At 42.7% G+C, this 72089-nt stretch overlaps 1 long non-coding RNA gene across 1 annotated transcript; it reads left to right on the top strand.

Annotated features, from left to right (window-relative positions):
* Positions 1 to 5893: 5893 nt before the first annotated feature.
* Positions 5894 to 43628, top strand: LOC122922409. Its single transcript, XR_006387135.1, has 3 exons — positions 5894 to 6023; positions 41601 to 41747; positions 42885 to 43628. It is a non-coding gene; the product is annotated as an uncharacterized LOC122922409 (long non-coding RNA).
* Positions 43629 to 72089: the final 28461 nt, after the last annotated feature.

The following is a 72089-nucleotide window of genomic DNA, read 5'->3' on the forward strand; positions in this document are numbered from 1 at the left end:
TACACTGTTAAAAAATATTACTATAGCAGTATATTAGCTTAAATACAATCTATGTGTATTTTACGAAATTTCGTAATATTGCTCTAACTTCGTCTTTTAGAAATTTCGTAATATTGCTCTAACTTCGTCTTTTAGAATATTCGTAATATTCTAAAAGACGAAGTTAGAGCAATATTAAGAACATTTGCAAAAGCCGAAATTGCGATGCGAGTAATATAACACGAAATAATCGCATGAAGATTTCAACTTAGCACTGCTATATTCCATATTCTAGCCTAGTATGGAATATAGCAGTGCTAACTTAGCACAGCTATATTCCATATTAGGCTAGAATATGGAATATAGCAGTGCTAAGTTGAAATCTTCATGCGATTATTTCGTGTTATATTACTCGCATCGCAATTTCGGCTTTTGCAAATGTTCTTAATATTGCTCTAACTTCGTCTTTTAGAATATTACGAATATTCTAAAAGACGAAGTTAGAGCAATATTACGAAATTTCGTAAAATACACATAGATTGTATTTAAGCTAATATACTGCTATAGTAATATTTTTTAATAGTGTACATATTTTACAAAACTTAAGTTCAGAAGAGGCAAAAAAAAAAATTAGAGGCAAAAAAGGGATTATAGCAGTATATTAGCTAAATTACAATCTATATGTGTATTTTACGAAATTTCGTAATATTGCTCTAACTTCGTCTTTTAGAATATTCGTAATATTCTAAGAGACGAAGTTAGAGCAAATCACGAAATTTCGTAAAATACACATATTAGCCTAGCCATAGTCAATTAGCATAGGAACGTTGCCTTATACTATCAAGATAAATAATCGCAATACGCGAAAAAAAAAAAATATTCGTATATTATTCGCGATAATTGGAATAATTACGAATATTCGATTTCGACGAATATAACACGAATATTCATTCGAATATTCGCGAAATATCGCGAAATCGAATATGGCACCTCCCGCTCATCACTATTGTACTGAAATAGGCCAGTAAACGCTTTCAGAAATAAATGCACCAGTGAAATGCGTATATATTTTTCTTTCTGTATGGAAATAGGCCACTAAACTAGCCACAAATAAGTGCACTAGTGAAGTGCGTACATTTTTTTTCGTTCTATAATGAAATAGGCCACTAAACTCTTTTTCCCTCAAATAAGTGCACCAGTAAAGTGTGTATATTTTTATCTTTCTGCACTGAAATAGGGCACTAAACCCTTTTGCCACTAATAAGTGCACCAGTGAAGTGCGTAAATTTTTTTCGTTTTCCCAGCCATGAGTTCAACACATATAACTGCCGACGTGAACTGAGAATACATTTTTCTTTTTGTACTGAAATAGGCCAGTAAACACTTTTAGCAGAAATAACCACCAAAATGAACTGAGAATATATTTTTATTTTTGTACTGAAATACGAATTAACACATAACCGCCGCACTGACTGACTGCTAACCCCTGCACCACTACTTCCCGGGTAGGTAGGCTGCTGAGAAGGTAGGTTGCTGAGAAGCAGGTGGTCTACCCCGGGCACGTTTGGCTCCGGACCTCCCACTGCTGCCACCCTGCTGACTCCCAGCCATGCTTTCAACACATATAACCGCCGACTTGAACTAAGAATATATTTTTCTTTTTGTACTGAAATAGGCCACTAAAAACTCTTTTACCACAAATAAGTGCACCAGTAAAGTGTGTATATTTGTTTCTTTCTGCACTAAAATAGGCCACTAAATGCTTTTGCCACAAATAAGTGCACCAGAGAAGTGTGTATATTTTTTTCTTTCTGTACTGAAATAGGCCACTAAACTTTTTTGCTACAAATAAGTGCACCAGTTAAGTGCGTATATATTTTTTCTATAATGAAATAGGCCACTAACTGATTTTGCCACAAATAAGTGCACCAGTGAAGTGCGTATATTTTTATCTTTTTGTACTGAAATAGGTCACTAAACGCTTTTGCCACAAATAAGTGCACTAGGGAAGTGCGTATATTTTTATCGTTCTGTACTGAAATAGGCCACTAAACGCTTTTCATATAGCATTCATAACAGTATCAATGGTAATAAAATAGATAGCAATAACAACACTATAGTAGCAATTGGTGACAATAGAAATATATAAATTAACACAGTGTAGTCCTAAAATAGCAGCAAAAAAAACCTCAATAGACGGCCAGTTCTTGGTTTAGCAATAATTCATCCTAAAAAACAATGTCAATGTCTCAATAGGCTGTATCATTATTCCACAACAGAAAAAGTAGAGGTGGGATGTACAGTGTTGCAGCAATATAACAGCGAGCTTACGCTCCGAAACATGTTTGGGTGAACAAACATACTAATATAAAAAACTACAGGGCTGGAGCGCTCCAAAAGAAATAAAGAGTCACGGTAAATAACCTATTCCTATACAAGTGGAACACCGGCAGTGGAATAAAAAAAAGGCGAACCGAATATCTGACGGGCGAACCTGAATTACACAGAGATGCCTCCATAACACGAGGGACGCCGAATCTGGAACACAGCTGCGATCGGAGCTTCCCAAAAGAACAGGATAAAGGTCAGTCTGTTCTCAGAATCTGTGCGGGACGCTGGACTAGGAGACAGCCGAACCGTGAGTAAAGATATCTATTGCATGTAACGGAGGAATTGCCTATACTAAAAAGTGTGACTATATTTAAAAGTGCGATCATCTGCACCATATGAGAAATGAAGTCTGATTGATACTATATCTGGAAATATCAACCCATCATTATCTACAGTTATTATCTACAGATATTATCTACAGATATTGCCATCAACAATATTGTTGCTGTTATATTGCTGCAACGCTGTTACTGGTACATCCCACCTCTACTTTTTCTGTTGTGGAATATTGATACAGCCTATTGAGACATTGACATTGTTTTTTAGGATGAATTATTGCTAAACCAAGAACTGGCCGACTATTGAGGTTTTTTTTGCTGCTATTTTAGGACTACACTGTGTTAATTTATATTTTTCTATTGCCACCAATTGCTACTATAGTGTTGTTATTGCTATATATTTTATTTTATTACCATTGATACTATTATGAATGCTATATGTACTTTTTATATAGTATTTTTAAATTGAATAAATATTCCCACTTTCTCATGAACCCATAATTGGAGTGCCTGCCCACTATTATACTATTTTTAACCATACGCAACTGACAAGGGTGAGTCATTTTTGGCCAGACACCTGTTTCCAGAAAACCAGTGGAGAGCCGCCTTTTTTGTTATATCCACTAAACTCTTTTGCCACAAATAAGTGCACCAGTGAAGTGCGTATATATTTTTTCTATAATGAAATAGGCCACTAACTGCTTTTGCCACAAATAAGTGCACCAGTGAAGTGCGTATATTTTCTTTCTGTACTGAAATAGGCCACTAAACGCTTTCAAGACATATAACCGCCGACATGAACTAAAAATATATTTTTCTTTTTGTACTGAAATAGGCCACAACCTTTGTTCTACAAATAAGTGCACCTGTGAAGTGCGTATATTTTTTTTTTCTATAGTGAAATAGGCCACTAAATGCTTTTGCCACAAATAAATGCACCAGTGAAGTGCGTATATTTTTTTCTTTCTGTACTGAAATAGGCCACTAAATACTTTTTCCACAAATAAGTGCACCAGTGATGTGTGTATATTTTTTTCTTTCTGTACTGAAAAGGGCCACAAAATTCTTTTTGCCACAAAAATTTGCACCAGTGAAGTGCGTATATTTTTTTCTTTCTAGAATGAAATAGGCCACTAAATGCTTTTGCCACAAATAAGTGCACCAGTGAAGTGAATATATTTTTTCTTTCTGTACTGAAATAGGCCAGTCAAGACATATAACGGCCACCGCCGACATGAACTTAGAATTTGTTTTTCTTTGAAATAGGCCACTAAATGCTTTCAACACAAATAACCGCCAAAGTGAACTGGGAATATATTTTTCTTTTTGTACTGAAATACAAATTAACACATATAACCGCCGCACTGACTGACTGCTAACCCCTGCACCACTACTTCCCGGGTAGGTAGGCTGCTGCGAACCAGGTGGTCTACCCCGGGCACGTTTGGCTCCCGACCTCCCACTGCTGCCACCCTGCTGACTCCCAGCCATGCTTTCAACACATATAACCGCCGACTTGAACTGAGAATATATTTTTCTGTTTGTACTGAAATAGGCCAGTAAACGCTTTCAGAAATAAATGCACCAGTGAAATGCGTATATATTTTTCTTTCTGTATGGAAATAGGCCACTAAACCCTTTTGCCACAAATAAGTGCACTAGTGAAGTGCGTACATTTTTTTCGTTCTATAATGAAATAGGCCACTAAACTCTTTTTCCCTCAAATAAGTGCACCAGTAAAGTGTGTATATTTTTATCTTTCTGCACTGAAATAGGGCACTAAACCCTTTTGCCACTAATAAGTGCACCAGTGAAGTGCGTACATTTTTTTAGTTCTATAATGGAATAGGCCACTAAACTCTTTTTCCCACAAATAAGTGCACCAGTGAAGTGCGTATATTTTTTCTTTCTGTACGCTTTCAACACATGTAACTGCATAAATGAACTACGTATATATATTTCTTGTTTAAAAAGATATAAGCCACTAAAGGCTTTTCAACATAGCACTTGCACCCCAAGAACAAATTGCCTGAATGACAGAGCTGTATAATGGCTATTTGAATCCCCAAATAATCTTTCCCTGCACTTGTAAATGGCTTTTCTACCACTGTCCCTAGCGCCTTCTGACGTCTCTCCCTGCACTAAGATGCTGAGAAATGATTCCTCCCTATCCTTTCCCTGCACTTATAAATCGCTTTCAGTTTTTTTTTCACAATGAGGTTTTTTACAATTGCTGTCCCTAGTGCCTTCTCACGTCTGTCCTTGCACTCAGAACGCTGTAAAATGTCTGAATCTAAGATGGCTGCCATATTTATAGGGCTGTGACATCACAGGGCTGGCTGGCTGCTGAATGGCTGAATGCATGGCATTATGGGTCAGCCCGCCTTCCCAGAGTTCCTTGCCCCATGTCCTCACACATGTAGCCACCATTGTAGTCGCAATTTTAGGAAAAACTGTGATTCGTTATCACGAAGCGCGAGGAAATTCACATTCGTTGCGAATCTAATTTTTCCTGAAATGCGGATCGAATTCCACTTCATCTGATTCGATTCGCTCATCTCTAATTTTAGCAGTACACTACAAAGTGGGAATGACAGATCGGCAATGATATATAGATGTAGACCAAAGAAATGTGCTTGAATACTGGAACAGGATCTGTAAAAGTTGTCCAACCATGTACATCTACATTTTTGTGTGCAGAAGATTAGGAGCAATTGATCTGCATGTGCAACAATCATTAATCACATCTGAATACTACTTGCTCCTACCATGCAGTGCGAAGCTGAAAATAGATCAGGCTGTATGACAGGATCTGGACGATCGAAAGCTTATTTTAGACTTGCCAACTAAAATTACTTCCCAATGTGACATTGCTTCCTGCTTAGAAAGAAAAAGGTAAAACCTTTATGTGAATGGTAGCATAACTAGCATTAACAGAAAATGCTAGAAAAACATCTCAACTTGAAAAGACATTCATGAAAGGGTGAGTCCAGTGAGGAGAGAGGGTTAAAAAAATAAATGTATATACAAGAAACAGAACTGGATCGCACATCCTCAATACTATGCTTTTATCTAACTGCTTCTCAGCATAAAAAACATTGCTTCTCAGTGTAATTTATCGTATACCTACCCCTATGCTGCATGCTAACATAAGGCATTAGTATACAATTTGATTAAAAAACATAGGCCCGCTATGTAGTGATACTCACCTTACTGATGCCCTGTCTGTCCTGTTACAGTTACCGACTTGTCGCGGTTCTCTACTAAACTAAATGTCAGGAATCAATGACTGAGGGGTCAGAGGAGCATCTCTTTATGATACAGAAAGATAACGATATGTACACGTGACTGAACCTTCGGGCCATCACTGAGCACGTGAGTAATATATCAGCCACTAATAGCCTCTACTTGCCCCCATGCCATGGTTTGTAGAAGTTTTACCAGTGGATTGGTTTGATTTTCCAACACATTGGCACAGCTGTTGTGTTCTAAGTTGAATTTGGTTACATTGACCCCAAGAAAGCATATAGCAAGAATCCTTAGCAAGTTCTCCTTTAGCACCTTAGTGACCAACCTGTTTTGTGCTTTACTGACCAAGCGTTTTTCTTCCGTTCTTCATCCTTGTCTTCCAAGAGCTATAACTTTTTTATGTTTCCATCTATGTAGCTGTATAGGCTTGATTTTTACTGGACAAGTTGTAGTTTTTAATGGTGTCATAACTTTCTGATTAACTTCTATGGGAGGGAAATGGGAAAAACAGCATAACTGCCACAGAGTTTTTACGTTATAAATTTGACGGCGTTAATTTTTCGGTATAAATAATATAATATCTTTATTCTCTGGATCAGTACGATTACAGCGATACCAAATACATATAGTTTTTTATAAAGTTTTACTACTTTTGTGCAATAAAACCCCTTTTTTAATAAGGAAGAAAATCTTTTTGCATCACTGCTTCAAGACCCATAACTTTTTTTAATTTTTCTTTCTATGGGGTTGTGCGAGCACTTGAATTTTGTGGGATGACTTGTATTTTTTATTGGTATCATTTTGGAGTAAATAACACTTTTAAATCGCTTGTTTTTACTGGAATTTTTTTTATTTAATAAATGTGTGTTTTTTTTACTTTTTTTCCACTTAATAGTCCCACAAGGGACTATAATGGACAATATTTTGATTGCTTTTAGAAATACAATGCACTATCTCTATAGTATTTTGTATTTTATTGTCAGTGCTATACTGACATTGACCAGCAGGCACAGCCTGCTGGAAAACACTCAAGGCTGGCTTGGGGCCTATACCAGGCCCCAGCCATCCTTTACACACATTAGCACCGCGCAATCACATTTGCGGGGCTCCGATGGGAGACGGAGGGAGTATGCCCCCTCTGTCACAGTTTACATGTGGTGAGCGCCATTGTCCGTGGAATGTAAAGGGTTAAACAGCCTGGATCAACACTCCTGCCGGTCTGGGCTGTTAGAGCAGGGGCGTGGCTTTCATGTGAGAACCGAGCCCCCACTGCACAGGAGATCCGTGAGGCACTTAGACTGGGCCGCCGTGAAAAAGACCCCTTAGTGCCCGCCGTAAAAAGGTGTATGGGTGGTGACTAAGGGTTGAAAAGGAACCCGTCACTTTAAAATAACAATGAATTCCGCAGCTAAGATCATGGGAAAGTATTCAGTAGAACTGGTCATGAGCTTCTTCTCATTCTGGGCTTTGAAGTCCACTGGCCGGTCCTACTCGGTGAATAATATACTGTATCTATACTGTATGTATACTCAGAGATAGTTGACAATTATAGTGAGACCCTGCACTGGACTCCTTAGTCCAAAAGGAGTAGAGGATTAGATTAATACATTACACATTTTGATGAATCTTTTCCCACCAAAGTATATATTAACTTGCTCAGCTCCTCCGTTCTACAATCTGCTGCCTGCAGACTGGATGGCATTTACCGCTTGACCTTCAGATATAAGTGTAGAACATAACCAAACTAGCAAAATTTCAATGTTTCTATTTTTATACTTTAGTGTTCCACTTTAAAATGTTTTCTCTTAAAAGGAGAACTTCATGCCTTAGATGTTTACTACATGACTTCTTAGGCTGTTAGAAGCTTTTGTCGCAGATTCTGCCAAAAAGGCCAGATGAAATAGCACTGCTAAGGGACACCATGGATTCCAAAGGATTCCATTATTTGTCTAAGAGTCTTGTGTTCACTACTCAAACAAACTTAACTTTGTCCATGCAGACTTTGGACACAATTCAGTGCTATGGCACAAACAGCGGCGCAGGTACAGCAGCTGCTCAGCAGGCCACATAATCCACAACCACAATAATTGGCTCGATCAGGCATCTCTTCATGCAGGAGCTCAACCCTGCTCTAGTGGGTCCAGCTCCACTCAGCTGATGGACCCCCAACCTCCAGTGGCTCAGGGACAGGCAGCTCACACAACTGCTACCCTGACACATTGGACAACAGGTGAAAACAAAGTCCTGATCTACTCTATATACCAGCCTCTGGTCAAAGGGTGAGGTCAAGTCACATCATCACCCTACACTGGTCACTCCAATCAATCATGGCAGCTGTGGCTGATACTCCCCAATTCCATATTGCTCACAATTGAGCACACAACTCCCCACAACTGCATGAACCATACCAGTAAAGGTCTCTCACTGCCAACTTTGCACAAGTCCTGACTTAACAACCCTCACAGCTCTCCTTTACAAGGTGGAAATACTTTCTGTCCACTTTACATGTCAGACATTGTTTCTTTCAGCCATCTGATGGAACCGATACTTCTATAACTTTTGTTGTTTTGCTCCTACTGCAGAGCAGACTGACGGAAATGATTCTCAAAGGCGTAGTGGCAATGTAAATGAGAACTCATACTAAAGAGCACAGCTTTGGGGAATGTTGCAGAGCAGTTCTGTGATAGCCTAGGAGAGGACAATGTAAAAATATTGTAATCTGAAGCCATCTTGTCTTGGAGTACTGTAGTGTCCCACTAGGTAAATATGGGCACTACACAAGGGTCAATAGGGCCACGTTGTTCTCCACCTCCTGTGGAACAGGGCCATTGTATTTTATATGATGTTTTTAATGTGTATTTTCCCTGTTATCTCTTGTATCAGGCCTGTTAGGGGTAGTTCCTCCTCCTAGACAGTAGAGGGAGCTAGGGGACCCCTAGTATATATTGTCAGGTTCAGGACAGGAAAAGAGAGTCTAGAAGGTGTGTAGTCAGAAGTCAGTGTGGACTTTAGCCAGAGGAGAGCTGAGGAGCAGCTTCTGACATGCAGCTAGATAGCCCAGGCTCCTAGCTAGCCACCAGGAGAAGAGTTTAACTCCTGAGAAACCAAGTTCCTATAAAGGTACAGAGCAGATCCAAGTTTAATTCCAGCCAAACAGAGAGCTGAAGGGCAGAAGGATATTCTATAGCAAGGAGACATATACCAGAGGAAGGTTTTCCCAACCCAAGGATAAAGCCAGCAATAGGGCATACGGGCCGTGGAGTAACCCAGACAGGACCTGAGGAAAAGTGCAGCCTGATCTGTAAGTGTTTATGCCCTCTGAGTATCTTGCAAAGACTTTGCCTGCCGTTTTGTATAAAGCCTGCCTGTATTCCACCTTTTGACATATGGAACCAACTACAGACTGTAAATAGCTGAACTGTCTCAGTAAAAGAAAGTTCTAGTTTACTGCAACTTGTGTTCCTCAATTATTACAACAATAAATCGGTGTGCCACCGTTACCGGCATCACAAACTTAAAGGGATCATGCCACCGGCACATTAAAAACCTGCAACATCTAGGGCACCTCACCTACCACCCGGCCTGGTCCCTATACACAGAGAGTGCCCCAGAGGATGCATGTGCCAGCCTCTCCATCACTGCTGTATGCCTGCCCAGGGTATATAAAAACTGTGAGTACCAAAAACACCCTCGGTTAGTAACTACCCCTGTGACCTCACCATTCGTCTCACCCTGCAGGGCTGCGTACTGCAGTACACTAACTTAACTTTTATTATTAGCATTATTATGAAAAAGATAAATTACATAAAGTTTAATGAGTAGCTTGAAGATCCTGAACCTCAAAATCTATTAATAACCTACCGTGTGTGTGTATGTATTTATATATATATATATATATATATATATATACACACACATTCTTTTTATACATTTTGTTCATTATATTGGATCGATTGGAGGCCCCTAAATGCAAAAGGCATTTATTATTATTGGCCATTACAGCTGTCATACTACACTGTGTCATTAATTGTCGATTACACCAAGCAAAGCATGATCATCTCAGAAACAATTACCGGTATTCCCTTGTATCCTCCTCCCTTTTATGTTAAAAATTTAAAACATGGCCAACTTCTATCCTCAAACTGTTTGTTATTGGTCGACTAAAGCGATCTTTCGCTGATCTTTCTTCATAAGAAGCATCTCCTTACCTAAAAATCATGCTACCTGTGGCTCATGAGCAGGAGCGCACATTGAAAAACTGCAGAACCATCTGTGTTGAGTAGAAAAACCTACCACAGATAGCAAGGAGCTCAGTGGTGGATCTACAATATCATCAGAAGTGACAAAAATAGATAAAAAGACAGAATATGAAAAAAAAAACAACTGGTGAGTATTAACAATTTACTGAATGGGACTGAGGGGTTTCAAGAGGTTAGGGCAAAAGAGAGAAAGCCTTTAATGAAAGCAGAAAAGGAGAAGGTTCATGCATAAATCTTTTCCGTAACTGAGCCAAGAAATAGAGAATCTTATTTCCTCCACAAATGCAGAATGAAATAACTCAATATACACTCCTCATCACTGAAACTGCAACACCAAGAAGAAAAAGTATTTATATAACATGTTAATGATATGCAAATGGTACAAAATGGAAACAAAATATTAAAAACGCCTCAATTTATTCAGTATTGAGTATGAGCACCACAAGCAGAAATTCATACACTTACACGTCTTGACATACTATCAATGAGGCTATAAGGGTTGTCTGAGGAAAGTACTGCTATACTGAATACACTTGGGAAGCAAATCATCAAGATTTGCTGCTGGCAGCATCCTTTGCAATTGCCTACCACAGGCAAGACAAGTCCAGAGATGCTGTAGGCCATGGCAGCACATTTAGGCCATGCAGACTGCTTACAATAGCATGAGCAACATGTGGCCTGGCATTGTCCTGTTTAAAAACAGCTTCTGGGACACTTTGGAGAAATACTGTGCCATCATTTCATGACCAAATCAATGTAATGCGAGCTGTTAATGTAACTAAAATGAAGACTAGAGGGGTCCAGCTACCATACATTATGCCACCCTAAACCATAATCCCGGGTGTAGGACCGTTGTGATCTTTCCTTGTGAAGGCCACTTCATGGCATTGCCCACATGATCTCTAGACCAATCTCTGGCTATTATTGCATCAGAGACAAAAGTGGGACCCATTGCTCCAGAGGACAGACCTCCATTCAAGCTTTCACTACCGTCTTGTGTGTACCATTATAGCCTTTGAGTGATAGCCTGAGGTTAATGGAACTCCTATAGCTGCACATCTGGCTTGTGGCCCAATGTCATGCAAACGCCTTCTAATGATTTGTGTTGACCCTGTTTTTCAACCTAGACTTGAGATATGACTTCAAATTTCACTTGCAGTAAAGATGGATCACTATGTGTCATTTTTCTAATAAGAAGATCTGTCCATCTGCCTCTGTGACCTCTTGCTGTCATTCTAGTACATTGTTGTTTCTCCCAACCACTGTTCCAGCATTAAACAGTCCTGGCATCTCGGCCTAGCGATCTGACAGAGTTCCAAACGAAGGTCTTCAAGGCACTTCAAGGATTCTGTCCCTCTCAGTTTGTAACAACAGGTAATCACTTGCACATCAACGAATAGGAGGCATCTCACAATCATCGCACACAGCTTGGTCCAATTTATGAGGTTCCCCTCTCACATGTCAGATTGGAGCTAGGTGCTTGAAAATGTATTCATCTGCAAATGACACCTCTTAGTGACACCTTCTGCTTTCTTGATTTGGATAACCATTTAGCTTATCCTTCTTGGTGTTGCAATTTTAATGTTGAGAAGTATAAAACCATGTATTTATATTACTAGACATAGAGGACATAATTGTAATTTTTAGATAGGCTTACTATTATGCTTTGTAAAAGGTGATGGTTGAAAATTGCACAAGTACAGGTTAAATTTATAACGCATTTGGCTACCGTTTCTGCTTGTCTTCCTCTGAGGTATGGTTTAAATTGTCAATAGCTTGTAAAATTTTCTGTTCCAAAACTCAATTGGACATCTACCTGTTTTAGACCAACCATACATTGTAAATGAGGAATGTATTATTTTTTTTCAGTATTTGTGCAACATCTGGTTTCAGATGAACCAAACTCTCATCCATTAATCGATGATTTTACACACTTGGCACAATGGTTTCTTGACATCAAAATAATTTCAATCATAGATCATAGCAAAAATTGCCTTCTTTCATTGTCCCAGATGTTCCTGGTTGATGCAACATTTTATCATTAATGATAGCAAGAAAACTAATCTAAATTTTTGTTTGATAAATTTGTGGACAAACTGAATAGCTTTGAGTAGTCCAGAAGAATAGTACATGAATAGAATAAGCATGCCAACATATCAAGTAAGTGGAAGTAAAACAAAAACAAAACAAAAAAAGGAGGTTAGGGAAACCTTTGGACAAGGAATATCCCACTCACAAGGCGCCAACGGTAATAGGACTATTAGAGAATTATTGATATATAGAAAAAAAGGAATACAAAAAAACAGCAATAGGGGAGGCTGCTAAAAAATAGCGTTAGCAAAGTTTGCAATGCAATGAACTGCAATACCTCATATGTAATCTACTTATTAGAATGCCCTTGTAAGTTATTATATATAGGACGCACTATACAAACTTTGAGGGAGCGTATGAACGAGCATCGTTCTAACATAAAACGGAAGATAGTCACACATAGTGTATCTAATCATTTCTCGTTATATCATGAGGGGGACCCAAAAGGCCTAAAAGTCACTCCGTTGGAATGGGTCCCACGATCTTATCAAACACTATCAAGAAAAGAAATGTTTTGGATTTACAAATTGAATACACCCACACCGTTCGGACTCAATGAGGCCTTAGCATATGCAAATTAATCCAGGATCCAGGTACTGAAATGGCCAGTCAGCAGTCCAGATTTTTCACCTATAGAGAACATTTGGCGCATCATAAAGAGGAAGGTGCAACAAAGAAGGCCCAATACGATTGAACAGTTAGAGGCCTGTATTAGACAAGAATGGGAGAGCATTCCTATTTCTAAACTTGAGAAACTGGTCTCCTCGGTCCCCAGACGTCTGTTGAGTGTTGTAAGAAGAAGGGGAGATGCCACACAGTGGTGAAAATGGCCTTGTCCCAACTTTTTGGGGATTTGTTGACACCATGAAATTCTGATTCAACATATTTTTCCCTTAAGATGGTACATTTTCTCAGTTTAAACTTTTGTTCCGTGATTTATGTTCTATTCTGAATAAAATATTAGAAGTTGGCACCTCCAAATCATTACATTCAGTTTTTATTCACGATTTGTATAGTGTCCCAACTTTTTTGGAATCCGGTTTGTACTAATGTAGTACATATGCTGCTAAAATCCCATATAGACAGGTAGTTCTTACCGTTATGTGTGGGATTTTCATTGATATTTCTCTATTTATTTCATATTTTCCATATTGACTTATAGGTATATATATGGTAATCCTTAGATCTATATTTGGTTTAAAAAGTGAGACTTTTTTAACTGCGAGGTACCAACATCCATGATCTCGGCATACAGCGAAGGATGCTGACACACATAGGCCCCTCCCCTGGCTGCTTTCCTCGTGAGTGCATTCCATCTTTGGAGCGCACCCGGGCGGAAGTGACGCCTTTCACAGCCGGCGTGCGTTCCACTTGCAGCCGACATGCGTTTCACCGGACCGGAAGTCGCGGACAACACGCGACTTCCTGCTTTCCTATGCGTTCCACTTGACGGGAAGTCGCGGAATACACGCGACTTCCTGTTTTTTCGAGATTCCAAAGCGTGGGAATGAGATGCGGTGGAGACGTGGGAGCATATAAACGTGTGAGTTATATGTATGTATTGTTTAATATTCTGCTCCTGAGGAAGGTTTTTTTTATGTACACCCCGAAACGCGTTAAGCCCTGTTTATTTAAAGAGAGTGAAGAGAAGCCCTGAATTATGCGTGCTGACTTCTACCTCTGACACACTACAAGCGAACCTGGCCGGGGGGGTACTGTCTCAGGCGTCTTAAGCTTAACCTGTTTGACAGCCCCCCAGTGAAGTAAGTAGGAATTATTTTTACAGTGCATGTTTATTCAAGATTTTGTGTGCTTTTCTTAAGCGACCTTGGCCAGGGGGGTATTGTGTCAGGTGTTTTTGAATATATACCTGTTTGACAGCCCCCCAGTGAAGTGAGTAGCAACTTCCAAAGTGTGGGTGGCTTTATAATATAAATTCGCCATCCATGACGCTAATAATAATGATTTTTTAAAATACTACATAGAAATTTTATTGATCTTTATCATTTATGTTTGTGGGGATCAGGAGCTTTTTTGTGTAACTGTTAACTAAGAAGGTCAGTAACACTATAGACCAAACGTTACACGTACTTTTCTTTTAACATATCAAGTAAACATGGGTCCCTATAGAAAACTTGGGAATAGGGTCTCTCTCCACCATGACCCCCAATGGCAGGCAGGCAGCTCCAGGAATGAAATGATTCTTTTGGTCTCCACACAATTTTCCTCACTGCTTCTCCTCACATTCACTTGTTCCATCCACAGTTATGACAACCTGAGCGTCACTTCTGAATGATGGTGAGACCCTTAGGTGCTCTGCCTACTAATATGGTGGTATTTAGCCTACAGATAAGCTTCAAATAAAGTGACCTGCAGATAGAAAAAAATGTTCCATTGTAGTATGCTGGCCTTGAAAGAAAAAAAAAATTGCAAGATTTTGAAACTGTCACGCTATTTCTAAAATATTTGCCTTGTTTTGCAAAAATGTTGAAACAGATATCATTTTTCTTTAGCGAGACTAATCTTTCAGGATAATGTCTGTGCACATTGCAATTTTTTTATGTTCGCAATAAACTACTTGCTATCGGTGATGCTTGTCAAACTGTGTACCATGCATTGAGAAACATGTGATAAAGTGTTTTTGCTCAATATTTTTCATTCAATGTCTAGTTAATGTAGAAATATAACAATTCCTGACAGGGGCATAACTATAATTCATGGGGCCCCATAGCAAAATAAAATGCTACCACCTAGTATAATTTTTTTTAAAAACAGCAACATAAGTAATAATTAAAGGTATGTATACTAGAACCATATATCAGAAAGCCCACATTATAGTAAAAAGTCACTATTTAACCATATGCAGTGTCCCACTACAAGGGATAATATCACAGTATTTTACTCACTATGTGTCCCGTAGACTGTGTCTGGGCAGCAAGGGAGTTAGCTAGCAACAAACTTTAGGCTGGGCTGGAACCACCCTTTCCTCTGGAAGGAAGTAGTTCAGTCTAGTGTACGTAAAACAGCAGCAAGGAGCAAACTAAACAGAGAATGTAACACCTACATTGAGGCTACAGACTTCCATGCATTGTGGTTAGGATGATTTACCACATGGTCCTTACCATGTTAAAAGTACAGACTGGCCATCTACTTGGAGAAACTATATCCTGCTGAGGAAACTGTGGATATATAAATCTGAAGATAGAGAAAGTGCACCTTAGGCCAAAAAGAGAGATTGTATAGATTGATTTAGAGACCCAAAGTGAACTAATAAACTATCAGGCCCCCATACACAGCTTTGGGGAACTGCATTTGGCGATTGTAAATACGGTACCTAATGTGATCCATGTCTGTGGAAACCATCTACCAACTGCTGCCATAAAGTACAGTGAATTTGTTGCACTAAAACCTGCTTCAACCTTGTACCACACCACCATCTGCATCACCATAGCTTGCATGCCACAGCCTGTCCTGTACTACAACACCTATTTACACCAAGGACACCTCCACTACCACCAGACAGAGGGCCCCAGTACCAGAGTGTGTCCGGAGGGAAGAAAGGGTATGTCCTCCAGTGACTACATGGCTCAGGGAGCACCTCCAATGTGACTACAACTACTCCCATCCTCTTCACCACATACTGATGCACATACAGGCCTGGTTGACAGAGCAGCAATCAATCCCCACAGAGAAAAAACGTCTCTTAAACCACTTTTCACAGAGCAAAAGTCTCCCAAAACAACAAGTTAATCCCCTTGTGGGCTGAATCTCACATCAGTGTGTCTTATACGGGGTGTTCATCCTATTCAAGACAACTTAATTATTGAACAACCCCCCAGGGGGGGGGGGGGGGGGTTGAGAGGATGGGAGTTGTAGTAGACAGGATAATGGTGGTAGTCCTTAGTCTGGGTCTGACCTGGTCATGGTGTTCACAGTGGCTGGGCATCTCTCTACTAACCCTCCCTCACTTATAGGGTTGATGGAGTGAGGAAGAAGTAGCACATGGGATGAAAGTGAAAGTAGTTCCCCCAGGGCTCTCCCTGAGTAAGGGTCTCCTGGCTGCAAAATGATAGGCAGGGTACAGAGATGAAGGTGAACAAGTAACTCACAGTTTGCTTACTTAGTAGCATTTTGCAGAACATGGCCAAACAAGATGGAGGCGCAAGTTTTACAAGACAGTTTCCCAACAAAGGTCTGGCTGAGTTGGAGCAAGATTTCCTAAATTCCAATGTCCTCTAGATGCAATTCCTCAAATTGCAATTACTCTACCATGCAGTTCTGACCCAAGGGGTACATAAATATTTTACATTTTCTGCAGTTCCTAGCGGTAAAGTGCAAATCTTTAAATCACAAGCAGGAATGAAAGCTGCAAAAACTGCTAAACCATCCAAGGGGTTAATCAGTGGTAAAAATAACATAATCCATTTGCTTACGGAGAGGCCGTAGCGGCCATTTTGATTGAAGAAACCGCACGAAATCTCGATCGGTGACGTGATGACGTTACCAAGTCATCACGCTGACCGGGCACAGTGATGCCGTCACACGTCACCACACGATAGATTTCACAGGGTTTCTTCAATCAAGATGGCTGCGACGGATGAGGTTAGTATGTTTTTTTTTTTTACTGTCAGTTCAGGAAGAATTGATTTGTTACAACAAAGCATTAGAAATTTTAGATTCATGGCGAGTCGAATTTTTTCGGAAATTCAGATCAAAGTCAATTCGTTTCGTGAGCAATTTTTTCCTCCCAGTTTCCAAGAGCCAAAATTGTCTTAGTTTTCCATTCACAAGACCCAAGGCTGCTATAGGAACTAAACAGCATCCACAATCTAATTGCAGGGGCTGCTGTTCGGTCATCAGAGGGCGCCCCTCCCTTCAAATGACCTATGAAATGCTGTGTTCACAACTAACCACAGCATCTAAGGGGTTAAATGTCCATGATCAGAGCTGTCTCTGATCACGTACATTACCAGTGTATGTCTGCTGTGTAAAACAGGAGATAAGTGCGCTCCATATTTAACCCCTTCCCGACCAGTGCCGTACTAGAATGCCCTCCTGAGCACACACAGTAGACACCCATGGCTCATGTCCTCGAACGGCGATAATGCTGGTCACGGACATTTAACATTTCAGAGGCCGTGGTCAATCCTGACCATGGCATCTGAGCGCGTGCAAACCTGAAAGTGAGCACTTCCGGTAACGGTCGGAGGAGCTGTAGCTTGTGTGCAGCAGCCCCTGTCATAGAGAATGACAGGAGGCTGCTGCATAGAGTTTCCTATGGATCCCCAGCCTGTAGCAGGGCTTAATAGTAAACTAGTACATTTCTCAGACTCCAATGCTAATGCAATATTGTTTTAATGAGCCCTCAGACAAGACCATCACCAGAAAAAAAATAAAAATAAAAATTTCTGGCAATGATCTTGGCCCATTTTTTGCAGGATAAGGTGACATTGCCATTGGTGCGATTTTAGGGTATATAAGACTTTTTGATCGATTTGCTATTACGCTTTTTGTGAGACAAGGAGGCCAAAAAATAGCACCAGTTTAAAAAATTTTTTTTTTTTACGGTGTTAATATGACGAGGTCAGTTATGAAATAATTTTTATAGAGCTGGTCGTTACGCAGAACGCAGTGTCATCAAATACTGTCTGTCTATATTTATTCTATTTTTTACAATGAAAAATGGCTTCCTGAGGGGAAAAGGGCTTTTTTTTACACTTTCTTAAAAAAAATTATAAAACTTTCACACGTTGTGCCCCTCAAGGTCATACAAGACCTTTAGAGGCATTTAACATAACTTTTTTTTTATTGCTGATTTCCACTGTAACTGGGGTTGACACAGTAGCTTCAGTTACTGGGGGAATACAACCCCCAGATAGGTTGTACAGCACTATTTAGCACTGTACATCCTGACAGCAAGGCTGATCTAGATATGGTAAGACCCAGCAGCTCCTACAGATTACTGGGACCCAAAGGCGGTCACATGATCACTGGGGCTGGAACAGGAAGCGGAATAGCACTTCCTGATTTGTACACACAGTGCTTGTTCAGAGCGGTTTATATATCTATTGGTAAGGCAGGGACACTGAAGGACCATCCCTGCCTTCTCTATGGGGAGCCCTGCTGTCATTGACAGCAGGCCTCTCTCTCAGCAGCTACACAATTAGAGTGAAGCTGCAAGCTCTGAACCAACATTCTAAAATGTCCATTCAGAAATAAGTCCCGACCACCCAGGACATTTATAGTCTATGGGCAGTCGGGAACTGGTTAATGTAATGTACACAGCATGACCTCTTATGGTTTGCAGGGACAGGTATAACCACCCTGTTCCTCCCCTCTTGGCAGGAGTGGGATGGTCCTATTTCATGACTAGGGGAGTCTAGTGAGTGAGGGGACAGGAAGCAAGTCCATGTGCTCCTTCTGCTTAGATCTCAGGATTCAAAGACTAACGGTCCTTTTACACTGGACGATATTACAGCAGATAGTTGTGAAGGAAGCATCCTTTCCCGACATTCTGCTGATGACTGGTGGAGGAGACTGCTGCATTTACGTGCAGTGATCTTCTCCAGAGTATGGGGAGGAGCAATCGCTAATGCCATCACTCTGCCTCTTCCCCATACTGACTTGTTATTTGCCCGCAGGAGATCATGTTTACACAGCACAATCTGCTTCAGGTAAATGAATGATCGGATGATCCGATGAACGAGTGTTTTGTTCGTTCATTTGGTGATCGATGGTACATTTACACCACCAGATCATCTCTAATAAACGTTACTATGAACGCTTGTTGGCGATAATCTGTGCGATTCTTGGCCATGTAAAGGTTCCTTAACTGATCGCCATAAAAGTTACTGCTTCTTCCACAGCAAGAAAGAAAGAAGAACTTAGAATCTGTAAGACTGAAGCATAGGATTCAGCAGGGTAACCTGCAATCACAGCTATACAGACTTTGCTGCTTGTGAGGGACTACAGTTAAGATACTCAGCACACTTAACCACACCCTGGCCAGACGTTCCTCTAAAGACCTGTATCCCGTGGTGGACACTACATCCACAATTGCAAGATAACAGTTGTTACTAAGATTCTAGAGAGAGACTTTAGCAAGATCACATACCAAGAGTGCCATTATTTGGAACTTTGCCAGCCTTGATACCATGCCATCTGGTCATAGGATTTGCACTTCGTATAGAATATTGTTGGATGAACTACAACTCCTATTTTGCACTTAAGTAAAAAAAAAATATTCTTCTACCACTGCCCTAACTTTCTGACTCCTACTACACTATACGCTGGCCATTGCACTACTACACCCCATGCACGGCACCCATACGGCCACCAATATCAAGGGCACTCCAAACTGCCATCAGGCTGGAGCCCCAACTACAGAGAGTGCCCCGAGGGAAAAACTAGTGCACCCTCCTTTCACTACACTGGCCCCAGGGAGCAATGGCCTAAGGGAAAACACAGTAACAAGTCCTATAGTCAGAGCCACTACCAGTTCTATCCTCTGCTCCGGCTCTTCAAGGGCTTTCTGCATGTAAACTGTATAAAACATATATGTAATAATTAGCTACACTAGTTACCATGTAAAATAACCAAGTAACTAGTAAATGAAACTTTAAATAATCCTCACATAGGTTGTTAGTCCCCTTTGCCATACTTGAGGTTCAATATCACTTATTTCCATGTAAACATGTCACTTTTAATAGTGAGCCGACAAGCAGTTCCACGTAAAGACAGCAATGTCTCCAGGCCATATTTCCTAATCAGGACATTCTTAATGACTTAATATGTCGGCTAATAATGTGCTATGTCTAATGAGATGGCAAGGTAGCATATAATATCACTTTAAACAACAATCTTGGTAATTACACTGTACTTTGTTTAGCTAGGGATAAAAATAAATGCTGTGGAATAAGTTTAACCCTCAGTGTCTCTAGGTGTCCTCCTTGCTGTGGAAAACATTTTAAAGCTTCATCCCAATTTTTTCCATGGTAGAAAAAGATGTAGATTTAAAATGGCATATATATGGGAGGAAGCTGTTAAGATATCACATTTTTGTAAGCGATTCATTGAAATATTTTTCTCTAAGCTATAGTATATATGGATGCCACCCTATAACTCTCTGTATAAATCTATTGCTATTAGAGATTAGCAAATTTCTTAAAAATTCGATACGGCTGCTTCGCCGAATAAAATAAATAAATAATTGCTTCATGACGAATTACTTCTTCACGAAGTGCATTTTTTTGTAAGTAGCAGGTGCAATGACAGGGAGCTGCGATAGCGCCGCCCCCGTCATTGTACCCCTCAGATGCCGCGTTCATACATGATCGCGGCATCTGAGTTTAAAAACAGTGCAAAATTAACAATAAAAAAAACTATTACAAATTTACCGCCTCCATTTGCTCTCGAAGGGGTGGCAGCCGCCATCTTGCTTGAAGATCTCGGTCAAAATCCCGTGCTGCGCGAGATTACGTCATCACGCCGGCTGGCGTGGTGACGTTTGACGTCATCATGCTGGCCGGCGTGATGATGCAATCTCGTGCCACACAGAATTTCGGCCGAGATCTTCAAGCAAGATGGAGGCTGGTGGCCCGTCGTGCGCAAATGGAGGCGGTAAGTTAGAAATTTTTTTGTTTTCTATAGTATTTCCGGATAAATCGCTGACACGAAGCACGAGGAAATTCGGCTTCTAGGCAAATCGAATTTATCCTGAAATTCAGATTGAATTCCACTTTGTGGAATTCAATTTGCTAATCTCTAATTTCTATACATTTAAAGGAGTTTTCCATTACTTAGATTTTAATGATCTATCCTCAAGGTAGATCATTAGTATTAGATCGGTTGGGGTCCAGTTCCTAGCATCCCCAGTTCCCCACCAATCATCTGCTTCATTTAGCTGCAAGCATCAGAAACTATAAAGTCTACAAAGTTGGCAGCAGAAGACTTCATATACTTTGCACTGGCCATGTCGGGGTACTGTAGCTCAGCTCTCATTTAAATGAATAGAATTGTAGAACACTGATGCCAGAAACTACACAGTGTATGAAGTCTTCTGCTTTTACTTCGTAAGTCTTGCAGTTTCCTTGTAGTAGTGTGGTTGTTGGCAATTCTTCTTATTTAGAAATTACATTTTTTTGGCTCTGGAACAATGGATGGTCAATTTCCCTCCATGAATACCAGACATGAGTGGCCATGGCCACCTCTTGTTGGTTCTGTGTGTATCTGTAACAAGGTGCCGAAGGCGCACTCGGTCTCCCATCACCTGCAGACCTGCTGCTTAGCTTCGGGAGCGAGGATCTGTGTTTGACCTCATTCCCAGGGCGCCTTTGCTAGCTGGGAGGCTCCCTGCTCCTAGGTCTGCCTTGAGCGCCGAGCTGATCACTCGGTGCTCGACTGGTCGGTCTGTCGGTCATGTGACGCTGGCCATGTCACATGACCCTCAGACCCCACTATAAATACAGGCAGCCTGTTGGCCACAGGTTGCCTGTTAATTCTAGGTTCCTGGCTATTTGTTGGACTACTGAATACTCCCCTGATCTTGTTCCCTGACGATCCTTTGCCTGCTTCTCCTGTACTGCGCATCCGTCCTGGTATTGTGATCTCGGCTCCCACCTGACTACTCTTTGCGGACTCCTCTGGTACTTCTCTACTCTCCTGGTATTTGACTCCTGCTTCTCCTGACCATTCTTTGCTTAACCCTTTGTACTGCGTAGCTCTATTGGTTCTGACCCGGTCCATTCACGTTCCGTATTTTGTCTTGTCTGTCTTCCCTGCACATATCCTAAGTAAGGGACTGTCGTCCAGTTGTCCCCTGTCATCAGGACTCGTGAGGCAAGTAGGCAGGGCCAGGGGTGAGGGTGGAGCCAGTGTCACTATCCTTCCCCCTGTGTGTGTGTGGATGAGACCGTTACAGTATCCCCCTATGCATTATGGTAGTAGGCACTCTCCAGCCCACCACCTTAGTGCAGAAACACAAGACCAACACCAGGTGCCATAGTTTATGCCAAAATCAGCTATCATACCTATAACCATTTGGGAGGGAATACTAACCAGCCTTCAGTATTTCCAGGGCGTTGTAGAACCAGTCCTTCTGCCTTTTTTTGACTTTAGTGTTCTAATAAGATAACGTCTATCCACAAATTGCCCACACTAAAGAACATGCTCTTTCAGGATATCCAGCAGCTCTCCTGGCCAGCTCAATAGCCAGATCTCTTCCCCACTGAAAATATCTAGGACTGGATGGAGTGACTGATCTCCCATGCCCAACAGCCAACGACCATCTTGGAATGACATACCACAGGAGGATATCCGGCATCTGTACAACCATTACAGTGGCAGCCTGTATTGCAGGAAGGGTAAATGCCATCTGCAATTAATGTGACCCTGCCTCAACATATACCCTGCTGCAGAACCCAAAAAGAAGTGTGCACCACCTTGACCAAGCAACGCTAACAGTTTATACTTTGGCAATCTCAATTTCGGCACATTAAGTTTTCCAGCTGTTCTCTTTCTTTTTTCCAGTAGTGTAATTTCAGACTAATGCAATTTATTAATTGGCATAAGCGGTGTGATACTTGGTGTGACTATACTAAGATGAGGGTCCTAAGGTGCCAGGTGTTTGGTGCCTATAGGTTTCAATTTAATTTACTGATTAAAAGTACATTTCCCTTTGTATATATACACAAATCTTTCCATTAGTACTACAGTATAGTTATAAAGAAAAAATATACTAATCCTTAATAATTATAATACTATTTCTAACTATATTACTATAGGTATATACTATTGGCTCTAAAATGACTGTATAACTACAAGTCCCAGAAAGTTCTGCTTTCTGCCCATGAACCACAGGTTGTCTAAATTTGATTGAGATGGCAAATAAATGAAAGTGAACTCTCTTTTCAATATAGAGATGACTTATTTTGTCTCATAAATTGCATCTCCTAGGACATTCTGGCTTCTGAAATACCTTTCTTCAGGTGCTTGGGAATATAGCTGGTACTCTTGTCTCATTACCACCAGCTTATCAGAAGTGGCTGTGCCATTAGAGTATACCATGGCAGTTTTATGTCTAATGACCCCAGAGGTTACGTCTAATTGCACTTTTATTTTAATAGAACATAAAAAGGCATCTGTCCCAGAAAGCAGACTGCTCAGACCTCAGATCATAGAAGTAAAATGTAATTCCAATTATAAGGTCAAAGATAGGTCACCTGTTCTTTGTGATTTTTTAATATAAGTTTAAGTATTTTACATGTGTAGGGGGAGATTTCATTTTTTCCTTTACATAGCTGGTCATTGACATAACCTGACCCTTCTGGGACCGATGCAAAATCTGTAACAGGATCCCACCTACCATGTGCCATTTATAATACGGGTGTCTTCTTATGTGTCAGAGGGAAGGTTACGTGTGACTCTGCACCCACTATAGCCATGACACTGTAGCCGGCCATATGTAGACAAGAAGATTTGCCCCAAAACACCAATGCTTTAGTATTTTGTATATGAGCATGCTTTCTATGCTAAGAACATTTTTTAGCTAATTTTTCTGTTTGACAAAGAATGTGGGCTTGTCTAAGAATTAAGTAAAAATTTAAATTCACAGCCTGTAAAGAATAACACCATTTATAGTATTGACTAGAGATGAGCAAATCGATTGTAACAGAATCGGATTCATCATGAATTTCAGAAAAAAATAATTGCCAAACAAATCCAAAGTTTTCGTGATTCACTACAGACGAATTGCCCAAAATTGCACCCACCATTTTACTTTTAAGATGCAAGATATTGGGCAGACTAGATGGGCCAAATGGTTCTTATCTGCCTACACATTCTATGTTTCTATGTTTCTAAGGCAAGGAGAATGAAGACTGAGGATCACATGACCCAGGGAGGGTAAGTGGGGTTTCAATAGCTAGCCTGATCGTGTACTGCAATTGAGGTATCAAAGTCCTGCACAGAGATAATTTTCTGTGCATGAGTAGTCAGCCTTAAAAAAAAACCCTCAAGATTTTATAGTTCATACAGTAAGTGTTTTATATGCATATTTTCAGCACCTCCAGCAGGTGTTTTGCTTGATATGCTGCACAATTGCACTTTTTCTTTCTAAAAATCTGTTTCAATTTTGGTAGCATTTATAATCGTGCAGTTCAATACAATTTATTGCATCAATACACCAGCTTAATTTACTGCATTCTAATTCATCAATATACCACTTTGATTCAACACATTTTCTGCATCAATATATCAGTTTAATTCAATGCATTTTTTTCATCAATATACCAGTTTAATTCAGCACAGTCTAGCATGTCAATGTACTAGTTCAGCACATTCTATTGTGTCTATATACCAGTTTAATGCAACGCATTTTCCTTCTTCAATATACCAGTTTAAGTCAATGCATTTTCCTGCATCAATATACTAGTTTAATTTAGCTCTTTATAGTACATCAATACACCAGTTTAATTCAACACATTTACCCTAAATATACTAGTTTTTTTCAGCACATTGTACAGAGTCAAAATATGAGTTTAATTCAATGCCTGTTTATGCATCAATATACCAATTTAAATTAGCCCATTCTAGTGCGTCAATATATAATATACTGTATACACTTGTGGAGGGGTAGGCATGAGTCAAAATCCCATCTTTGTCAAAGTCCTATTTTGTTTAATCTTAGTTAATTTCATGAAATAGAACATACATCTCTCCTCTCTCCATACAGGTACATACTGTATTCCTGCTATATAATAACCATCTATGATGAATTAACTGTTCTCCCTACAAGTGTTATTTTATGGTACATATTTCTGCTATATAATAACCATCTCTCCGGATTCCACAGTTTTCCCTGCAAGTGTTATTTTATGGTACATTTTTATTTCTGTTTCTGTCTTCCCAACTGATGTGATGTTATCGCTGTAACTTTTGTAAAGCCTATGATCCTTAGTGATTTTATGGCCTATACAGGCCTGCAGCCATGTCTGTTTACCTCTGCATAGCATTTCCCCTGATAGGTTATCACTATAATTTCCTAGATAACCTCTTTAAGTGCCCTGCAGTTAATCATGGTAGTTAGACAGGGCAGGAGACAGGGATGCTGTACAAACAAAGTTGTTCACAGCTCAGGTATGTTGCAGTATTGTCTCACCCTATTCACTGCGTCTGTCTCCATTGTTGCTGCTGCTTACCTTCAAACTCAGTGTCTTCAAAAAAATAGAGGTTTTATTCACCAACAGTGAAATGTTTTGACTTCAAAGAGTCTTTCTCAAGCAAGTGTATTACAACAGTGTATAATAAAAAATAATATATATATATATATATATATATATACACACACACACACACTTAATACCTAATAGCAAATGAGGGAATGAGACTGCGCTGAATGGGTTATCCCCACCCATTCATGATACCACTGTGATGGGGGAAGGGGGACCAGGGAATCAGGCCTCAGAGCTAGGGAAGGAAGATAGACACCTCCTAGTAAAACCCTAACCAAAATTTTGACTGACTACCAGTATAAACAGACCCCAGTGGTAGGTGTGTTCATACACAGGAATACCTAGAGACCTATCTAGCCCTATAGGACCCTGATTCTAATGGCAGCAGTATAAATTGGAGTCCTCTTGTGTCAATAGGGTATGCACATCACATTTGGAGAGGAGCAGGTATCTGCACGCTTAGAAATACCGCTAGCAAGATCAATCAAAACTGGCCAAATATTTAATGTCCACTAAGAGCCATGTCCATAGGATGACTCACTCTATAGTGCTATTAAGCACAAGTGTGAATAAACTGTCAGTAGCGCTCTCATGTACGTAGCCCTGCGCTTGTGATAAAATGTACTGTATGTTCGGACGGGAGGTGAAGAATCCCCATATTACCTACTGCGCATGCGTAGGGCAGCGCGTTGCTAAGCAGTGTAAGACGCTCCCTTCTGTTTGGGTCATAGAGGGTATTGGCTAATGGGAGGTCTAAGTGACCAGAGTGGACTTTGCCTACAGTTAATGTATAAAGGTCTCTGAGGATTCGGGGCATATTGATGATATAAAGTATACATATATATGTGGTGCCAGGTGTCTGTCAAGGGTATTAGAACAAGAATTACATAATTTATTATTAATTGCAAACTAATAGATATGGCCCCTGTGAAAGCACTGGATAGAGGGGTGAACCCTGGCCATGTGAGAAAGGGGCCTCAATCATACATTGTGATCGATCTTAAGTGCACCAAATTTCCAGTGATTTTTATCTTGGGCATGGGGGCTTGTCAGTCACCTCACACTCACCCGTCAAAATGCTGCATATGATCTTCCCCCACAAAAGGGGAGGAACACCACCATAGGCAGCATGTACATCAGCAGATTTTCTCTATTATAAATTTATGCTCTGAACCTATAAATCTCCCATTCACTTTGCCTACTTCAGCCTACTTCATTCCCCTCATCTTGTCACTTTCAAATAAGCCAAAATGACTGATATTTTTTATTTCCCTCCTTAGCAATAAGGTGCACATGCACATTACTGACCTTGATGCTCAAGACCTGGCCACTTACTTCAAAGATATGACTGAGAACAGCAGGAAATAGTGTTCCAGTAACCAACCAGCTTTAATCCCCTCTCTCCAACATTTCCCCTTGATCTCTTTCTTCATTGGACTTAAAAATAGAAGAAGAAGTCTCCAGGCTACTCACTTCTCAAATGTCTAATTGCAGTAGTGATCCTATTCCCTCATAACTCACCTAACTACAATATTTAACCTCTTTGTACTGGCCTCTCTCTTTTCAACATTCTTTTCTAACCTGACTACAAAAAATATACAGTACAGACTAAAAGTTTGGACACACCTTCTCATTCAAAGAGTTTTCTTTATTTTCATGACTATGAAAATTGTAGATTCACACTGAAGGCATCAAAACTATGAATTAACACATGTGGAATTATATACATAACAAAAAAGTGTGAAACTGAAAATATGTCATATTCTAAGTTCTTTAAAGTAGCCATCTTTTGCTTTGATTACTGCTTTGCACACTCTTGGCATTCTCTTGATGAGCTTCAAGAGGTAGTCACCTGAAATGGTTTTCACTTCACAGGTGTGCCCTGTCAGGTTTAATAAGTGGGATTTCATGCCTTATAAATGGGGTTGGGACCATCAGTTGCGTTGTGGAGAAGTCAGGTGGATACACAGCTGATAGTCCTACTGAATAGACTGTTAGAAATTGTATTATGGCAAGAAAAAAGCAGCTAAGTAAAGAAAAACGAGTGGCCATCATTACTTTAAGAAATGAAGGTCAGTCAGTCCGAAAAATTGGGAAAACTTTGAAAGTGTCCCCAAGTGCAGTCACAAAAACCATCAAGCGCTACAAAGAAAGTGCCTCACATGCGGACCGCCCCAGGAAAGGAAGACCAAGAGTCACCTCTGCTGCGGAGGATAAGTTCATCCAAGTCACCAGCCTCAGAAATTGCAGGATAACAGCAGCTCAGATTAGAGACCAGGTCAATGCCACACAGAGTTCTAGCAGCAGACATATCTCTAGAATAACTGTTAAGAGGAGACTGTGTGAATCAGGCCTTCATGGTAGAATATCTGCTAGGAAACCACTGCTAAGGACAGGCAACAAGCAGAAGAGACTTGTTTGGGCTAAAGAACACAAGGAATGGACATTAGACCAGTGGAAATCTGTGCTTTGGTCTGATGAGTCCAAATTTGAGATCTTTGGTTCCAACCACCGTGTCTTTGTGCGACGCAGAAAAGGTGAACGGATGGACTCTACGTGCCTGGTTACCACTGTGAAGCATGGAGGAGGAGGTGCGATGGTGTGGGGGTGCTTTGCTAGTGACACTGTAGGGGATTTATTCAAAATTGAAGGCATACTGAACCAGCATGGCTACCACAGCATCTTGCAGCGACATGCTATTCCATCCGGTTTGCGTTTAGTTGGACCATCATTTATTTTTCAACAGGACAATGACCCCAAACACACCTCCAGGCTGTGTAAGGGCTATTTGACCATGAAGGAGAGTGATGGAGTGCAGTCACCGGACCTGAACCCAATCGAGATGGTTTGGGGTGAGCTGGACCGCAGAGTGAAGGCAAAAGGGCCAACAAGTGCTAAGCTTCTCTGGGAAATCCTTCAAGACTGTTGGAAGATATTTCAGGTGACTACCTCTTGAAGCTCATCAAGAGAATGCCAAGAGTGTGCAAAGCAGTAATCAAAGCAAAAGGTGGCTACTTTGAAGAACCTAGAATATGACATATTTTCAGTTGTTTCACACTTTTTTGTTATGTATATAATTCCACATGTGTTAATTCATAGTTTTGATGCCTTCAGTGTGAATCTACAATTTTCATAGTCATGAAAATAAAGAAAACTCTTTGAATGAGAAGGTGTGTCCAAACTTTTGGTCTGTACTGTATATCTCTTGACCCAACCTGTGCTGCTAACTACCAACCTGTCTCTTATCCCCTTCATCTCTAAATCCTGAAATGTCTAGTCTACTTTTTGCTAACTTTCTTCTTGTCCCCTGGTCCCCTCACACTCTACACTGAACAGAAACTGTCCTTACCAAAGTGTCTAATGATTTCCTGAGAGCAAAGGGGAATGACAACTACCCTCTACACATTCTTCTGCATCTCTCTGCAGCATTTGACACTGTAGATCACAAACTTTTCCTTAGTATGCTCTACGCTATTGGCCTAAAGGACACTGCTCTCCCTTGGATCTCGTTCTATCCTTCTGGCCACTCTTTCAGTGTATCATTTGCTTTCTCTACTTCTCCTCTTCCTCCTGCTGTTGGCATTCCTCAGAGTTCACTCCTAGGTCCAGTCCTCACTTCTCTTTACACAGCCACTATCGGACAGATTTGGTTTTCAGTAGCATCTCTATGCTAATGACTACATAACTAATCCTGTGACTTCACTCAAGCAGTACTACAAAACACCAGTGATTGTTTTGCAATTGTCTCCTAAATCATGTCCTGAAACTTTAAAAAAATTACCTATTGTGTTTCCCCTATCTACTAACCTTCCTAAACCTGATATTTCAATTTCAGTCTTAGAAATTATGTTTGACTCAGATGTTTCCTTGCTTCCCTTATTCAATCACTGGCATGTTCATGTCATCATCTGCAGCTCAAGAAGATTTCTAGAATTCTTTTCCCTTTTCTCATAGTGGAAACAGTAAAAACTTGTTATTTTGATTAATTCTAGTCTTGACTACTGTAACTAACTACTAATCGGTCTTCCCCTCACTAAGCTATCCCCCTTCAGTCTGTCCCAAATGCTGCTGCCAGGCTCATCATTTTATACTTTTATACTACTATACCCATGCCTCTAACCTGTGCCAGTCACTTCAATAGTTTAAACCTCTCACTCACAAATCTCTACAAGGTGTTGCACCTCCCTATATATCCTCTCTCATTCTGTCTGCCACCCTACCTGCGCGCTCTGTTCTGCAAAAGATCTAAGATTAACATCCATAATTCAAACGTCTCACTCTCGTCTTTAAGACTTTTCTCGAGCTGCACCAGTTCTCTGGAATGCACTGCCCTAGACAATCAGGTTCATTTCCAACATCTGCGATTGAGAATGTGGGTGGCTATAGTAGTGCAAATAGCAGTGGCAGCACAGTCGGCACCACATGTCCAACCAGTAGTAGTGGCAGCAGTATATGTATGGATAGTAGTAGTAGCAGCAGTAGGCCAAGTTCTCCCTTGCTACTGGCAAGTGCCAGATTATTAGAGGAAAAAATATAATATTGTGGACTGAATGGCTCAGTCATCCTCTTTGTCACAGCAGGATGATATCAATGTCACCTCTGAGTCTGAGTCTGACAACGTGCTTTTGAGCTAGGGCTTGGCACATGTCTTCACTGGCCTCTCGTCTCCTAATGCCAAGTTGCCATTACCTTGCGACTACCCACCAAAACCCACGCCTTTGCTAAGAAGAACTTTAGAGGATCACTATGATATGAGAAATCTCTTGCGAATCATATAAGAAATCTCTTACGGATTATAATACAAAGAAAAAGTCATCCACTGAACGGCCAACAACCACGCGGCACATCACGTGAGACGCCGACCTAGCCGGAAAAGGCGTGCAACATACAGCGTGCACGGACAAATCATCAGAAAAAAGCGCATCAACTACCGCTTACCCAGACGCCGATCCAGCGAGATACAACGTGTGATACAGTGTGCACCGGCTACAACGCTACTAAACAGGTACCTAACTCAGACCGACGGGTGAGTACAACTAATTGCTGTGTGGGACGCCACCAGCAATAAACTATAAGCGAACATTATATTATCAACTATTGGTTTGATCAGAAGATTTACCTGGACTATCGCATGCTAAATATACCTACAGAGACTATTTTGTTCAGTCACTCTATTTATACTTATATTTATATCTATTTTTATCTCTTATTTTTTAAGTAATATTTTACCCTAAACCTTTGGACATACCTAGGACATATCCTGGACATTATTGGATCCCCCTATATTCACATGTTATTTTTGTAACGTTTTTTGTTTATCGATCACTTCTTCACTGATTACTTTGGATTTGATTATTTTGCAATTGATCGATCCGTATCGACCTACTTTTCCGATTATTTTTTCGATTATTATATTATATTTTTTCGATCATTTTCCGATTATTTTCCCATTTTTCGATTATACTTATAACCAATAATCCTTCACAACCTAGGTGACCACATCAGCACCACACCCCAGCCCCCCCCCATCCCCCACCACAACAACCGACAAACCATTTCAATTTTAAATAATAATTTTTAATGAACAAATATAAAATATAAAAAATAAAGATAAAAATCAACATTTTTAACATAAAATTCTGTATAACGTCAACCAATAAATATTCTTAAAAACCAGATAAAGAGTGCCTGTCGACTTTTCTTACTTTTCTTCAAACAAACAAGACATACAACAAACCCTGAACATAAACCCGCACCAAACATACAAGTGAGGTTGGGTACAAAGAGGATACAAGGGAGAAACAGGAAAGACCTTGATGACCACAAGGGTGGCCCTCACTGGACAGATGGTAAAGCCAGGAGCAGTGAACCACCAGCACACACCAAGCCTGGAGGAACACTGAGCTACAGGCTTCCAGCAGAAGCTAAATAGCCCAAAGCGACCACACCCAATCAGGGGGTTAACCCTTACAGCACCAGACAGGGGAAGGATACAACTTAAAGGGGAAGTGCATATACCAGCCACCATGTTGCCACCGGCAACAGCATGCGTGGCAACCATGTCACAGCACACACAGCCAAAGCAGAGACACTGCCACCACATACCATAACAGCAACATGTTGCCACCGGCAACAGCATGCGTGGCAACCATGTCACGGCACACACAGCCAAAGCCAAGACACTGCCACCACATGCCATAACAGCAACACGTTGCCACCGGCAACAGCATGCGTGGCAACCATGTCACGGCGCACACAGCCAAAGCCGAGACACTGCCACCATATGCCATAACAGCAACATGTTGCCACCGGCAACCGCAAGCATGGCATGAGTGTCACGGCGCACACAGCAAAGGCTTTGACAGCTGAACTCACACCTTGCCAAGTTGCTACTGGTGCAGTTGCTGACATACCACTTAGTTGCAGTTCTGCACCTTCATCAAAATGTAATTTAGCAGACATTAGTACTTCTGACCAGCAGTACATAAAAATTGTAGCATTCTCCAAATATGGCATAGTTTCAAACCTGCACCAAAACTAAATTAATCAGACATTAGTACTTCTGGCCAGCTATAAACATGGTCTCCTTTTAGAAATGTCACACTGCATATTCACCCTAATTTTATTCTTCTCTGTGACATTAGTACTTTTGGACAGCTGTTTGTAAAAACGTCTGCTGTAGGATATTTGTACTTCTGGTCAGTTGTCCATTTTTTTAAATTATTAAAAATTGTTTTGTTTGCTAAATGACTGTGCCATTCTCTAGAACAGGGCTGGCCAACCTGTGGCTCTCCAGCTGTTGTAAAACTACAGTTCCTACCATGACCTGCTGTAGGCTGATAGCTGTAGGCTTTATGGGCATGCTGGGAGTTGTAGTTTTGCAACAGCTGGAGAGCCGCAGGTTGGCCAGCCCTGCTCTAGAACATACCCTGTTCCCTGACCCCATGAACTTGCGGGGAGGCAGTCCGGAACTGGACCCTTTTGCTATCTCTGAAGCAAAAGGGTCCAGATTCGGCACATAGCCGACAGGAATGGAGCCAAACAAATTCCATTGACTAAAATGGGATCAGTTCAGTTTCCATTTAGGACAACACTTTATTTTAGCGGAGCAGGACTTTTCTCCATACTATTTTTATATAATCTGTGATGGAGGCCCTGAATTGAGCTTCCAATACAGTCAAGTATTTTATTTATTTTAATGTTGTTGGTGGCCTTTTCATTTTATGTTATTGTCGATAAATATTGCAGTTTTCACATTGGCCACTGAACCTTCATTTTAGCCTTAGGGATGGTCAGTCGTCGTCTTATTATCATCACAGGGAGAGCTACAATGAACAGCAGCATCACTATTATAAAGATGGAGACACATAACGTGTGTTTCCTCTCCCCCTCTGCACAGTTACTTCTGCACATAGCGCATACAAATTAATGTTTTTTTTCTGCCTTTGCTTTATTTTTTTCCAAATGCCTGCTAAAAACAGTTTTCTCAGGATGACTGTCCCCATAATCATGTAAAGAAAATATAATAAAAAATCTACAGAAAATTAAAGCAAGTTAGAAAAAATTAAGTGATCCGTTCCATTTATTCAATGGAATTACTGAGAAGAATTCCTCTTGATTACTACTTACGGTATATTTAGATGCATATCTGTGATATTAACAGCATCTATCACCTGGTGTCATGCACATGACCACATGCATTTCAGCCAGCAGTATGATCAGGGGCAGACAGGCCATATGTGCAACCTTTGCAGTTGATTGTGGGTCAGTGAAAAAATCACAGTGACATGGATTACTTTGGTCCAAGATGAGGACGACACACGTCCATTATAGTCATGGGTCAGTGAAAAAACAGGAACACAACATTGATGGCATCCGCAAAGGGCAGGCATTAGGGGGCGTAAAACTGCGCAATTGCCCAGGTCCCCGATCCTCTAAGGGGCCCCCTGCTTCAGTCCTGCCCGGCAGATCGCAAATAGCTGAACAGTCGGGACTCCAGAGTGGGGAATTTCCCAGCTTAGGGGTCCTTGCTCTGACTCCATATATGCATATGTCCATATATGGAGTCAGTGTTATGAACAAGCATTGTCATTATGCTTAGGAACACCCTGTTTATAAATCTAATTTAGACTCTATTTTTAAAATGTTTCTGTGGGCATTCGAACTCACAACCTTCTACATTACAGGTAAAAACTTTAACCACTGGGCTATAAAGCTCAATGTTTAGTTACTGCTGAAAAACCTCATAGAAGTTTCTCTTCTTATATACTAGAGAGATTTCTATGCTGTTTTTAACAGAAGAGAAACTTCTACGAGGTTTTTCAGCACTGACTTAGAATTGAGCTCAATCGCCCAGTGGTTAAGGTTTTGACTCTTAATGTAGAAGATGTGATTTCAAATCCATACAAAAGCTTTTTAAAAATAGAGGCTAAATAAAACTTAAATACACAGGATGTTCACAGCAGTGAAAAATGTGATTTTATTGAGAAAAAAAAATGGAGCAAAACATAAAATATGATCAAATAACACCCGTATTAACCAACGCCTGCAATACGCCAGTCCTGCAGGGGGAGCGAATGTAAGGTCACAGGGGACAGTTAACAGACCGAGGGTTGCTATTGGTACTCACAGTTTTTATATACCCTGGGCAGGCATACAGCAGTGATGGAGAGGCTGGCACATAGATCCTCTGGGGCACTCTCTGGGTATATGGACCAGGTCTGGTGGTAGGTGAGGTGCCCTGGGTGTTGTAGGTTTAGTGTGCTGGTGGCAAGATCCCTTATGGTTTGTGACGCCAGTGCCGGTAACGGTGGCACACCGATTTGTTGTAGGAATAATTGAGGTACACACAGTTGTAGTGAACCAGAACTCCTTTTTACTGAACAGTTCAACTATATACAGGCTTCAGTTAGTTCCATATGCAGGGACTTGGTAACAGGCAGGCTTCACATAAATGGCAGGCAAAGTTCTTGCAAGATACTCAGAGGGAATAACACTCACAAATCAGGCTGAACTTTCTTCAGATCCTGTCTGGCTTTCTCCAAGGCCCGTATGCCCTATTGCTGGCTTTATCCTTGGGTAGGGAAACCTTCCTCTGGTATAAATCCTTTTGCTGTAAATATCCTTCTGCCCTTTATCTTTCTACTTGGCTGGATAAAAGTGGCTCTGCTCTGTACTTTTCAAGGTGCTAGATATCTTCAGGAGGCAACTTCTTCTCCTGGACTAACTTCTGAGCTTCACTTGCTAAGCACTTTAGGCAGGCTAGACTGCACTACTTAGCCTCCTGGACTAGACTGGACTGACTCTTTCCTTTCCTGTCTGGGCCTAACTATATATACTAGGGGGTTCCCTAGCTCCCTCTACTGCCTAGGAGGAGGAACTACACCCCTAACAGGCCTGGTACACAGGAGATAATATGACAACATACATTAAAATCCAATACAAAATACCATGACCATGTTCCACAGGAGGTGGAGAACAAAGTAACCCAATTGACCCTTGAGTAGTGCCCACATTTACATAGTGGGACACTACCAGGGGAGCACCCAGGAATTTTGTCTAGGGGGGGTCCAAAAGGCAAAATAATGTGGCATTTATATTTTAAAAATGCGGGGAAGGGGTGTAGTGTGTTGCGCTGATTCTTTTACTTGGCGATTCTAAAAGTTCTGTAGGAATAGAACAATAGAACATTTTTGGGCCCCGCCCATTATTAAAAGCCCCTCCTCCATATAATAGGCCACTCCCAACAAACACTGTACAGCTGACATTCTATAGTTGCGGCCTGTCTCTACACATCATACGGAGAGGGGAGGTCTGTCCTGGCTGCACTGCCTGCTTCACATCATACAATAGACAGCAGGCTACAGCCAGGAAGCTCCTCTGCTCTCCTCCCTCCCCAGATCCTGCTCAAGGCCTGTGGTTCCCCCCACCATCTGCCACCCGCCCGTGGCCTGCTGCCCCCCTTGACCGTCCTCACCCAGCTCTGAATCCTCCTTCTGCAAATGGCAGGGGGAGGAGCCGGAGCATCTCCTCTCCTACATACCGCCAGATACCTCTTACATCCAGTGATGTCACCTTTGTTGTAGACGTTCTCTTTCTTTATCTTCTCCATTCACACCAGACCGCCATGATGATTTTTCAGCCATCTCCCATCTCTGCAGAGATTAACAAACAGACATTAGTTTCCCACATTTCCATCATCTTCACATCTTCTGAACACCCTTTCCTGCCACCCCCAATACTATACTGCAGAAACAGTCCCTCTGTAAATACTACTACCACACAGATAGTGCCCCCTTCAACAATTATTGGCACACAGTGCTCTAAAAAAAATAACTGCGCCCAGACAATAATATTATAAAGATAATGTCCCCCAAAAATTATTGTGCTAAGCTGATACTGTGGCAGGGTGCCCCCCAGAGTAACAGGGCTTCCCAAAATAGAAATAATTCTCTGCCAGAGCACACAGTAGTAATAATGCCCCTATAGTGCTCATACTAGTAATCATGTTCCTCATAGCCCCCTAGTAGTAGCAAAGCTCTGCATAATACCTCCTAGTACTAATAATTCTCCCTACAATATGACAGTACATGAAATACCCCCGCTTAGTGCCCGCTGTTGAGCTAATGTCCCCATAATGTATGCCAGTATAAAATACCCCTATATAGTGCCCCAGTAAATGCCCTCATAGTGCTCTTCTCCCCCTTCCCCATAGTGTCCCCCATAATATGCCAGTAAAAAATGCCCCTTCTAAGTGCCACCATATGCCCCAATAGTGCTCCTCTCCCCCATAGTGCCCTCAAATAATGCCCCATAGTGCCGCTCTCCCCTATAATGCCTCCGATAATGTGCTAGTAAAAAAATGCCCCCTTAGTGCCACCAGATGCCATAATGCCCCCCATAATGTGCCAATAAGAATAACCACTTAACCACTGGGCTATAAAGCACAAGTCATGGCTGGGAAACCTCATAGAAGGTTCTCTTATATAATAAAAGAGAAACTTCTATGAGGTTTTTCAGCAAAATCTTAGCGTTGAGCTCTACAGCCCAGTGGTTAAGGTTTTTGCCCTTAATGTAGAAGGTTGTGAGTTTGAATCCCCATAGAAACATTTTAAAAATAGAGGCTAAATGAAACTTAAATACACAAGGTGTCCCCAACAGTGAAAAGTTTGCTTTTATTGATAAAACAAATGAAGCAAAACGTAAAATATGATCAAATAACACCCGTATTAGGCCGAATGCACACGGCCGTGTTTCACGGCCGTGAGCGGTCCGTGGAACCACGGGCTGGATTCCTGCTGAGAGCAGGAGCGCACGGCGTCATTGGTTGCTATGACGCCGTGCGTCTGCTGCCGCCACAGTACAGTAATACACTGGTATAGATCATACCAGTGTATTACTGTATTGCGGCGGCAGCAGGGAGCGCACGGCGTCATAGCAACCAATGACGCCGTGCGCTCCTGCTCTCAGCAGGATGCCAGGCCGTGTTACCACGGACCGCTCTCGGCCGCGGAACACGGCCGTGTGCATTCGGCCTTAACCCACACCAACCTTTTTAACTTGTGTAACCAGTATTTTTTGTTGGGAAAGGTGGCAACCCTAACAGCCCATCCCCCCACTCAGGACCTCTATAGGCCTGCTCACTGCAGCAAGCTAAGCCTCATCAGGACTCACTTCGTAAAAATATATATTTTTTTTCATTGCGATATTCTGACCGTTTTAACTTTTTTATAGTTATGTCCACTGATGTGTGGGGGCTAACATTTGGGTTGTGTATGACTTGATCACTTTTTATTCAATTTTCTTGGGAGATAAAGTGATGAAAAAAGCTCGAAACTGCCTTTTTTTTAAAAAACATTCTGTTACTCCATTCACCATATGGTCTAACTTTTTAAAAAATATTTTAATAGTATGGGTGCTTTCGCATGCGGCGATGCCCATAATTCTATAATTTTTTTTGGTTTATTTTTATTTTTTATATTTTCAAAACGTTCTTCAGATTTTTTTTTTCTTTTTGTTAAATCCCACAAGTAGACCACAACTTACAATCATCAGATGTAAATTGCTCCATTATTCTGTATAGAAATCACTTTATCACGATTCAGTGCTGCCATCTAGTGGCCTGAACTGGGATATACTAACAATGAGCCTGGAAGCCTAGTACAGGCTGAGACTCATTTTTAAAACAGGGTGCTTTCCATTGATCTCCTCTGGGGAAAAGCGCTCCTAAAGTACAGATTTTTTTCACGGACTTCAAACGGACATGGAAATCTGAACGAGGCCTAAGCCTAAGGCCTCTTTCACACGAACATAAGGGCTCCATGCCCGTGCTGCAGACCACATACAGCGGTTCCGCAATAAACGGGTCACCAGCCATGTGCATTCCGCATCACGGATGCAGACCCATTCACTTAAATGCGTCCGCAAGTCTGGAGATGCGGTGTGGAACGGAAGCACAGAACGGAACCCCTCGGAAGCACTACGGAGTGCTTCTATGGTATTCCGTTCCGTGCTTCTGTTCCGCACCGCATCTCCAGATTTGCGGACCCATTTAAGTGAATGGGTCTGCATCCGTGATGCGGAATGCACATGGCTGGTAGAACTTGTTCTATCTTTTTGCGGAACGGACAAATTGCGGACCCCATTCAAGTGAATGGGTCTGCGATCTGCATGCGGCTGCCCACGATCGGTGCCTGTGCATTGCGGACCGTAATTTGGGGTCCGCAGCACGGCCACTGAGCCCTTATGTTCGTGTGAAAGAGGCCTAAGGGCTCATGCACACGATGTTCCGTATCTGAAGTTTTTTTTTTTTCTCTGATTTACGTCCTCTTCCATTCCATTATTCCACAAAACATATCCGTATGGTTTCCGTATGCGATCCGTTTTTTGCGCCTAAGTGATGCAGACAGTATATTACAGCGACCCGTGTATCCTGGTTAACAGTAACCATACTGGCTGACATCTAACCTGTATCTAATATATGGGGCACGCAAGTACCTTATTCCTCTGCAATCTTTGATTAAGCAGTATCTACCTTACATCTTATGGGAGGATGTATATTATTTACATATATCAAATGTGAGGGTGTTTGCAGGCCCATCGGCCCTACCTTCTGACTATTGCCTTCTTGCTGAATGAATATCAACGTCTATCATTTACCTATGATCAACTTGTGTTACAAAACACGCGAAACGCGTTGGGCTAAGGGACCTATAAATTGATTGCGATGACCTTTGCAAACTGAAGGTGTTTTGTGTTAATCAGGATACAATCTGATATTGCAGAAACTGTACTGAGCATCTATTCATCATTCTGTATTGACCAATGACTTACCTTGATGTATTCAGCGTTTTTTTACTTTGATGTACTCAGCATGTATTCAGCATCTATTTTTATGTATTTAGCATTCATTTGTTTGTTTTCTTTTGATGTACTCAGTGTTTATTCTTTTTTGTATTTATAGTAGGGTATCTAGGTGCCTTGCACATTTGTCTTCAAGGCCATCCGAGGGCTTGTAGGAGGTTCCTGAATATGGGATCGCCCCTATCGGGTTGGCCATTCCGTTCTATAGCATAGGATGAGAATCAGGGAAAGGTCCCCCATCAGACCATCACCATCCTGCCTAGAAATCCACCCTATCCCGTATTATGGAATACGAATGACTGCTGTACTTACACAGCCTTTCTTTTGATAAAATATTTGTGTTTTGTGTTTTGCATATTTGTGTTGGGTAATTTTAGCGCTTTGATTAAAGGCTAATTAGGGTGGTACTCTGTGAATACACCAAACACATGAGCAATATAGGCTGGGCATAGCATTTCTACAGTATGGATCCGCAAAATACGGATGAAATACGGATGACATATGGATGTGTTCCGTGTGCGTTCTGTATTTTTTGCAGACCCATTTACTTGAATGGGGCCTTAGACCGTGATTTGCAGACAATAATACGACAGGCACTACTTTTTTTTTGCAACGGAAACGGAATGCACACGGAGTATCTTCTGTTGTTTTTGCAGACCCATTGAAGTGAATGGTTCTGCATATGGTCCGCAAAAAAAAACTAACAGAAGTGGAAAGAAAATACGTTAGTGTGCATGAGCCCTAAGGGTATATTCACACGTCCGCAACGTGTTTTGCGGATCCACGGATCCGCAAAACACGGACAGCGGCAATGTGTGTTCCGCGGACCGCACATTGCCGGCACTAATAGAATATGCCTATTATTGTCTGCAATTGCTATTTTTTTCGGGATCGGAATTGCGGACCCGGAAGTGCGGGTCCGCAATGCCGTGTCCGGGCAGTACATCATGCTGCCCCATAGAAATGAATGGGTTCGTAATTCCGTTCCATAAAATGCGGAACAGAATTGCGGACGTGTGAATGGACCCTAAGTCAGTGTTTGAGCAGTGATTTTCATCAGTATATGTGATTTGAAGGTCCAAAACACAGACAGAACAAATGCAAATCCTTCCATTATACACTATCTCTGAGTAATCTTCACTTTTTTGGTTTTGACCAGAAATCATTTTAAATCATTGATCAAACACTGACCGAACTCTGACTGTGTGAAACGGCCTAACAGTTCAATATCTGAACACTAACTTGATTGCCAAGCTTGTTTGGTGAAATAAACACGGAACATTTTTGAAGACATAGAGTGCCGCAGTATCTTCTAATCTTTAAACAAATTGTACTATCAAAGAATGTTGCCGGAAAAAAGGCACTTCTCTGCTCCTGTGTTTTTCTGGTTGAATTTATGATAAAGTGACAGTTATTATGTCAAATGTGATCTTTCAGTAGCTGGAAGGTTTATACCACCCTATATAAGGCCTCATGCACACGACCGATGTTTGTTTCCGCGTCCGTTCCGCACATTTCGCGGTTCGGATGTGGAACCATTCATTGTCTATGGAGCAGTTGAAAATGCTGGTAGTCCACTGTTTGTTATCCGCGTCCGTGGTTCCAGTCCGTCAAAAAAATATCACCTCTTCTATTCTTGTCCGCGAAAAACGGTTCGCGGACGCATCCAAGGCAATGGGACCGCTAAGTCAATGGGAGGCACACCCGATTGTTATCCGCGTCCGCGCCCGTTTTATTCCTATAATTTGCATGGCAAACCTGTCTGCCAGAGCTTGTGCCAATAAAATAAAATAAAAATGTTGTTGTACTGACCTTGCCCTGTCTGTCCCTAAATGATGTAGCTATAAAGTCCATGAGTATATTTTGAGGGGCAGCTTCATTTTGCATAGGCCTGTACATGGTTTTTGGAAGAGTCGTGCACTAAATACCATACCCCATCATTTTTTACTTTAAATGGATGCCCCTACCTTTGCTACAGCAAACAGTAGTCATGTATAACCTGCATGTGCACGTTTTATTTGGTGACATGTGTCCCTGTTGTAATTGAGCATCCTATAGTTGTCACCATCCCATATTCTAAAGTATTTTAAAGGGGTTCTGCACTTTCATTTCACTGATGATCTATCCTCTGGATAGATCATCAGCTTCTGATCGGCGGGGGTCCGACACCCGGGACCCCCGCCGATCAGCTGTTTGAGAAGGCAGCGGCGCTCCAGCAGCGCCGCGGCCTTCTCACTGTTTACCGCCGGGCCGCCCGGCCACTGACGTCACGACTTGTATCAACTAGAGTGGGCGCGGGTCCGACACCCATTCAATGAACAGAGCTTAGCCGCGCCCACTCTAGTTGATACAAGTCGTGACGTCAGAGGGCAGGCGGCCCGGCCGTAAACAGTGAGAAGGCCGTGGCGCTGCTGGAGCGCCGCTGCCTTCTCAAACAGCTGATCGGCGGGGGTCCCGGGTGTCGGACCCCTGCCGATCAGAAGCTGATGATCTATCCAGAGGATAGATCATCAGTGAAATGAAAGTGCAGAACCCCTTTAATACAAATGGCTTGCACGACTAATCTCCTCCTTCCTGTACATTAGTTTCCCCACACCTGCACTACTGTGCCATGTGCTGTATAATCTTGCAAATTCGGAAATTTTTCTGATTTGGCGACTTGATTTAGCTTAACATTTTCGCTTTAGTATTTGTACTGTTATTATTTAATAGTTGTTTCTCTAATGTTTTTTGAGTAATTTTTATATTTGATTTCTTTACAGTGAAACAGACAAAAACCCGGTGGAACAGATGCCGGGATCAATTCAGCCGTGATCTAACTGCCAAAGGCCGGAGTGGGGAAGGCAGCTCCAAGAAAAGGCCATACTTGTACACGGCCAATTTTTGAGGCCGGTGATGGATTTGAGGCCGTAAGTATTTTTGTGGATCAAAAATCCTTATTTGCAGGTTATCAATAGTTCATAATCTTGGTTAGCAGTAGTCGTAAAGAATTTAAAGGGTTGTGTGGCGTTGTACTATTGATGTCCTATCCTCTGTGTAGGTGATCCATATCATTTTTGTGTGGGATTAACACCCGGCACCACAGCTGTATGATGAGACGACACGTGCAGAGCGCACATGCCGCCTCCCGTCTCTCTTTTTCTCCTGTGTGGCACTATTTTCGAGATCAAGTAACATATCAGAGCAGGAATAGAGAAGGGAAATGGCACGTGCGCACTGCACGCATTGTCTCCTCGTACAGCTGATCGTCTTGGTTGCCGGCTGTTGGTCCCCCACCAATCTGATCTTGTGTACTTATACTGTGGATAGGTCATAAATATGAAAAAGCTGGACAAACCGTCTTACCTTTTTTTGGCCCTGAATAGTGTAGTCATTTGTGTATGTTTAGTTTTGTTCATATTTTTTGGAACATACATGCTAACTTTTTTTGTTTTTGTTTTTTATTTTGTAACCGTTCTGTACTGTAATTGTCATTTACATAGTTTTAATGTTGGCTTACAAACCACAACATGGATTTCTAAAAGTTCAACTATAAAATGACAATTACATTCTCCTATTTATAATAGAGTATAATGATGCTCCAACTGCGTCCTTCCAGCTGATTTTTAACTACTACTACCACCATGGCCTTGTGATGCCTGGTCCATGTTGGTTGCCTGGAAATTATGTTCTTTTTGGTTTTCCTAAAATAGGTTTGCATGGTAGAAGCAGGCCAGATACAGACGATACAGACAGAATATCAGCGCTGGTTTTGGTCCTTGAATGTGTATACCTCGTTTTGTGCTGGACAGCTCCAAACGCCAAACAATGTTTTACAAATAGTTTCCCATTTGGCGTTTTTATCAAAAAATAAACCAAAGTAATGTTTATGGGTTTTTTTATTTTGGAAAATTCCCATTGAAGGTGATAATCCAACATTATTAAACAATATGTGATCTATGCAGGCTCACCGTATATAGTATAGTACACACACAGCTGGTTTTATTTTTGAAACATTACGAAATGTAATGATGTAATATATGTTTTCATGTCATTTTTCTATACAGTACTGTGGACAGTCTGGATGACCCAGAGGACTCTGAGACGGGTGAAAGTGACAGTCTGGCAGTATTTTCCCCTGCAAGTAGTCCTGCCCTAACATTGGCTGAGGAACCTGACCAGCCATCACTGGCCCAGCCCACCCTTTCACCACGGAGCCCTGAAAGAGCCCTGAAAGAGTACAGCAGCGGCAGCCCAGGCGTCACCACAATGTCCCTCACTCTTCCTCTGGGAAACCGACTCGGGAGATGATAGATGCCCGAGTCATTGAATTCCTTGCCCAGAGGAGGAGTGATGGCATTGAAGAGTCGATGTTGAGGGGCCTTGCTCCTTTATTGAAGCAGGTCCATACAGAAAAACATCACGAGGGTGTTGCTTCGGTGGCCCTTGTAATCAAAATGTATGCCTCCCCTTACCAGGGAGACATACACTCGCAAATTAATGACTTGCGAAGACACATATTGAACATCCCACCTCTCCAGCATGGACGCAGCTACCACCAGCCTCCACACCCACCTCAAGGTCCATCTTTCCCCCAACCACCATACCACCGGTCACAAGACCCTACACCACCTGTTGGGCAGCCAAGTTATCAGCCGAGTTTGGCAACTGGGGCCACAGATCCTGGCCATGTACGGCCAGGCTCAACATATGGGCCTGGCTTGTTTACGCAAGACCTGTTTGACCATTGATTTGATATGGTCCAATGTTATATTTTGTGTTATTTCTTTTTTTTTTATCGTTTATGTGATTGTCTGGGATTTGGATTTGTGTTCAACATGTTTTCTGTAAAGTTTGGTACAAAACTTTCAATTGGCTTGTGTTAATTTTTCAAATACACAAAACATTTACAGTTCTGCACATTTCCAATAAACATAGACATGCACAATAGTTCCAAAAAAATCACTTTATTTAGAGGAACATAATCGGTATTTGGGTAATGTGAACATGAGGTATTGGTATTGGACCATATAGGAAAAATACTAACAATGTTAATGTCCTTAACATTTTGATGAAAACATAATTAGTATTTATATTTACTTTAAACTATGTGATGGCCAAAAAACCTCAGCCCGCAAACCCACGTCAAGGGTCCTCATTCTCTTGCGAGTCCCTACACTTAAATACCACAATAAATTGACCAGAAGATATCAAACACTGCCACGAATATCGTCCCTCTGCCATGGCAAAGACCCCTCTGGGCTGTAAAAGTAGTCTGCATAGAGTTCCCGAACTGCAATGCCTGCAGTCCCAGGTCGTCTATGCAGGGTCCTTTCCAAACCCAAACCTGATGACGTAGAAAAATCTTCCATGTCAACAGAAGAGGAAGCTTCATTAATCCTGGTGAAGTTCTGTAGAACAACACAAGCTTGAATCACCAGGTTAGCATTCTCCAGATCCATCTGTATGGATGACAAAAACCCCCTTCACTTGCTAGAGAGTATTCCGAAAGCACACCGAGGGGCACGAGTCAACCGGTAGTTGAAAATACGCCTCCTGACATCCAAACTACGCTTTAGGAAGGGCCGCATAACATGGGGAGTCAATACAAACCCTTCATCCGACACAATGACAAATGGAGGCGGCAGACCAGCAGATCCGAGCAGTCTTCTGAACTCGGGCAGGGCAAGCTGGTTGGCACGAAGCCGCTCACCCATTCTAGAAGCACTAAAGATGCGAGCATCTGCTGTGCTTCCATAAGCCTCGATATCAACGATTATAAATCAGTAGTTGCTGTCAGCCACAGCCATAAGCACTACCGAAATAAATTGCTTATAATTTAAGAATCGTGACCCCGAGTGAGGAGGCTTCCTCACACGGATGTGCTTGCCATCCATTGCCCTGATGCAGTTGGGAAACTGCGCCGAAAGATTGAAGCCCTCAGCGATCCGAACCCAATCGTCCGTCTTTTGGCTGTGGCATCGCCGTCTCTTGGAGTTGATGCCAGATGACATGGCAAGTGTGACGCACAATCCAAGAAATTGTTGAGGTTCCCAAAAGAAACGCAAAATGCAGGGATGCAAAAGAGTTCCCACTTGCAAGGAATCTGTAGAAAAACAGAATCAGTAAGCAGAAAATAAAAGGGAACATACGATACATGATTCGCCTCTATTGTTGGATATGAGACGTGTTTAAACAATCAATGTCCATTCACGAAAAAAAAAACTATTTCTAATGTGAATTTGTATGTAGGGATGAGCGAACTCGAACTGTATAGTTCGGGTTCGTACCGAATTTTGGGGTGTCCGTGACACGGACCCGAACCCGGACATTTTCGTAAAAGTCCGGGTTCGGGTTCGGTGTTCGTAGCTTTCTTGGCGCTTTTGTGACGCTTTCTTGGCGCTTTTTGAAAGGCTGCAAAGCAGCCAATCAACAAGCGTCATACTACTTGCCCCAAGAGGCCATCACAGCCATGCCTACTATTGGCATGGCTGTGATTGGCCAGAGCACCATGTGACCCAGCCTCTATTTAAGCTGGAGTCACATAGCGCCGCCCGTCACTCTGCTCTGATTAGCGTAGGGAGAGGTTGCGGCTGCGACAGTAGGGCGAGATTAGGCAGATTAACTCCTCCAAAGGACTTGATTAACTGATCGATCTGCAGCTGTGGATCATTGAGCTGCTGATCCTCAATTGCTCACTGTTTTTAGGCTGCCCAGACCGTTTGTCAGTCACATTTTTCTGGGGTGATCGGCGGCCATTTTGTGTCTTGTGGTGCGCCAGCACAAGCTGCGACCAAGTGCATTTAACCCTCAATGGTGTGGTTGTTTTTTGGCTAAAGCCTACATCAGGGTGAAGCTGTCACACCAAGTGCATTTAACCAGCAATAGTCTGTTCATTTTTTGGCCATATACAAAATCAGGGGCAAGCTGCGCCTGTCACCAAGTGCATTTAACCCTCAATGGTGTGGTTGTTTTTTGGCTAAAGCCTACATCAGGGTGAAGCTGTCACACCAAGTGCATTTAACCAGCAATAGTCTGTTCATTTTTTGGCCATATACAAAATCAGGGGCAAGCTGCGCCTGTCACCAAGTGCATTTAACCCTCAATGGTGTGGTTGTTTTTTGGCTAAAGCCTACATCAGGGTGAAGCTGTCACACCAAGTGCATTTAACCAGCAATAGTCTGTTCATTTTTTGGCCATATACTAAATCAGGGGCAAGCTGCGCCTGTCACCAAGTGCATTTAACCCTCAATGGTGTGGTTGTTTTTTGGCTAAAGCCTACATCAGGGTGAAGCTGTCACACCAAGTGCATTTAACCAGCAATAGTCTGTTCATTTTTTGGCCATATACAAAATCAGGGGCAAGCTGCGCCTGTCACCAAGTGCATTTAACCCTCAATGGTGTGGTTGTTTTCTGGCTAAAGCCTACATCAGGGTGAAGCTGTCACACCAAGTGCATTTAACCAGCAATAGTCTGTTTATTTTTTGGCCATATACTACATCAGGGGCAAGCTGCGCCCGTCACCAAGTGCATTTAACCCTCAGTAGTGTGGTTGGTCAAGCTGTGACACCAAGTGCATTTAACCAGCAATAGTCTGTTCATTTTTTGGCCATATACTACATCAGGGGCAAGCTGCGCCCGTCACCAAGTGCATTTAACCAGCAATAGTGTGGTTATTTTTTGGCCATATCCCAGTCTAATTCTGTCACTAAATCCATACCGGTCACCCAGCGCCTAAATACTAGGCCTCAAATTTATATCCCGCTAAATCTCTCGTTACCGCTGTCCTGTTGTAGCTGGGAAAGTTATTTAGTGTCCGTCAAAGCACATTTTTTGTTCTGGGTTGAAGTACAATTCCCAATTTAGCAATTTCATAATTTAGTGGTTTCTGCTATATCAGAGCTATTTGAAATCTATCCCTAAAAGGGTATATAATATTCAAGGTGCACATTGGGTCATTCAGAATAACTTCACACACACCCGCTACTGTGTATTTTCAAGTCTAATTCTGTCACTAAACCCATACCTGTCACCCAGCGCCTAAATACTAGGCCTCAAATTTATATCCTGCTAAATCTCTCGTTACCGCTGTCCTGTTGTAGCTGGGAAAGTTATTTAGTGTCCGTCAAAGCACATTTTTTGTTCTGGGTTGAAGTACAATTCCCAATTTAGCAATTTCATAATTTAGTGGTTTCTGCTATATCAGAGCTATTTGAAATCTATCCCTAAAAGGGTATATAATATTCAAGGTGCACATTGGGTCATTCAGAATAACTTCACACACACCCGCTACTGTGTATTTTCAAGTCTAATTCTGTCACTAAACCCATACCTGTCACCCAGCGCCTAAATACTAGGCCTCAAATTTATATCCTGCTAAATCTCTCGTTACCGCTGTCCTGTTGTAGCTGGGAAAGTTATTTAGTGTCCGTCAAAGCACATTTTTTGTTCTGGGTTGAAGTACAATTCCCAATTTAGCAATTTCATAATTTAGTGGTTTCTGCTATATCAGAGCTATTTGAAATCTATCCCTAAAAGGGTATATAATATTCAAGGTGCACATTGGGTCATTCAGAATAACTTCACACACACCCGCTACTGTGTATTTTCAAGTCTAATTCTGTCACTAAACCCATACCTGTCACCCAGCGCCTAAATACTAGGCCTCAAATTTATATCCTGCTAAATCTCTCGTTACCGCTGTCCTGTTGTAGCTGGGAAAGTTATTTAGTGTCCGTCAAAGCACATTTTTTGTTCTGGGTTGAAATACAATTCCCAATTTAGCAATTTCATAATTTAGTGGTTTCTGCTATATCAGAGCTATTTGAAATCTATCCCTAAAAGGGTAGATCATATTGAAGGTGCACATAGGGTCATTCAGAATAACTTCACACACACCCGCTACTGTGTATTTCCAAGTCTAATTCTGTCACTAAACCCATACCTGTCACCCAGCGCCTAAATACTAGGCCTCAAATTTATATCCCGCTAAATCTCTCGTTACCGCTGTCCTGTTGTAGCTGGGAAAGTTATTTAGTGTCCGTCAAAGCACATTTTTTGTTCTGGGTTGAAGTACAATTCCCAATTTAGCAATTTCATAATTTAGTGGTTTCTGCTATATCAGAGCTATTTGAAATCTATCCCTAAAAGGGTATATAATATTCAAGGTGCACATTGGGTCATTCAGAATAACTTCACACACACCCGCTACTGTGTATTTCCAAGTCTAATTCTGTCACTAAACCCATACCTGTCACCCAGCGCCTAAATACTAGGCCTCAAATTTATATCCTGCTAAATCTCTCGTTACCGCTGTACTGTTGTTGCTTGGAAAGATATTTAGTGTCCGTCAAAGCACATTTTTTGTTCTGGGTTGAAGTACAATTCCCAATTTAGCAATTTCATAATTTAGTGGTTTCTGCTATATCAGAGCTATTTGAAATCTATCCCTAAAAGGGTATATAATATTCAAGGTGCACATTGGGTCATTCAGAATAACTTCACACACACCCGCTACTGTGTATTTTCAAGTCTAATTCTGTCACTAAACCCATACCTGTCACCCAGCGCCTAAATACTAGGCCTCAAATTTATATCCTGCTAAATCTCTCGTTACCGCTGTCCTGTTGTAGCTGGGAAAGTTATTTAGTGTCCGTCAAAGCACATTTTTTCTTCTGGGTTGAAATACAATTCCCAATTTAGCAATTTCATAATTTAGTGGTTTCTGCTATATCAGAGCTATTTGAAATCTATCCCTAAAAGGGTAGATCATATTGAAGGTGCACATAGGGTCATTCAGAATAACTTCACACACACCCGCTACTGTGTATTTCCAAGTCTAATTCTGTCACTAAACCCATACCTGTCACCCAGCGCCTAAATACTAGGCCTCAAATTTATATCCCGCTAAATCTCTCGTTACCGCTGTCCTGTTGTAGCTGGGAAAGTTATTTAGTGTCCGTCAAAGCACATTTTTTGTTCTGGGTTGAAGTACAATTCCCAATTTAGCAATTTCATAATTTAGTGGTTTCTGCTATATCAGAGCTATTTGAAATCTATCCCTAAAAGGGTATATAATATTCAAGGTGCACATTGGGTCATTCAGAATAACTTCACACACACCCGCTACTGTGTATTTCCAAGTCTAATTCTGTCACTAAACCCATACCTGTCACCCAGCGCCTAAATACTAGGCCTCAAATTTATATCCTGCTAAATCTCTCGTTACCGCTGTACTGTTGTTGCTTGGAAAGATATTTAGTGTCCGTCAAAGCACATTTTTTGTTCTGGGTTGAAGTACAATTCCCAATTTAGCAATTTCATAATTTAGTGGTTTCTGCTATATCAGAGCTATTTGAAATCTATCCCTAAAAGGGTATATAATATTCAAGGTGCACATTGGGTCATTCAGAATAACTTCACACACACCCGCTACTGTGTATTTCCAAGTCTAATTCTGTCACTAAACCCATACCTGTCACCCAGCGCCTAAATACTAGGCCTCAAATTTATATCCCGCTAAATCTGTCCCTAGTGCTGTAGCTGGGCGAGTTATTTAGTGTCCGTTCAAGCACATTTCTTGTTCTGGGTTGAAATACAATTCCCAATTTAGCAATTTCATAATTTAGTGGTTTCTGCTATATCAGAGCTATTTGAAATCTATCCCTAAAAGGGTATATAATATTCAAGGTGCACATTGGGTCATTCAGAATAACTTCACACACACCCGCTACTGTGTATTTTCAAGTCTAATTCTGTCACTAAACCCATACCTGTCACCCAGCGCCTAAATACTAGGCCTCAAATTTATATCCTGCTAAATCTCTCGTTACCGCTGTCCTGTTGTAGCTGGGAAAGTTATTTAGTGTCCGTCAAAGCACATTTTTTCTTCTGGGTTGAAATACAATTCCCAATTTAGCAATTTCATAATTTAGTGGTTTCTGCTATATCAGAGCTATTTGAAATCTATCCCTAAAAGGGTAGATCATATTGAAGGTGCACATAGGGTCATTCAGAATAACTTCACACACACCCGCTACTGTGTATTTCCAAGTCTAATTCTGTCACTAAACCCATACCTGTCACCCAGCGCCTAAATACTAGGCCTCAAATTTATATCCCGCTAAATCTCTCGTTACCGCTGTCCTGTTGTAGCTGGGAAAGTTATTTAGTGTCCGTCAAAGCACATTTTTTGTTCTGGGTTGAAGTACAATTCCCAATTTAGCAATTTCATAATTTAGTGGTTTCTGCTATATCAGAGCTATTTGAAATCTATCCCTAAAAGGGTATATAATATTCAAGGTGCACATTGGGTCATTCAGAATAACTTCACACACACCCGCTACTGTGTATTTCCAAGTCTAATTCTGTCACTAAACCCATACCTGTCACCCAGCGCCTAAATACTAGGCCTCAAATTTATATCCTGCTAAATCTCTCGTTACCGCTGTACTGTTGTTGCTTGGAAAGATATTTAGTGTCCGTCAAAGCACATTTTTTGTTCTGGGTTGAAGTACAATTCCCAATTTAGCAATTTCATAATTTAGTGGTTTCTGCTATATCAGAGCTATTTGAAATCTATCCCTAAAAGGGTATATAATATTCAAGGTGCACATTGGGTCATTCAGAATAACTTCACACACACCCGCTACTGTGTATTTCCAAGTCTAATTCTGTCACTAAACCCATACCTGTCACCCAGCGCCTAAATACTAGGCCTCAAATTTATATCCCGCTAAATCTGTCCCTAGTGCTGTAGCTGGGCGAGTTATTTAGTGTCCGTTCAAGCACATTTCTTGTTCTGGGTTGAAATACAATTCCCAATTTAGCAATTTCATAATTTAGTGGTTTCTGCTATATCAGAGCTATTTGAAATCTATCCCTAAAAGGGTATATAATATTCAAGGTGCACATAGGGTCATTCAGAATAACTTCACACACCCGCTACTGTGCATTTCCAAATCTAATTCTGTCACTAAACCCATACCTGTCACCCAGCGCCTAAATACTAGGCCTCAAATTTATATCCCGCTAAATCTCTCGTTACCGCTGTCCTGTTGTGGCTGGGAAAGTTATTTAGTGTCCGTCAAAGCACATTTTTTGTTCTGGGTTGAAATACAATTCCCAATTTAGCAATTTCATAATTTAGTCGTTTCTGCTATATCAGAGCTATTTGAAATCTATCCCTAAAAGGGTAGATCATATTGAAGGTGCACATAGGGTCATTCAGAATAACTTCACACACACGCTTCTGTGCATTTCCAAGTCTAATTCTGTCACTAAATCCATACCGGTCACCCAGCGCCTAAATACTAGGCCTCAAATTTATATCCCGCTGAATTTGAATACAATACATTGGGCCAAATAATATATTTGTTGTTGTGGTGAACCATAACAATGAGAAAAACATCTAGTAAGGGACGCGGACGTGGACATGGTCGTGGTGGTGTTAGTGGACCCTCTGGTGCTGGGAGAGGACGTGGCCGTTCTGCCACATCCACACGTCCTAGTGTACCAACTACCTCAGGTCCCAGTAGCCGCCAGAATTTACAGCGATATATGGTGGGGCCCAATGCCGTTCTAAGGATGGTAAGGCCTGAGCAGGTACAGGCATTAGTCAATTGGGTGGCCGACAGTGGATCCAGCACGTTCACATTATCTCCCACCCAGTCTTCTGCAGAAAGCGCACAGATGGCGCCTGAAAACCAACCCCATCAGTCTGTCACATCACCCCCATGCATACCAGGGAAACTGTCTCAGCCTCAAGTTATGCAGCAGTCTCTTATGCTGTTTGAAGACTCCGCTGGCAGGGTTTCCCAAGGGCATCCACCTAGCCCTTCCCCAGCGGTGAAAGACATAGAATGCACTGACGCACAACCACTTATGTTTCCTGATGATGAGGACATGGGAATACCACCTCAGCATGTCTCTGATGATGACGAAACACAGGTGCCAACTGCTGCGTCTTTCTGCAGTGTGCAGACTGAACAGGAGGTCAGGGATCAAGACTGGGTGGAAGACGATGCAGGGGACGATGAGGTCCTAGACCCCACATGGAATGAAGGTCGTGCCACTGACTTTCACAGTTCGGAGGAAGAGGCAGTGGTGAGACCGAGCCAACAGCGTAGCAAAAGAGGGAGCAGTGGGCAAAAGCAGAACACCCGCCGCCAAGAGACTCCGCCTGCTACTGACCGCCGCCATCTGGGACCGAGCACCCCAAAGGCAGCTTCAAGGAGTTCCCTGGCATGGCACTTCTTCAAACAATGTGCTGACGACAAGACCCGAGTGGTTTGCACGCTGTGCCATCAGAGCCTGAAGCGAGGCATTAACGTTCTGAACCTGAGCACAACCTGCATGACCAGGCACCTGCATGCAAAGCATGAACTGCAGTGGAGTAAACACCTTAAAACCAAGGAAGTCACTCAGGCTCCCCCTGCTACCTCTTCTGCTGCTGCCGCCTCGGCCTATTCTGCTGCTGCCGCCTCGGCCTCTTCCTCCGCCTCTGGAGGAACGTTGGCACCTGCCGCCCAGCAAACAGGGGATGTACCACCAACACCACCACCACCACCTCCGTCACCAAGCGTCTCAACCATGTCACACGCCAGCGTTCAGCTCTCCATCTCACAAACATTTGATAGAAAGCGTAAATTCCCACCTAGCCACCCTCGATCCCTGGCCCTGAATGCCAGCATTTCTAAACTACTGGCCTATGAAATGCTGTCATTTAGGCTGGTGGACACAGACAGCTTCAAACAGCTCATGTCGCTTGCTGTCCCACAGTATGTTGTTCCCAGCCGCCACTACTTCTCCAAGAGAGCCGTGCCTTCCCTGCACAACCAAGTATCCGATAAAATCAAGTGTGCACTGCGCAACGCCATCTGTAGCAAGGTCCACCTAACCACAGATACGTGGACCAGTAAGCACGGCCAGGGACGCTATATCTCCCTAACTGCACACTGGGTAAATGTAGTGGCAGCTGGGCCCCAGGCGGAGAGCTGTTTGGCGCACGTCCTTCCGCCGCCAAGGATCGCAGGGCAACATTCTTTGCCTCCTGTTGCCACCTCCTCCTTCTCGGCTTCCTCCTCCTCTTCTTCCACCTGCTCATCCAGTCAGCCACACACCTTCACCACCAACTTCAGCACAGCCCGGGGTAAACGTCAGCAGGCCATTCTGAAACTCATATGTTTGGGGGACAGGCCCCACACCGCACAGGAGTTGTGGCGGGGTATTGAACAACAGACCGACGAGTGGTTGCTGCCGGTGAGCCTCAAGCCCGGCCTGGTGGTGTGTGATAATGGGCGAAATCTCGTTGCAGCTCTGGGACTAGCCAATTTGACGCACATCCCTTGCTTGGCGCATGTGCTGAATTTGGTGGTGCAGAAGTTCATTCACAACTACCCCGACATGTCAGAGCTGCTGCATAAAGTGCGGGCCGTCTGTTCGCGCTTCCGGCGTTCACATCCTGCCGCTGCTCGCCTGTCTGCGCTACAGCGTAACTTCGGCCTTCCCGCTCACCGCCTCATATGCGACGTGCCCACCAGGTGGAACTCCACCTTGCACATGCTGGACAGACTGTGCGAGCAGCAGCAGGCCATAGTGGAGTTTCAGCTGCAGCACGCACGGGTCAGTCGCACTACAGAACAGCACCACTTCACCACCAATGACTGGGCCTCCATGCGAGACCTGTGTGCCCTGTTGCGCTGTTTCGAGTACTCCACCAACATGGCCAGTGGCGATGACACCGTTATCAGCGTTACAATACCACTTCTATGTCTCCTTGAGAAAACACTTAGGGCGATGATGGAAGAGGAGGTGGCCCAGGAGGAGGAGGAGGAGGAGGAGGAAGAGGGGTCATTTTTAGCACTTTCAGGCCAGTCTCTTCGAAGTGACTCAGAGGGAGGTTTTTGGCAACAGCAGAGGCCAGGTACAAATGTGGCCAGCCAGGGCCCACTACTGGAGGACGAGGAGGACGAGGATGAGGAGGAGGTGGAGGAGGATGAGGATGAAGCATGGTCACAGCGGGGTGGCACCCAACGCAGCTCGGGTCCATCACTGGTGCGTGGCTGGGGGGAAAGGCAGGACGATGACGATACGCCTCCCACAGAGGACAGCTTGTCCTTACCCCTGGGCAGCCTGGCACACATGAGCGACTACATGCTGCAGTGCCTGCGCAACGACAGCAGAGTTGCCCACATTTTAACCTGTGCGGACTACTGGGTTGCCACCCTGCTGGATCCACGCTACAAAGACAATGTGCCCACCTTACTTCCTGCACTGGAGCGTGATAGGAAGATGCGCGAGTACAAGCGCACGTTGGTAGACGCGCTACTGAGAGCATTCCCAAATGTCACAGGGGAACAAGTGGAAGCCCAAGGCCAAGGCAGAGGAGGAGCAAGAGGTCGCCAAGGCAGCTGTGTCACGGCCAGCTCCTCTGAGGGCAGGGTTAGCATGGCAGAGATGTGGAAAACTTTTGTCAACACGCCACAGCTAACTGCACCACCACCTGATACGCAACGTGTTAGCAGGAGGCAACATTTCACTAACATGGTGGAACAGTACGTGTGCACACCCCTCCACGTACTGACTGATGGTTCGGCCCCATTCAACTTCTGGGTCTCTAAATTGTCCACGTGGCCAGAGCTAGCCTTTTATGCCTTGGAGGTGCTGGCCTGCCCGGCAGCCAGCGTTTTGTCTGAACGTGTATTCAGCACGGCAGGGGGCGTCATTACAGACAAACGCAGCCGCCTGTCTACAGCCAATGTGGACAAGCTGACGTTCATAAAAATGAACCAGGCATGGATCCCACAGGACCTGTCCGTCCCTTGTCCAGATTAGACATTAACTACCTCCCCATAACCATATATTATTGGACTCCAGGGCACTTCCTCATTCAATCCTATTTTTATTTTCATTTTACCATTATATTGCAAGGCTACCCAAAGTTGAATGAACCTCTCCTCTGCCTGTGTGCTAGGCCTAAATATATGCCAATGGATTGTTGCAGTGGTGGCTGACGTGAAGCCTCATTCTCTGCTATGACATGCAGACTGATTCTCTGGTGACATGAAGCCAGATTGTCTGTTACGGGACCTCTCTCCTCTGCCTGGGTGTTGGGCCTGAATTTATGACAATGGACTGTTGCAGTGGTGGGTGACGTGAAGCCTGATTCTCTGCTATGACATGCAGACTGATTCTCTGGTGACATGAAGCCAGATCCTCTGTTACGGGACCTCTCTCCTCTGCCTGGGTGCTGGGCCTAAATTTATGAAAATGGACTGTTGCAGTGGTGGGTGACGTGAAGCCTCATTCTCTGCTATGACATGCAGACTGATTCTCTGCTGACATGAAGCCAGATTGTCTGTTACGGGACCTCTCTCCTCTGCCTGGGTGCTGGGCCTGAATTTATGACAATGGACTGTTGCAGTGGTGGCTGACGTGAAGCCTGATTCTCTGCTATGATATGAAGACTGATTCTCTGCTGACATGAAGCCAGATTGTCTGTTACGGGACCTCTCTCCTCTGCCTGGGTGCCGGGGCCTAAATATCTGAGAATGGACTGTTCCAGTGGTGGGTAACGGGAAGCCAGATTCTCTGCTATGATATGAAGACTGATTCTCTGCTGACATGAAGCCAGATTGTCTGTTACGGGACCTCTCTCCTCTGCCTGGGTGCTGGGCCTAAATTTATGAAAATGGACTATTACAGTGGTGGGTGACGTGAAGCCTGATTCTCTGCTATGACATGAAGACTGATTCTCTGCTGACATGAAGCCAGATTGTCTGTTACGGGACCTCTCTCCTCTGCCTGGGTGCCGGGGCCTAAATATCTGAGAATGGACTGTTCCAGTGGTGGGTGACGGGAAGCCAGATTCTCTGCTATGGAACCTCTCTCCAATTGATTTTGGTTAATTTTTATTTATTTAATTTTTATTTTAATTAATTTCCCTATCCACATTTGTTTGCAGGGGATTTACCTACATGTTGCTGCCTTTTGCAGCCCTCTAGCCCTTTCCTGGGCTGTTTTACAGCCGTTTTAGTGCCGAAAAGTTCGGGTCCCCATTGACTTCAATGGGGTTCGGGTTCGGGACGAAGTTCGGATCGGGTTCGGATCCCGAACCCGAACATTTCCGGGATGTTCGGCCGAACTTCTCGAACCCGAACATCCAGGTGTTCGCTCAACTCTATTTGTATGTATGAACCAAACACTAGCAGCAATTGGGGTGTGGGCACTAGTCCCACAAGCTATGTTACACCAACTGTGTTTATGCCATTTCCATGCAGAAGGTAGGGGCGACTTAAGGATGATGGGAACACTCTGCATGATGATGATGTTAGATGACCACAAATTGTAAACCTGTTTAAAATAAACGACTACTTTTAATCTTGCCATGTTATGTGTCAGGGATTCACCCCCCCCCCCCCCAAAAAAAAGAGATATTACAATGGTCGAAAAACATTATGGACAAAGAAAGGTAACTTCAGCAAACATTAGCACATGTGTGACACCAGCCATTTCCAGAAACATGTTCCTCCTGACAGAAGCAGTGCACATTATTGTGTAAACTATAAGTAAGATATTGCTTACCTCAATGTGACGATGAGCCTTTCCTCTGGAGAAATGCTGCGCCTCATATTGGTGTCCATGAAGGTAAGGACAGTACGTAGAGACGACAGCAAGCAATCAAATGTAGACACTGACATCCGACAGAACGAAAAAAAACTTCTCTGGATGCTGCCGAAGATTTTGGTAGAGGGTATGAAAGTGTCCTTTCCGGTGGCGTTATGAAACAATCGGATGGACCCAAAATCGACGCCTTCTACTCGGTTCCTCGTCCAACAAAAGGGAACGCTGTCCCCATCGCCGAGAAACAAGCCAGTGCAGTACGACCTCTTCCTCAGAGTCATCCGCCATGGTGAAACAGCAAAGACAAGCAACCAAACGAACCTCTGTACTCTGTAAAGACTACAGAAAATGGCCACCAAACCAAACTCAGGGGACCAGCATATATACCAGTATCCTGGGTGGAGATATTAAAATTACACTTTTTTTTTACCTTCCTTTTTTTCTGGCGTTCTGCCCCAAAAAACGGAAGACACACGGAAACACAACGAAAACAAAGACGGAAAAACGGATCACGGAACAACAGAACCCCATTCTGCGGACTGCAAAAAACTGTCGTGTGCATGAGGCCTAACCCTGAGAGTAAGGCCTCATGCACACGACACTTGTTTTTTGCGTCCGCAAATTGTGCGTCCGCCAAAAAAATGGATGCGGCATCAGTTTTTTGGGGAGGATTTGTTTTTTTCCACAGATCCCTTGCAATAAATGCCTATCCTTGTCCGCAAATATGAAAAAAGTAGGACATGCACAATTTTTTTTGCTGAAGGGAAACACGGACAACAGACGCGGAACACAAACGGATGAACTATCAGCATTTTTTGGCTGACCCATTGAAATGAATGGGTCCCCATCCTATCCGCAAAAAAAAACGGAACGGAGGCCGAGAAAAACAACTGTCGTGTGCTTGAGGCCTAATGTGCTTGCTCCTAGAAGGTGTTCTTGTTAACGTATCAAGATCTCTCCATTTCCTTTCTAGTGACATTTGTAGGTACCAAGGATTCACGCCAAGAATTCTGAAGTATTCTTTGACTTGTAAAGAATGTTTTCATTAACTCATGAAAACATCTAAATTGTACCTATTGTTTCAAAGGATACAAGTCACCGACATTCATGTGTTGCCATCTAGTGGACATAAATGTTATATATGTCAGCAATATAGTGACCTTTAACTTAGGCCTATTGCACACGACCGTATGCCTTTTTAGTGTCTTGCGGTCCGTTTTTAAGGGATCCATTGTTCCGTTTTTTCTTTCCGTTTTTCCGTTCCGTTTTTCCGTATGCCATAGGTTCCATTCACACATCCGCAATTCCATTCCGCATTTTGCGGAACGGAATTGCAGACCCATGCATTTCTATGGGGCCGCATGACGTGCAGCCCCGATCCGGAATTGCGGACCCACACTTCCGGGTCCGCAATTCCGATCCTGGAAAAAATAGAACATGTCCTATTCTTGTCCGCAATAGCGGACAAGAATAGGCATATTCTCTTAGTGCCGGCAATGTGCGGTCGGCAATGTGCGGTCCGCAAAATGCGGACCGCACATTGCCGCTGTCCGTGTTTTGCGGATCTGCAAAACACACACGGATGTGTGAATGGACCCATATACAGTAATTACATCGAAAAAATTGGGTTGGGAATAAAATTTTCAATAGATGGTTCCGCAAGACCCATTGACTTGAATGGAGTCACGGAACGTGATTTGCGGGCAATAATAGGACATGTTCTATCTTTCAATGGAACGGAAAAACGGAAATACGGAAACAGAATGCATACAGAGTACATTCCGTTTTTTTTTGCGGACCCATTGAAATGAATGGTTCCGTATACGGACCATATACAGAACGCAAAAAACGGAACGTAAACGGGAAAAAAAAACGTTTGTGTGCAAGACGCCTTACTGTACATGAACATCTGAAGCTCCACATTAGGGAATCACATTCAGCTATCATCTGATGGGTATCCACAGGAATGACCAAGGTGACCACTTTAATAACCCCCAAAAGGGGGACACCATACTGAAGGCAGTGGATAGCGATACAACACATAGAATAGAAAATGCAATCTATATGCCAGCCTCAGAGGACATTACAGGGAGGAGATATAAGAGGAGAGGACTACAACTCCCAGCACGTTCAGGCTGATATTATGGGATATCAGAGACAGGGAGGGGGCATAAGGGGGAGAAATACAGCTCCTAGCATGCCCAGGCTGATATAATGTGAGTACAAAAGCAGAGGACTACAACTCCCAGCATGTCCAGGCTGATACGAGATGTCAGAGCATGTCCAGGCCATTATTAAGCAATGAAAGAGAATATTTCAGAGAGCGGGAATAAGAGGAGAGGATTACAACTCTCAGCATGTTCATGGGATATCATATGACAATTTTAAGAGGGAGTATAACAGGAAAGGACTACAACTCCCAGCATGTCCAGGCTATTATTATGGGATATTTTAGAGCAGTGTTCCTCAACTCCAGTCCTCAGGGCCACCTACCAGTCTTGTTTTCAGGATTATCTTAGTATTGAGCAGGTGATATAATTAGTGTCAATACATCGGGACTTACCACAGGTATTCATTCTGTGGGATATTCTTAAATCATGACCGGCAGAGGACAATTCGAAGAGGAAGTATAAGAGAGAACTACAGCTTCCAAGGTTTCTCAGGCTCACCACTTCTCTACTGCTGAATTATGCCCCTACACTGTTCACATGACGATCACATCATCACAGATCCTTACCACTTCTGCCCTCCACTGCCGAGCTCCGACCCCTCATGCACTGATCACATGACGGTGATGTCATCACAGGTCCTTACAACTATTTTTCACTGCTGAACTCTGGCCCCTCCTGCACTGACCACACAACGTCATCACAGATCCTTACAACTTCTCCCCACTACTGATCTCCGGCTCTCCCTGCATTGACGGTGACGTCATCACAGGTCTTTACAATTTCTCCTCTCCACTGCTGAGCTCCAGCTCATCCTACACTGGTCACACGACGGTGACATCATCACAAGTCCTCTTGCACTGTAGCAGATTATCGCCCCCACTTGATAATCCCAGATACATTTGGTAATTTATAAATCCCAGACTGACTATTCTTTCGGTCCTAGAAAGAGATCTTAGAGGCCAGATGTAGACAATTTGTTTTCCTGTACCCCATTGGAAAGTTAACTGTACTTTTAAAAACTTTTGATATGTAAAGGTTTTGATTGTTGGGGGTCTGAATGCTGACATCTCCACTAATCACTAGAACAAAGAGATAGAAGTTCTTACACAGAGCACTGTCTCTCCATGCTATGGGCTCATAGACTTTCTATTGAGTCAGTGCTCAGCAGTGAGGAGAGATAGCTCATTGTGTGAAGGATTATATCTCCTTTCCTCAGCACTTAGACCCCTATCAATCAACATCTTTGACATGCCGCTATGAGATATCAAAAGGTTTTTAAAATCACAGTTACACTTTAATATTAGTTGATTGGTCCAAACGAAAGCACTACCTACCTTAGAGTTCTGATAAGGAATCAGGAGTTTGCTGCCTAAAGGATCTTAAGGTGGATTTCCATGGGGCACTTGTCGGGGAGATTATCTGGAACGAACGTTAGTACGAACGCTCCTTCTGGATAATCTGCCCATGTAAATGTGCTGCATAGCGCCCCATGAATGAGTAAAATGCTTGTTCCTAGGTTGAAAAAGTTTATACGGACTCCTAAATCATTGTTTCTCAGGAACAGATTGTGCTGTGTAAGCAGTGATCAGCTGCCCAGAATTGATGAATACCCCTTTAATGTTATGGCTGGTTGATATAATGTATTTAAAAAGCCATTATACCCTGCCATACTCAGGGGTCCTATCTACTAGTTGACAACATACTGCATTATAAAGCTGTGGCTAAATGAACCTATTTTTTTTAAATTGTAAACAAAATACAATTTTCTTTGGGAATCCTGTTGGATTTACTCTGGCAAGAACATCTTCAGCGTAAATCTGTGTCAAGAGTCTGCATTTTAGGTTGCAAAGTTTTGTATAATTTCATTATTTTCAGTAGAGGAAGATAATAGACCCCATAGCAAAGGTCAAACTTGGCCCATGATTATGTGGCTGGGTTTTACTATTTCAGTGAATCTTGGTCTCATTCTACACCCCATGGATAGTGTATCTGCATAGAATGAAGTCCTAAACAGACTTCTCTAGTAGTGTTTACAGCATGAAACAAAAATAATAAATGATAAAATATTGACCCCCATTGGCATGTTATTCATTATATATATATACTTGCATATATTTTAAAGGGTATCTCAATGAAAGTTGATCTTCCAAAATGGAATACTTTTTCTTTCCTGTCAAACATAATCAGTTTGTCAAATCTGGGTATATGCCAATGCTAATACCAGTGGAGGAGAGGGGAAAGGGGACAGTGCTGCTGAAAGTGGTGCTGCACTATGGCCAGGGCCGTCTTTAATATTGATTGGACCCTGGGCAAAAATTCCGACACCATAGCATGCAATCACAGCCTCCACCACAACACACACACAAAAAATCCACACACCTGGTAGAGTACAGTGAATGACTGTAAATACTTCCAGTTCGGAAGACTCCAGTAGCTCAGGATCAGTGCTCTGGGCAGCCGGGCTCAGGCTGGAAGTGGGCACTGCTCGGCAGGAAGGAGACCGTGGCTCAGCTCACCCTAGCATTACAGTGCACCCCAGCACCCCACAGTATGCAGTATAGCACCCTATAGTATACAGCACCCCACAGTATGCAGTATAGCACCCTATAGTATACAGCAACCCACAGTATGCAGTATAGCACCCTGTAGTATACAGCACCCCACATTATGCAGTATAGCATCCCACAGTATACAGTACCCCACACTATACTGTATACAGCACCCCACAGTATACAGTGGAGCAGTATAGCACCCCACAGTATACAAAACCCCACAGTATACAGCACCTCACAGTATACAGTAGAGCAGTATAGCACCCCACAGTATGCAGTATAGCACCCTATAGTATACAGCACCCCACAGTAACTATGCAGTATAGCACCCTATAGTATACAGCACCCCACACTATACAGTATACAGCACCCCACAGTATATAGTAGATCAGTATAGCACCCCACAGTATACAGAACCCCACAGTATACAGCACCTCACAGTATACAGTAGAGCAGTATAGCACCCTACAATATACAGCACCTCACAGTATACAGCACCCCAAACTATACACTATACAGCACCCCACACTATACAGCCCCCCACAGTATACAGCACCCCACAGTATACAGTACAGCAGTATAGCACTCCACAATATACAGCACCCACAGTATACAGCACCTCACGGTATACAGAACCTCACAGTATACAGCACCCCAAACTATACAGAATATCGCACCTCACAGTATACAGTATGCAGCACCCCACAGTATACAGCAGAGCAGTATAGCACCCCACAATATACAGCACCCCACAGTATACAGTAGAGCAGTATGGCACCCCACAATATACAGAACATCACGTTATACAGCACCTCACGGTAAACAGTATACAGCACAGTATACAGTAGAGCAGTATTGCACCCCACAGTATACAGCACCTCACAGTATAAAGTAGAGCAGTATAGCACCCCACAGTATGCAGTATAGCACCCTATAGTATATAGCACCCCACAGTAACTATGCAGTATAGCACCCCAAACTATACAGAATACAGCACCTCACAGTATACAGCACCCCACGGTATACAGTAGAGCAGTATAGCACCCCACAGTATATAGCACCCCACAGTATACAGTAGAGCAGTTTAGCATCCACAGTATACAGCACCCTAAAACATACAGCCCCCACAGTATAAAGCACCTCACAGTATACAGTATAAAGCACCCCACAATATACAGTATACAGCACCCCACAGTATACAGTAGAGCAGTATAGCACCCCACAGTATACAGCACCCCAAAATATACAGCTCCCCACAGTATACAGCACTCCACAGTATACAGCACCCCAAAATATACAACCCTCCACAGTATAAAGCACCTCACAGTATACAGTATAAATCACCCACAATATACAGTATACAGCACCCCACAGTATACAACACCCCACAGTATACAGCACCCCACAGTATACAGTAGAGCAGTATAGAACCCCACAGTATACAGCACCCCACAGTATACAGTACCCCACAGTATACAGCACCCCACAGTATATAGTACCCCACAGTATACAGTAATTTACAGTATATTAGCATAATAGCCCATGTCACCTTTCCCTGATGTAATCGTCACAAAAAAAGCTCCACAGCTAAGGCAAACTTCTCCTGCAGCAACACTCCTGGTAGAAAGAAAGGACCTCTGGTGGCCTCATAGCCATGTGACCAGTAATATTGCTAGGTTACTGGTTAGATGGTGATGATGTCATCTAAGGTCCTTTCTTTTAAGAGAATCACAGCTCTCACAGTTCGCTGTCTGAAGTGCCGGCAGGTAGGTTTGTCATGGCAGCTCCCCCCTGTGTAGCTGACACACTGACACCCGGGTTAGTGGCTAGCAGGGCTCAAGAGGCAGCTGCCTTGGGCACCCCAAGGAGCAACTGGGCCCGAGGCAGCTGCCCCTTTTGCCCCTTGTTAAAGACGGCCCTGACTGTGGCAGTTATTTGGTATTTCTAAATAGGATTTTGTGTTGCACTGTAGTATTTGTTGCCGCTGGGAAGGTATTTTGTGTTACACTGTGTTATTTAGCATTGTTAAAGAGGTATCTTGTGCTGCATTGTGGCATTTATTTGACACTGCTGGAGAGATATTTTGTGCTGCACGGTAGTCTTTGGTGCTGCTAAAGAAGGTTTTGGTGAGTCAATTTGTGCCACAATATAGTATTTGGTGCTTCTGATGAGTTATGTTGTTCTGCATTGTGGTTCTTGGTGTTGCTAGTGGATATTATGTGTATGAATTGTGAGTATTTGGTTTTTAAAGCTAGGGGTAATATGAGAGCTGCACGCTGGTATTTGGTGCAGCTTGGTAGTATCTGTTTGCTGGTAAGTCCCCGGCATCACCATGGATTGGGTAATAAAGTCCTGATCATAGAGGTAGCCTAAGTTTGTCCCAGACTGAAAAAATGTGCCTGTCCTTAATTGCATGATTAGCATGTTAGTATTTTTTCTCCTTGTGTTGAAGGTGTGCTTTATGTATTTAAAGGGGTTGTCCCACAAATATTTTAGATTTCAAACCAGCACCTGGGTATGAATACTTTTGTAATTTCATGTAATTAAAAATGTATTATATCTACTGAGTTATTCAATAAAATCTATCTGTATAGCGCCACCTGCTGTTTTCTCAAATTTCTCTGTCCTGCTCACTGAGACAGAAAGGTAAGCTCAGTTTCATCCTTCAACTGCCATCAGCTACAGAAGATAGGACACAATCCCTGAGAAAGGACATGTTACCTAAACTGACAGATTGAAATAAATCTAGCAACTGAAATCCAGCAATTTAAATAAATCTAACAATATATTAGCAACTCTAGAACAACAGGAGCAATGAACGGAGAGATCGAGATCTCTGGATCCATGAGAGGGCTGGTTCTAGTATTGTTCGAAAGCAATTGTAATGTACTAGATAGCATATTTTTGCCCTATAACATGTACTTTTATCCCCCAAAAATGTAAGTGTGTCTTATAGGGCGAATACTAATGAGCGCTTCCATTATGGAAGAGCTCATTCGTACAGTAGGACCTGGGAGAGGTGAATACAGATCTCTTTATGCTGGCTGTATACTCACCATTCCCTGGTCTTCGTCTGACGACACTGCAAGCTGTGCTATGACCTGTACACAGTTTCAGGATGTAGGTGCTCTCTGTGAACTCATGCTGTATTATGTCGGGTCACCGCACAGTGCAGCAGGAAGAGCGGTGGACGGCAGGAGTAGCGGCAGCATCCGGAACAGGAGATGTGAGTTCATTTATTATTGTTTTTTGTCTGATTTGAGATCTGATTGGGGATCTTATTAACATTGAGAGTGATATGAGGTCTGATGGGAAGTCTCATTAAAATTGTGGCTCTAATTAATATTGGGGGTCTGATCTGAGGTCTTTTTGAGGGTCTAAGCTGAGGTTTCATTAAAATTGGAGGTCTAAGCTGTGGTTTAATTAACATTAGAGGTCTGAGCTAAGGCCTAATTAACAGTGGAGGTCTGAGCTGAGGTCTAATTAACATTGGAGGTCTGAGCTGAGGTCTGATTAACATCGGGGGCCTGAGTTGTGGTCTTTTTGGGGGTCTGATTAACATTGGGGGTCTGATCTGAGGTCTTTTGGGGGGTCTGAGCTGAGGTCTAATTAACGTTGAGGGTCTGTGCTGAGGTCTAATTAACATTTAGGGTCTGAGCAGAGGTCTGATTAACATTAGGGGTCTGAGCTGAGGTCTGATTAACATTAGGGGGTGCTTTAATGAAACATATTTTTTTTCTTATTTCCTCCTCTAAAACCTTGGTGTATCTTATTGGCAGATGCGTCTTATAGGCCAAAAAATATGACGTGTAATTTTCATTTTTTGCATTATTCATGGAAAGGAACCCCTTTAAAGGAGTGGTTAGGGATGTAAATTCATGCATAGTGTAAACCATTCATTGTTCATCAGTATTTTTCTGCAATATGGGGTGTGGTCAATATTGTAAGCACAAGTTTATTTGTGTGCCAGGGCTGCATTTTCATTCCAGTCTGGCCCCGGTAAAATAGGATCAATTTGACTTTATTCCTCCTTGTATTGTAATTTCACTTAAAAAGCATTTTCCAAAGAAAAAAATAGCTGAATAAACAAAACAGCGTGTTTTATATTTAAACTATGGGTAATATATGCTGCTTAGACATCCTAAGTGTTGTGGAAGCAAGAGGAGGATACCCAGGGTTGAACAAGGAAAGGCTAGAAAAAGTGTTCTCCTTTATCTTGGAAGAACAGAAAAAATAAAAATAAAAAATAAATAAATTATATATATATACAGGTCCTTCTAAAAAAAATTTGCATATTGTGATAAAGTTCATTATTTTCTGTAATGTACTGATAAACATTAGACTTTCATATATTTTAGATTCATTACACACCAACTGAAGTAGTTCAAGCTTTTTATTGTTTTAATATTGATGATTTTGGCATACAGCTCATGAAAACCCCAAATTCCTATCTAAAAAAATTAGCATATCATGAAAAGGTTCTCTAAACGAGCTATTAACCTAATCATCTGAATCAACTAATTAACTCTAAACACCTGCAAAAGATTCCTGAGGCTTTTAAAAACTCCCAGCCTGGTTTATTACTCAAAACCGCAATCATGGGTAAGACTGCCGACCTGACTGCTGTCCAGAAGGCCATCATTGACACCCTCAAGCAAGAGGGTAAGACACAGAAAGAAATTTCTGAACAAATAGGCTGTTCCCAGAGTGCTGTATTAAGGCACCTCAGTGGGAAGTCTGTGGGAAGGAAAAAGTGTGGCAGAAAACGCTGCACAACGAGAAGAGGTGACCGGACCCTGAGGAAGATTGTGGAAAAGGACCGATTCCAGACCTTGGGGGACCTGCGGAAGCAGTGGACTGAGTCTGGAGTAGAAACATCCAGAGCCACCGTGTACAGGCGTGTGCAGGAAATGGGCTACAGGTGCCGCATTCCCCAGGTCAAGCCACTTTTGAACCAGAAACAGCGGCAGAAGCGCCTGACCTGGGCTACAGAGAAGCAGCACTGGACTGTTGCTCAGTGGTCCAAAGTACTTTTTTCGGATGAAAGCAAATTTTGCATGTCATTCGGAAATCAAGGTGCCAGAGTCTGGAGGAAGACTGGGGAGAGGGAAATGCCAAAATGCCTGAAGTCCAGTGTCAAGTACCCACAGTCAGTGATGGTCTGGGGTGCCATGTCAGCTGCTGGTGTAGGTCCACTGTGTTTTATCAAGGGCATGGTCAATACAGCTAGCTATCAGGAGATTTTGGAGCACTTCATGCTTCCATCTGCTGAAAAGCTTTATGGAGATGAAGATTTCATTTTTCAGCACGACCTGGCACCTGCTCACAGTGCCAAAACCACTGGTAAATGGTTTACTGACCATGGTATTACTGTGCTCAATTGGCCTGCCAACTCTCCTGACCTGAACCCCATAGAGAATCTGTGGGATATTGGGAAGAGAAAGTTGAGAGACGCAAGACCCAACACTCTGGATGAGCTTAAGGCAGCTATCGAAGCATCCTAGGCCTCCATAACACCTCAGCAGTGCCACAGGCTGATTGCCTCCATGCCACGCCGCATTGAAGCAGTCATTTCTGCAAAAGGATTCCCGACCAAGTATTGAGTGCATAACTGAACATAATTATTTGAAGGTTGACTTTTTTCGTATTAAAAACAGTTTTCTTTTATTGGTCGGATGAAATATGCAAATTTTTTGAGATAGGAAATTTGGGTTTTCATGAGCTGTACGCCAAAATCATCAATATTAAAACAATAAAAGGCTTGAACTACTTCAGTTGGTGTGTAATGAATCTAAAATATATGAAAGTCTAATGTTTATCAGTACATTACAGAAAATAATGAACTTTATCACAATATGCTAATTTTTTAAGATGGACCTGTATATATATATATATATATATATATATATATATACCGTATTTTTCGCCCTATAAGACGCACCGGCCCATAAGACGCACCTAGGTTTTTGGGGATGAAAATAAGAAAAAAAATATTTTTAACCAAAAGGTGTGCTGTGTGTTTGGTGGGTTTGGAACTAATGGTGGTCTGTGGATGGCACTATTACTGGGGATCTGTGGATGACTGACACTGTTATGGGGGGATCTGTGGATGACGGACACTGTTATTGGGGGGATCTGTGGATGACTGACACTGTTATGGGGGGATATGTGGATGACGGACACTGTTATTGGGGGGATCTGTGGATGACTGACACTGTTATGGGGGGGATCTGTGGATGACAGACACTGTTATGCGAGGGATCTGTGGATGACAGACACTGTTATGGGGGGATCTGTGGATGACGGACACTGTTATGGGGGGATCTGTGGATGACGGACACTGTTATGGGGGATCTGTGGATGACGGACACTGTTATGGGGGGGATCTGTGGATGACGGACACTGTTATGGGGGGATCTGTGGATGACGGACACTGTTATGGGGCATCTGTGGCTTGCACTGTTACAGGGGGATCTGTGGTTGGCACTGTTACAGCGGGGGGGATCTGTGGATGGCACTGTTATGGGCTGGGGGGATCTGTGGGTGGCACTGTTAGAGGGGGGATCTGTGGGTGGCACTGTTATATATGTGCCATCCACAGACCCCCCAGCCCATAACAGTGCCATCCACAGACCCCCCCAGCCCATAACTGTGCCATCCACAGATCGCCCCCGCCTCCCCCCCGCCCCCGCCGCTGCCGCCAGTATACAAGAATAAGATGTTATATTCAATTAATGGTTATTAAACATGCCCCCTCAGTCCTATTACTACCTTACATCCTAATCGCTTCTGTAGAATTCAGGCAGTAATAACCATTACATGAATATGACATCTTATTTTGGTATACCGGAGCGGCGGGGCTATACTACACTGACTGCACCGCCCCGCCGCTATTGCCAGCCCCCAGATCCTCCTCCCAGTCCCTCCCAGAGTCCCCGCTCGCTCCTACATTGCAGCTTGCGATGTAAAACGGCAAGCATTCGCCCCATAAGACGCAGGGGCATTTCTCCCCCGTTTTGTGGGAAGAAAAAGTGCGACTTATGGGGCGAAAAATACGGTATATATATACACACACACACACACTGTATTTTTCACCATATAAGACGCACCGGCCCATAAGACGTACCTACAGTCGTGGCCAAAAGTTTTGAGAATTACATAAATATTGGAAATTGGAAAAGTTGCTGCTTAAGTTTTTATAATAGCAATTTGCATATACTCCAGAATGTTATGAAGAGTGATCAGATGAATTGCATAGTCCTTCTTTGCCATGGAAATTAACTTAATCCCAAAAAAACCTTTCCACTGCATTTTCACTGCTGAGATCATTTCAGTAATCGTCCTGTTAACTCAGGTGAGAATTTTGACGAGCACAAGGCTGGAGATCATTATGTCAGGCTGATTGGGTTAAAATGGCAGACTTGACCTGTTAAAAGAAGGGTGATGCTTGAAATCATTATTCTTCCATTGTTAACCATGGTGACCTGCAAAGAAACGTGTGCAGCCATCATTGCGTTGCATAAAAATGGCTTCACAGGCAAGGATATTGTGGCTACTAAGATTGCACCTCAATCAACAATTTATAGGATCATCAAGAACTTGAAGGAAAGAGGTTCAATTCTTGTTAAGAAGGCTTCAGGGCGTCCAAGAAAGTCCAGCAAGCGCCAGGATCGTCTCCTAAAGAGGATTCAGCTACGGGATCGGAGTGTCACCAGTGCAGAGCTTGCTCAGGAGTGGCAGCAGGCAGGTGTGAGCGCATCTGCACGCACAGTGAGGTAAAGACTTTTGGAAGATGGCCTGGTGTCAAGAAGGGCAGCAAAGAAGCCACTTCTCTCCAAAAAAAACATCAGGGACAGATTGATCTTCTGCAGAAAATATAGCGAATGGACTGCTGAGGACTGGGGCAAAGTCATATTCTCTGATGAAGCATCTTTTCGATTGTTTGGGGCATCAGGAAAAAGGCTTGTCCGCAGAAGAAAAGGTGAGCGCTACCATCAGTCCTGTGTCATGCCAACAGTAAAGCATCTTGAGACCATTCATGTGTGGGGTTGCTTCTTATCCAAGGGAGTGGGCTCACTCACAATTTTGCCCAAAAACACAGCCATGAATGTAGAATGGTACCAAAACACCCTCCAACAGCAACTTCTTCCAACAATCCAACAACAGTTTGGTGAAGAACAATGCATTTTCCAGCACGATGGAGCACTGTGCCATAAGGCAAAAGTGATAACTAAGTGGCTCGGGAACCAAAACGTTAACATTTTAGGTCCATGGCCTGGAAACTCCACAGATCTTAATCCCATTGAGAACTTGTGGTCAATCCTCAAGAGGCGGGTGGACAAACAAAAACCCACTAATTCTGACAAACTCCAAGAAGTGATTATGAAAGAATGGGTTGCTATCAGTCAGGAATTGGCCCAGAAGTTGATTGAGAGCATGCCCAGTCAATTTGCAGAGGTCCTGAAAAAAAAGGGCCAACACTGCAAATACTGACTCTTTGCATAAATGTCATGTAATTGTCGATAAAAGCCTTTGAAACGTATGAAGTGCGTGTATTTATATTTCACTACCTCACAGAAACAACTGAAACATAGATCTAAAAGCAGTTTAGCAGCAAACTTTGTGAAAACTAATATTTGTGTCATTCTCAAAACTTTTGGCCACGACTGTAGAATTTAGAGGGGACAATAAGAAAAAAATATTTTTCATTACACCTCAGGTCAGATCAGCAATGAGACCCCCAATGTTAATCAGACCTCAGATGACATCCCCAATCAGACCCCCAATGTTAATAAGACCCCAATAAGACTTCAGATCAGACCCACAATCAGACCTCAGCTCACACCCAAAAGTGAATGACCCCCAATCAGACCTCAGCTATGAGCCCCAATATAAATAAGACCCCATTCAGACCTCAGATCAGACCCCCAGTCTCTAATCTGCCCCCCATGCCTCTTTTGACTAGCCCCAGTCTCATATCAGCCCATATACATCTTTTAGTTAGCCCTAGTCTCATATCAGCCCTATTGCCTCTTTTTATCAGCCCCCACTGCCTCTTTATCAGCCCCCATTGCCTCTTTATAAACGCCCATTGCCTTGTTATAAGCCCCCATTGCCTTTTTATAAGCCCCATTGCCTCTTTATCAGCCCCATTGCCTCTTAACAGCCCCCATTACCCTTTCATAAGCCCCATTGCCTCTTTATCAGTTCTCATTGCCTTTTTATCAGCCTCCATTGCCTCTTTATAAGCCTCCATTGCCTCTTTATCAGCCCCATATTGCTTCAGATGAAAAAATAAAAACAATCACTTTCCTCTCCTGCTCATGGACGCCAGCACTCCTCACTATCGCGATCCTCTTCATCCGGCTGTCTGTGAACTCACGTGTACAGCGTGACGTCACAGAGCAACTCACGCTGTGCGCAACTCTGCACAGCCGACAGCTGAGGACCAGGAAGCGGTGAGTACAGATCCTTTACCGCTTCCCGGTCCTCCGGTACTAAAGACCGCTTCCATAATCAAAGCGGCTCATTTTCTTTTTGGGGGGAAAATTTGTCTTATGGGGCGACAAATATGGTAGTATATATATATATATATATATATATATATATATTGTGACACAGTGAGAGGTTTGGTCTGGCAAAACAGGTATTTTCCTCCCAGCATGTGCTGCTAGGCTGATTTACAGCCAGATGAGGTCAAATACGGGACTGGATTTTAAGTGCCGGTCTGGGTTTTGGCAGCACCTGCCTGTCCTTAAATAGGCAGCTGGGCTCAGAAGCTAGGTCTCTGTGTTTGGATCTGGGAGTCTTGTGTCTGTATGAAGGCTTGCTACCTGTTCGGAGTGAAAACAGATTGGTGCTGCTATGGTCAAGGACTGTTTCAGACAGAATTGCCGCATTTTGTGAATTACCACCAACACCACAAGGTGACTTTTTGCTTGATTATGACTGCTTGTTTTGTCATTTGCCTAAAGTGTGAATAAAACACTGAACTGTTTGATCCAAAGAACTTTGTGTTGCCTCTATATGCGTCTGCTAATCCTGTCTACCAGAGTGAAAGAAACCCCACAATATGGTGGAGGATGCGGGCAAAAACAGTGAGACAGACGTGAACGCTGATATTTTTGGTTTCTGCATTTTTCAGGCACGGTTGTATGTTGTACATTAAACCAGCTGTATTGGCCCTGATAAATAACTCTTAATGTAGCAGGATATATCATTTAATATTAGCCTGTGCTAATCTTTTTTTAACCTCCCGAAATTCCCTGCATTTGTTTTGAGTGGCTATTTAAAAATCAGGGTAGATCTCTATCCTAGCTCCGTTATAGTTTAAATCACATAGATCTCTCTTCCTTCTCATAATGGAGTCTCTATCTTTCTGGGACAACAGTCTGGCCAATATGGCATGTGGTGTAATCCTAGGAGGGGGGACTTTTCCAGGGATCCGATGGGCCCTTTCTACTGCAAAGAATGGGGAAATACTCTCCTGGCCAAAAACCTCAGAGGGCCAAGTTTAAATAAATCCTGTGGGGGTCCTTATTATCACTACCCTCCGGAAATCCTACCAACCGGAGATCTGCTCTCTTCGCTCTATCTTCCAACTCTGTGAGTTTTTCTCTTAGTAATTTCTTCTCAGTATCAAATACACCAACTCTTTTAATTGTTTTGTACATCTCTATTTTCATTTCCTGGGAGAATTCCTGCAAATTTTTGATCTTATCTCAGATTTTGTTTATATCATCTCTTATTAATGAGATATCCGGTTGAACAGTTGCAATTTTGGTAGACAGATTTCCCAGGGATTGATTAGAAAGGTGGACAGCTTCCAAAATATCCTCCAATTTCTTATTAATTAATTCATTTCTATTATCCAAACTAGCACTGGCCCCAAACTCTTCCCACCCACCTTCCATATCTGCTGTTCCCG

The sequence above is a fragment of the Bufo gargarizans genome, unplaced genomic scaffold (assembly GCF_014858855.1).
Source record: "Bufo gargarizans isolate SCDJY-AF-19 unplaced genomic scaffold, ASM1485885v1 fragScaff_scaffold_330_pilon:::fragment_2:::debris, whole genome shotgun sequence".
In the NCBI taxonomy this organism is placed as follows: domain Eukaryota; kingdom Metazoa; phylum Chordata; class Amphibia; order Anura; family Bufonidae; genus Bufo; species Bufo gargarizans.